Source organism: Orcinus orca, chromosome 6 (genome assembly GCF_937001465.1).
Source record: "Orcinus orca chromosome 6, mOrcOrc1.1, whole genome shotgun sequence".
In the NCBI taxonomy this organism is placed as follows: Eukaryota; Metazoa; Chordata; class Mammalia; order Artiodactyla; family Delphinidae; genus Orcinus; species Orcinus orca.
In genome coordinates, this window is record NC_064564.1 from 28,520,318 (window position 1) to 28,592,406 (window position 72,089).

Genomic DNA, 72,089 nt, shown 5'->3' on the forward strand with positions numbered 1-72,089 from the left:
TAAAAATTATTAACTGTGTAAGTATTTTGTGGCTTGGCAAACTTATAAATACATTTCATAATTTCTAGAAACATATTCTACTTCATAGTACAAGCTTTTAATGAAGCACAAGACATGTTTACTAATAGAACCAAACATATTTAGTGTGTAATAAGAGGTCAAAAGTAGGTAAACTTAGACTCGTTCAGCAATTAATATTTCAATATTTTGTCTTAGTTGGAAATGATCTAGACATTCAATTCATTTAATTTAACTTAGCAAAACTCTAAGGGTAGAATTTATCAAAGACATTTAGAAAACTATTTAAGTTGACATAGCAAAAACAATTATTGCTAAAAAATGTTTACCTAAAATAATTCTTATCTTATGTCTAATTAATTCTTAACAATCACTCAGATTACTCATGACAATTTCATAAGATGTTAAAGTAGTGTTAGCCATCATCTTAAATTATTATTATTATTACTTTTTTCTGAGAAATTTTGTAAAAGCGATAACATGAGCTTATTTGACTTTTAGTAAAACTACATAGAATAAAGCTATTATACTTAATGCTGATAACTCTTAAGATACGTCTGTATTAATTAAACCATTAAACCTGAACTAGATTTTACTTACCAAAAATTATCTTAGATCATGTGAATTTGAAAAATATTTATATTAGTTTTTGTTATATTTTTGAGAATTTTTATATTGCTTGTTGGAATAAATTAAATTTACTCACTCAGATAGCTACAGTCTTTTATTATTTATGGAGAAGACTTTTAAGTCTTCTTGCCCTTTAAATGTACTTGCCCTTGATAAACAATTTTAAGGAGACTGTGATTTAGAGTTTGAGCAAGAGAGGTTTTTTTAGTGGTTTTTGTTTAAAAAAAAACCTCTTTCCTTTTTTTTCTTTAAATTTTAGTTTCAGGTTCTAACAATTGAGCTAATCTGGGCTCAGTCTCAGGCAATGTGGCTGTGTTTACGTTTCAAGGACATGGTAAGATTTATAACTTTAAGAGACAGAGAAAAAAATGTAAAATTTCTTCTATGAGTTTTGGAGTGTATTTTTCTATTATCATAAGTCTCGGGGTAATTATTTTAAAAACTTTTTCTTCTTAAGTACAGGACAATTTTGCTCCAATTATCCTCAACTTTTATAATATCTACAAGAATTTGAGAGGAATAGTTTTCAGGGTTGGTGAAGATAAATGGGCCTTGACTTGTTCCTAAGTTGCATTTCTGGTTTTGTAGAGATTTGGAAGACAAAGATAATTGTTTCTATTAGCTCTTGAATATTGGCTTCCAACTGATCTTTACCTAATTATTTGCAGGAGGGCCTAAGGAATTGCTGAGGAGATGGGGCAATTTTTTTTTTCTTACAAATGGGAATTCATGTTGAATATTTATTTTAAGTCTAATTTCTGTTTTTTCATCTTAATAATGATTCCCTAAGGCTAGCTGTTATACATTATTTTTCCTTTCAATTTGATACTTCCATAAATACCAATATGACAGCTGTTTATGATGAGAGCTCTCAAAAAGGTTATCTTTTAAATACAGCAAATTTAGAGGATCCATCATCTGGCCATTGAGGAGTAAGACCTTACATCAATTTCAAATAGTGACTCAAATCAGTAAGCCTTTTTATGGAACGACCCAGAGGTAACTTTTCAGGCTTAGAATAAATCCCTACCATGGATGAAATAAGCATACTTTCAGATGGAGAGGGCACAGATGATATAGCCCCTATAATGTGAAAATTTATTTCCAAGGATAATCTAAGAAAGCAAAGGCCTTCATTGCACAGGCAGTAAGGGTGGTATAATGCAAACTGTGTCCCTGGTCTCTCCTGGGAATTTGAGGCACCTCTGATCCCAAACCTACTAATCTGTGACATCAGGCATATGCTACTGGAATGGGACTTTTCCAACACTAACAAGGCAATGAAGGTTGAAACAACAAAGGCCCCTTATGGACTGGGTCCCCTTAGGACAAACTCCTCTGACAGCTGGCACAACAAGACTAGAGTGTCCAGTTTATGACTTTGTGTCTCAGAACCCCAGTAAATTCAACTGGTTACCAGATGCACCCCAGTAAATACACCATCCAGATGGTGGAGACCAGAGAGAATATTCTCACTGGACAAAAAGCCAAACTCTCAGGACATAGAAAAATACAGAAGGAAAACTCTCATCCAGTTTTTATATAGAGGACTGACATCAAAGTTTGTCTTAATAGGCACTGGACTGGAGAGAACTGTTAACTCACCAGTCTGTGAGGCTGTCTCAAACATCAGGCTTATAGGGCCTATGCCTATATTCTGCCCTATGGTTCTTTCTTCTTATGAAACATGACTCAGGAGACAGAGACAAAGAAAAACAGTGACTATCTCTGGGAGGAAATGATTAAGAAAAACTGAGATGAGATTACTCATTTCCAAATAACAGATTTCCTATGTCACAAGGATCTTGCTCCATAAGTATTTTCTTCTGCTAATCTAAATTTAGAGATAGAGAAAAGGAGACTCTTAAACACTTTCCCTCCCACCAGACCTTACAGGCCTGGGAAGTTGTGGAGATAAGAAATTTTACCTTCTGCTGGCCTTTGTCATGTGTCCTAGGCTCTCTCAGCTGCAGCAGTCTTGTGGTGGGAAGCAGGGTTTAGCCAGCCTCCTGGTTGTCTTGTCAGCTGTTGAGGAGGAAGAAATGTCCCTGCCAACCTTCTTGAGTTAAAGAAGTAACAAGGTTTATACGGTCTTCTTGACCCTGAATTCCCTATCTCTGGTGCCAATGATGTCTTTCTACCTCCTGGTACAGGGAGGGCACCATTCACATGAGATATTAATTTCCTGCTTTCATGAAGACAGATAGGAAGGTCAGTGTGTCTCTCTTGCATGCATCAGTCATTTCTTCAGTAACTTTAATTCAAAGTAATATTCCACTGAGGCAAATTTTGGAGCATCCTGCCCTGGGCACCAACAAAGTCAAATGGTTTAGAGAGAAAGCAAGTCTCTATGTCAGCAGTGACCTGTGCTCATGGTGATTGTTATTCCATCCCCACAATACCATTGGGCTGGGTGCTCAAGAAAAAGAGCTGTGAAAACATGGCTCCTGTCTCTTATAATTTATAGTACCAATGTTTCAAAGAAAAAATTTTATTTAGTGCCTCCTTTGTGCTAGACAATAATGCTGGTATATTTTCAAGATACACAAATAATAGAAAGAGACATGTATGGTACTTGAATTGTAGTGAGACATTAAAATTCTTCCCCCCAAAAAAATCTTTTTGTTTATACTTATAAGAAAAAAATATGTAGATTCATTCTGGATAAGATAATTTATGAAGTGATAAGTCTAACCTGAGAAAGTAGAAAAGAACACAGTACACAGGCTCTGAACATTCTACTCACAGAAAATATTGTCCTGTTCTTTTGCAGTACGGACTTGTTCCCCTGTCCCTATGTCTGTCTCTTCCCCTCTCTTTCTGCCTCTCTTCTCTCTCTCCCTCACACATACACACATTCACTCCCCTACAAAAAAACCCATTGACTAAATGCTAATTGGCAGGCACTGTGCTCAAACTGAGGATACAGTGGTGAGTTAAAAAAAGAGATAATTTTTCCATCCTCGTCAAACTTATATTCCAAGATGGAGAAAGTGAATACTAATTAAAGAGTCACACAACCATAATATTGCAACAACTAACAAGCATAACCACTGAGTTAAGCTAAGCAAGCCACTATTGTTAGCTTTCTCTCAACCCTCGTTAGAGTGTATTCCAGTTAAAGGCCTTGAGTAAGTCAATATTCTGTTGAGAAAATCCAGGAAAATTCTCAGTCTTCCACATCTGAAATTATGCAGTTTGGAATGTCAGGAACAAGAGTGAGGGGAAAGGTCATTCAGAACTGCAACTAACCAGTTTCTCTCTTTCTGACTGCTGCAATAACCTCCTAGTCTATCCTGTGTTTACTCCCATTCCTCTGGCCTGTTCACAGAGCTGCCAAAGTGGTCCCTTAAAATTTAAGCCTGATTGTGCCACTCTATACTCAAAATCATCCAGTGAATTCAATTTAATTACAATAAATCCAAAGTTCTCACCAAGGCCTCAAAGTCCTTTTTGATCTGTTCTCCCCTTCTCCCATGTCTCTCTTGGCCTCATTCCTACCACTCTCCCCCTTGTTTTCTGCAATCCAGCCAAACTTGCTTCTTTTCCAGCTTTTACTAAAACGCTACTTAGTAGACAAACAATTTAATTTAAATTAAGCAAAAAATTTAATAAGACACTTAACCAAAGAAGATACATGAATGGTAAATAAGCAACTTTTTAAAATGTTCAGCATTATTAGTCATCAAAGAAAAATTAAAACCACAATACAAATAATTTCACATCTACTAGAATGACTAAAATTAAAAAGATTGATAGCATCAAATGTTAGTAAGGATGGAGAACAACCAGAAGTCTCATACATTCCTGAAGAAAATGTGAAATGATGTACTACTTTGGAAAACAGTTTGGCATTAATACAACCCCCTAATTTCACCCCCTAGGAATTTAAATGAGAAAAATATGTCCACACAAAATTTGTACAAGAACGTTCATAGAAACAACTTTATTCATGATTGTGAAACTGAGTAGGATCCTGTGGGGCCTTCCCAGTGACAGACTCCCAGTGTTCCCTGCTTCTTGTTTGTAAAAAAAAGCTTTAGTCTCCTAGGCCTCCCTTGATTTCCAAAGAGCAGTTAATGATTATAGAACTGACAAAATTCAGAAACAAAGAAAAAGCAGTCAAGCAAGAAAAGTAACAATAGATTGAAAACCAGAGTGTTATCTATATCCCTTTCTCCTCAAGGGATATAGATAACAGTCTGACACATATCCTTGATGTGGTGCTCCAAGGACAATGGTGCTTCAAGGACAAAGAACAACCCTCTCTAAAAAAGTGTCAGCATTACACCCCTTACCAGACTCTTAATTGCCCTCCCCACCATGTTGTGATGGTTATAAAATTCCTGATCCCAGCTGGGCGATGGGACCTGTTCCAAATAAGAAAAGGCATCTTCCCTGTTCCACTGCCACCCTGTAGAAGGAAGGTATATGTGCCTCGACCAATTAGTAAATGAAATATTCACCTTGGACCATTCCTTTGTTTTCTGGCTATAAAAACTGATCAATAGCACATGTTTGGGGTCGACTCTCCCAGACTACTAGGAAGTCAGCCTGCTGTTCTGATAGAGACACTTTCCTCTAATAAATTCTATCTTCTTTACATTCTGCCTTGTGTCTGGAAATTCTTTTCCAACCCACGTTTGGACCACAACACTTGAGCCTTTTTTGTAGACACTAAGGCTCTCCACCTGGTGGAGGATTTGACTACACGCTGATCATAAGAATGTAGGTCCCAGACTGGTTGGAACAAGAAGGCTGCTGATTAAGGTTCCCAAAACATCACCCTGTCATCTCTCCACCAACTAATCAAAAGAATGTCCATGAACTGAATTCACCCTGAGACCCTCACTCCTAATGTTGCCTGTAGAAACACTTGCCCAAAAGTCTTCAGAGAGTTTGGGTCTTTTGAGCATTAGCTGCTTGTTATCCTTGCTTGGCATCCTGCAAATAAACACTGTACTTTCCTTCACCACAACTGGTATCAGTAGATTGGCTTTGCTCTGCATTGGGTGAGTGAATCTGTGTTTGGTTTGGCTATAATTTTGGCAACCATGAAGGGGCCACCATCCCTAGTGGGCATCTCAACCATAGCACACTGGCCCCTGACCAGTGGCAGCTCATGGATACTACTCAGCAGCTACTTGAGCACCTTTGTCTCAGGGGTGGCCCTGAACACTTGCCACTGACCAGGCATCATTGGCCCATGGCACTTTTGATTTCTGTGGTAAAGGGAAAAAGACGCATGCTTTGCTGGTTGAGATTTCTCTAGTAAGTAGTGGAACTTGTGTGTGGGACCAGGGTATTCATTCTCTTAGCCATTTGGGTCTGTCAGTGGCTAAACTGTTAAGAGAAAAAAGTTTTCTTGGAATATTGATTTGCTTTTGATTACAGATTGTAAATTTTCTTTACCTTTTAAATAATCTGTTATAATTTGCTGTATTTGTTTTTAAAATCTTTCATTGTCACTTTGGTTAAATGGATAAGTATTTTTTCACAGTGATCTGTAATCCTATTTGACCAAGTGTTTTGAAACTTTTTAACATTTTGGATAAACTTCTCAAGGATAGAATCCTAACTGAAGTTATTTTGACCTCTAGATAGCTTTGGGATGTTTCAGAGGACCCCTAAGTCATCTCAAAGAGAGATATTAAACTAATCAGGATTATTTGGTAAGTTATAGGAGGCACTGTCAATTGATTGGAGATAAATGTATCTCCAACCTTCTTAGGTTATACATTTAGATTATACTAAATATCATTAATATAGATATTCTTATAAATTATATAAAATTTCTAAAATTTGAATATGTCAAATTTGTATTTTACAGCAGTAAACAATTTTTTTGTGTCAATTGCCTTTTAACCAGATCTTTGTGTCTTTTTAAGTCTTTTTATCATTCATAGATGCTTTTGCAAAAATGCTTCATCTTCAGGAAGATTCATACTAAAGACTTTCTGACAAGTGCAGGTTTCTGATGATAACTTTCAAATCATACTGTTGAATTGAGTAAGAAATTAAAGAATTCTAATGGAAATCCTTATGGTTTCATAAAGGTTAAGGCTGCAAACTGTAAACAGCTCAAATGTTCATCATCAAGTGAATGAGTAATTCACATCAGCAATAAAGGGGAATGAAATATTAATATACACAACATGGATGAATCTCAAAACATGCTGAGTGAAAGAAAAGAGGAACAAAATACACACTGTTAGATTTTATTTATGTAAATTTGAGAATGGGAAAACTATAGTAACTGAAAGCAAATCATATCACTTTTGTAGGAAGGTGAGGAATGACCACAAAGGAGCCTAAGGAAACTTTCTGGGTAATGGAAATTTTGTATATTGTGGTAGTGATTACACAACTGTATATATTTGTCAAAATTTATCTAACTGTGCTATACACTTAACACGAGTGCTATTAGTTGTATGTAAATTATATCTCAATAAGGGTGATTTAAAAGAAATATATATTATGTATGACATATAAATATATGTTTACATATATTACATATATATCATGACAATAGAATAAAATATGTTCTTAGTGATTAAATTGCCATTTAGCCAACATCCAGAATGTCAAACATCCTTATTTTTTTTCTTGTTTTTCCTTTCTCTAACCTTTCAAAAAGCATCATTTTTAATAGTCACATCAACATTGCTGATTAGATTTTCAGTAATTTGAAAACACAGAAGACATTCCTTTTAAAAATATAAACAAAAGCTTCTTTCATCTGCTCTCTAGATCTTTTTATTCTTATGCCACGTTCTTTACACCAGTTGATCAATTGAGTTAGGCACTCATTTACTTTTTCACAAATCTTTGTTGTGCTTCTGCTAGTTCTACATTAGGGACTATTAAGGAGGAAAACCACTGACACAAAATGGTTTCATTTGTGCTAAAGCCCAGGATACCACGCATATATTTAATACTTAACCTACTTGCAATTTTGACCTTCACCAGAAATGTTATCTTAATTCTGAAATCTGGAATTTTCTGGTCAGCACCAATGTGGTAATCTATCACATGGGCCCTCTCCATCTCCCCTAACCCAAGAAGAAGAGGCAATCTGCATGATAAAACTCAAGGCTTCCCTTCCCTACAAAGAGAAGATAGTACTAGTCCCAAATAACCTTTTTTTTTTTTTGCTAATGACTTTCTTGCCCACCCTCCTTTCTATAAAAACCTTCCATTCTGTATAACTTCTCAAAGTGCCCTTCTATTTACTAGATGAGATGCTGCCCAATTCATAAAGCATCAAATAAGGCCAATCAGATTTTCAAATTTACTCAGTTGAATTTTGTTTTTTAACAAGACTTGACCTTAAACAAGATAAACATTGCCCCTGTTTTGATCTCAGGTGACCTCAGCCTGCAGCTGCTTGAAGCAGGATTTTGGTTCCTGGCCAGAGATTGAAGTCAGGCCGGGGCAGTGAAAGCACTAAATCCTAGCCACTAGACCACCAGGAACTAGTGGCCAGTGACAAGGTCTCAGCCTCTCTGCTGTGTAGAAATGAATTTCCACAGAGACGGAAAGTAGTGAAACAAGTAAAGTGTTTATTAGGAGGACAAAGAATACATGTGGATAGACACATGGGCGGGCTCAGAGAGAGTTGCGCTCGCATGGTAGTTTGAATCACTTTTATGGGGAATTTTTTCCAGGTTTCCTTTGACCAATCATCTTGCTTTGCCTGGTTCTGAGTCCATATTTGGTATACCTCAGGATCCTCCCATGTTCGTGTGCATCTCTTAGCCAAGATGGGTTCTAGCGAAGAAGCCTATGGGTAGTTGACATCACTTACCATGTGGTGGTGCCCTCTCCCTTTTTGACCTCCAAGGAGCCCTTCTGCACATGTGTAGCTGGGAAGGTCTCCTTGACTTCGAGAATGAGGAATATCTAGTCTTTTATCTCTTATCTGGGCAGGGCCCAGCCTCCTCTCATGATTGTCCTGCTATTGATATTTTGGAGTTTCTGTCCAGAGGGAATGAACTCCTGCTGCTTACCCTGGAGCCCATCTATCTCCTGCCTCACTTTCACAGAACTCACAATCTGCTGAGAAAGACAGTCAGAATATGAGCACACACACACAAATAATTTTAAAGCCCGATAGATTTGAAGTCAATAGAAAAGACATTGAAAAAGAAATGGGCCTCCTTTTGATAAGGAAGTCAGAGGTTTCTCTGTAACTTGTTTTGAGAACAATAAGCCATGTCTTTTCCTTCTTCTACATTTTCTCTCCCCACTGCTCACCCCAACAAAATGCTGAAGACAGAATTTGCACTCAATAGATTACTTTTTAAATTGATATAAAAGTATAAAGTATATTTATGTGCATTAAAGTATGGAAGGGCATACATTTGGAGCATAAAAGCTCAGTACCTGATGGAAATATCACATAAATTAGGAATATAAAACTAATTATATAATAGGGAAATTAAAAAGAAATTTCAGGCTGTGTAGAGACTAAAGAGAACAATAACATATAATAGCTGAATATTTTGGCATTTGAAATTGGAATTTTAAAAATAGGTAAGAGAGGAAGAAATAGGAGTCTTAATTAATAACTGAAGGGGGGATAAGTAGCTTATTTAGCTTATTTCTGCCTTTTTAGTTGCCTAAAATATCAGTTTTGAAACCAGATATGGTTGCAATGTATTAGTTCTGCACAAAGTTCTAGGATGAGTTTCCCCACACCCACAGTTTAAGGATAGTGCTTTACTCATAACTCGTCTTTCATGCATTTGCCTAAATTCTTGTGGAATACAATTGGACTTGCAGCTCATAAGTATGACCTTTGGATGTGTTTTAAACACTACTGAACTCCATTTTAATTTTACATATTAAAGCCTCTGGGCTCTATTTACTCTTTCATTATTTAACATTCATTTATCTTATGAAAAATACTGTGATTCACTGTTGGTCTAGCATTTTTTTTCACTTATTTGGATGATTTTTAGAATCCAAACTGTATTGTTATTTATCTTGGAAAACAGAAACACTTTCGGGAGTCAATTCTCTGAGTCCCAAACCCCTCACCTGACAGCCTCTTGTGGTGCTAGGCCCTGGAGGGAGGAGACAGCAGGATCTGCAGGTGGAGAGGCCTGGAGAGCTGAGGGTATTATGTGTCTGGTTTATCGCCAAGATTAGTCAAGCCCCAAATTATAGTGTTGACAGAGAAATTTTTCACGTAGTGAGGTATGGGGAAGTCATTTAGGCTTACACATGGTTCAGTCTAAACTCTGTGTGAACTGAAAGAGCCTGTCAAACACACACAGCACATCTGCTTTAACCATTAAGGAAAAGAAATGTCTGATTCAAAAATAAGGATAAATGACTCCCTTCTTATGATGTCCATGTTAACGCCCTCTCGAAGATGAGGTTCCTTTCCCAGGTACCAGGATCCTACTGTCTCACTATATACGTACTAAATTTGTCTCTTTTGAAATCTTTAAGGAATATACCCCTGTCATGTTTGATGTATGTTCTTTGTTCTGATAAAGTATAAGACTACCATGCTTCAGTGGAGAAGTTCCTTAGAGCCTTTTGAGGGGCTGCCTCCCAGATTATAGCCCTCAGCTTGGCTCAAATACAACTATTTTATGTTCCTATTATAAATTCTTTATTATTTCCCTCCACAGTGTGTTATTCTTTATGAAGTCCAGCTGTTCTAGGCTGACACCAAGCCACCCTGAAGCAGCCATCATGTCTTCATTGCCTCTTTCTTACATCTGGGTCCTTGAAGGCTGCTGAGATCATACTTGCTTGTCTGTGTCCATGGAACCCAGGGCAGAGCCAAGGTCCCCCCACCAGGTCCCTGGATTCTGGTACCAAACCCAGGAGAAGGTGTGCTCTAGTTATATCATCCTCACCTGGCACCAAGGCCAAGATAGTCATGTGTTTTTTCCCAGACTTCTTCTGTGGGAAAGGGTTTTGTGATGTTTTGTTTTCCCTAGTTTACCCTAGAGAGATGCAAGGAGGAAGTCTGATGCAGACTTTCCAGCTTATGAACATCTGAGGGCTGTGTCTCAGGTCAGGATCAACGTTCCCTTTTCCATGGGCATTCAAGTCAGTGAGGCAGCCTGACTTAAGGGCCAGGACCCTGCCTCTGTAGTCCTGGAGTTGATAGCTGAAGGCTGGGGACAGGGGTGCTGCAGTTCTGCCCAAGGGGAATTAAAGGCCAGAAAGCCCTGGTTTCTGCAGGAGTCTGATAATCTCCTGGAATGTATGCCAGTTAACATAGAATTTCTTTATCCTATTTATTCATTATTGTTATTTCTCATTGTATTTTGGGACTGAATTTTTTTTTTTTTTTTTTTTTTTTTTGTGGTACGCGGTCCTCTCACTGTTGTGGCCTCTCCCATTGCGGAGCACAGGCTCCAGACGCGCAGGCCCAGCGACCATGGCTCACGGGCCTAGCCGCTCCGTGGCATGTGGGATCTTCCAGGACCGGGGCATGAACCCGTGTCCCCTGCATCGGCAGGCAGACTCTCAACCACTGCACCACCAGGGAAGCCCGGGACTCAATTTTTTATTGTTACAGAAATCCAATGTTTTCAAAGATTTTCCCTCAAGGATTCTACTGTTAACATTTTTCATTAAGAGGAATGCCTGTCTATTCCAATCTTTTTTCCCTCCATTATTTACTGTGTCTTTTCTAGGTCTTGTCCTTGTCTCCTGGACCACAGTCAGTAATGTCTCCACCTATGTATTCTGAGTGTGTGATTATTTGGTCCAAGGGATTCTGCTGAATGAAGTATAAATTCTGATATCTTTCTCTTGCAAATTTTCAAAAACTACAAATAAAATGAAAATATGGGCAATATAAAATGAAAATATGATTTTCCATTCTTATTAATATCTATCTCTATATTTCAATAGAATTCAATTATTGGTCCCTGATGGCTATATTTTTCATAAGAATTCCCTAAATAATTACCAGTAATTCACTACTCCAATGTAATGTAGAAGATATTCTTAGTGTATTCTTCAAATTCATGTTGATGGAATGCTCAAGTTCCCTATATCAAATTGAGCTCCTATATTCCTTCTGAATAATAAAACTGATATGTTTGCTAAAGATTGTTGAACAACAACTTTTTAGCTTGACATGTACAGTACAAATATAGTATCACTAAGGGTGAAAATTTAGTATATGTCCTGTGAACTACCAATTTCATGTTCCACTCACAATCTAACCATTTAAATACAGAATTATTTCCTAATTCTCTGTTATATAAATCTCATTATAAATAACAAGCTTTTTTTTTTTTTCGGTACGCGGGCCTCTCACTGTTGTGGCCTCTCCCGTTGCAGAGCACAGGCTCTGGACGCGCAGGCTCAGCGGCCATGGCTCACGGCCCAGCCGCTCCGCAGCATGTGGGATCTTCCCGGACCGGGGCACGAACCCGCGTCCCCTGCGTCGGCAGGCAGACTCTCAACCACTGTGCCACCAGGGAAGCCCAATAACAAGCATTTTAAAAGCTTTAAATTTTTAACTATAGCTAATTAATTTGTACCTTTTCTCCTCTATCAACAAAAATTGACTTTCATGGTTAACTCAGTTAAAAAATAAAACAGCACAATAGGAAAGAAGTAAAATATCTCCATTGCCTACAATATATAATAATATATAAAAATATGTTGACGAAAAAACTTGGGTCTGCCCTCCCATGTGCAGTAACGCAAATCTACTGACACCAGGTTATGGCGAAGGAAAGTGCAGCGTTTATTACAGGGTGCCATGCAGGGAGTTCAGGTCAGCTAGTGCTCAAAACACCTGAACTCCCTTTCCTGATGGGTTTCATGAAAGCATTTTTAAATACCAGGTGAGAGAGGGAAATCACAGGGTATGTGATCAGCTCCTGCACAATTCTTTGATTGGTTGAGGTGAGGTAACAGAGCAGTGTCACAGTGGTTAACATTATCGATCCTTAGGCTCCAGTAAAAGATCTCCTACATAAAATAGTTTTAAAACTTAATAAAAATAAACATTAACTGAGCAGAGGGAAAAAGTATCCTCAATTTCAGAACAGTGTAAAGTCAGCAAATATCACAACTGTTGCACCCCTTGAAGATATTGATCTTGACTGGTTGCGATTTTTAAGAAAACACATTTGGGTAAAATTAACTCTGCACTTAAAAAAATTGAGTCACAGGTTTTAGGTGTTCTAAATGCTCTAAAAGTACTTAATTTTCCTTTCAACCTCCCCCACAGTAAAGGGTCAGTGCTTCTTGTATTGCTTTCTCTCACTGAACACACCGAAGAAAAATTGCATCATGTTGGTGTCTATCTGAATAAGGTGCTCAGGGCTCTCCCTGAATCATTGCATGGTTCTCATTTGCACGTGGGAGCCAATGGGTCTAAGTGCAGGCCACCACAAGATGTTCCACTATGGCATGTGGATTATTTTGAGCTGAAAACAATCAAGGCCCAAAAGACTCAGGAAGAGCCTTTGAACTTCCCCCTTACTGCCTAAAATAATTTAAGACAGGAGGCCTGTCCCAGGAAGAAGCTATCACTAGAGATAAATGTAGTATAATATTAGGTGTTGTAGAACAGGAAGAACATTGAAAAGCCCATTTGATCAAAATCCTCTCTGTGGGACTTCCCTGGTGGTGCAGTGGTTGAGAGTCCGCCTGCCAATGTAGGGGTCACAGGTTCGTGCCCCGTTCCGGGAAGATCTCACATGCCACAGAGCGGCTGGGCCCGTGAGCCATGGCCTCTGAGCCTGCGCGTCCGGAGCCTGTGCTCCGCAACGGGAGAGGCCACAACAATGAGAGGCCCGCGTACCGCAAAAAAAAAAAAAAAAAAAATCCTCTCTGTGTCTCATTGTCTTTGGATGGCTCAGCAAACATTTGTTTACCAAACAACTCTTTTTAACTTCCTGTGAGTTACCTTACTTCCCCTTGAAATTTCAGACCCATACCTCCTTCTGATGCCGAAATTTGGCCTCTGTGCACTGGTATGGAATCGAATTCGGAGGCAGAGTTTGGGAGAAGTAGAAAAGAATAGGTTTATCGCGTTGCCAGGCAAAGGGGGACACAGCAGGCTTATGTCCTCAAAACTGTGTGTCCCAACCTGGGCGGATTTGGTGAGGAGTTTTATAGCAATAGTTCAAGGTCAGGGTTGCTGATAAGGATTATGGTGTGTTCAGGGCCTGCAATCCTTTAATCTGGCCTCAGGTGGTCTCCTGATGAGCTTCTATGTTTCTCAAGGTTATGAAACTGTGACCTTCTCTCTAGAATGAAGTATGCTTCATCAGGTAGTTAACATCTTCCATTTGTTGGGGGTTTTAGTTCTGTAGAAGAGCTCAAAGTTATTATGTGTTTCCCTTCAGACAGAACAAGGATCTTGTCCCAAAACTGCACTATTTTTTCTTGACAGTTCCTCCCTTGTCTCTGTATCCCCTCCCTTCCCTGATTAGCAACTATTTGACCCTACCCTTTGGAATTCAGGGAACGTTGTGGAGGCTGAAGCCTAGTCCCTGCAAACAAGAAATGAGGGACACAGAAAGACTTTCGTGCCCAGGAGCCCCACAGGGTCCTGCTCAGTTTCACTTCTCTTTAGTCAAGAATATATGTCACCTTGTCTTGCTGTCTTTGGAATTCTTCATACTTATGTGAATTCCCCCAAGTGCACATAATAATTTAATTTTCTCTTGTTAATCTGCCTTATGTCATTTTCATTGCCAGCCAAAGAGCTAATGTTACCCAAAAACCTAGGTTTGACTATTGGTGGGTGTCAAGCTGAAAGGCACAACAAAAACAAATATTGGGAGAAGAAAGGATTTATTCCTTGCAGCAAGTAAAGAGAACACCGGGGATCTTTCCCAAAGCAGTGTCTTCCTGAACAGCAAAATTGGGTAATTTTTAAGCTAAGGGTACATGCATATTCATGAAGGGGTTTGGGTGGTCCATAGAGTCCAAGCTTTAGTGGACTGAAGTCATGAGGGTCATAAAATGTCAATATCATCATTCCTTATGTTCCCAGTTGATCAGGCTAATCTTTACCATTGAAAAAGAACTGGAAGTCTTTACAATTATCTTTGTTATTGTTACTTCTTTTACCTGAAAACAGTCCTTTGATTCTGCATTATTTTGTTCCCTTAAGATCATTAGTTACTGAGACCCTTTCAACGGCAAGCATCCTGGCCAGGCTTAGATCACAAAATGGCTTAGGCCAAAAATGACCTTTGGGCCATGCACAGACAGTAGAACACAGAATGGACTCTAATCTCTAGCCCTGGCAAGTTTCCCCCACCATACTTAGCTCATATTCTTTGCAGATATCTCTGGTGACAGCTCTATTCCAGGAATAGGCCCTCTATCTAAATTCCTTTTAGGCAGTTAGGGGGAAGGTCAGTTTCTTCTTGAGTCTTGTGAGCCTTTAGTGTTTTCAGCTAGAAATAATCTGCATGCCAGAGAGACATTTTGGAGTGGCAACTTTTCCCTTAAAGTCCAATCATGGGCTGGAATTGGGGTTTCTTTTAGCAGATAGGAGCTGTTCCAGAACCAAAGGAGTCAGTAGGTCTGTGGGCTATTCTCCCCAGAAAGGATTTCCAAAACTATGATTGATTGCTCACCTTATCAGAAACAAAGGACACAAATGATGATAGATAGATGATAGATAGATATAGATAGATAGATAGATGATAGATAGATAGATAGATAGTTGATAGATAGACCATGATATAATATACTATATATTGTGAGCATATTAAACATATATAAAAAGAAATACTAAATAATAGGTTAATATTGAAGAGCATTGTTTATATGTTGCTAGTCATTCTGGCTGGATAACATCAGTGACATTTAGGACAAGATTGTTCATAAATCCATATTTCAAAGTCTTCTTGACAATATCTAATTTGTGGGGCTGAATTGTTAGGTATGATTAATTTGTCGTTGGTTTTACCAGCAATATGGTATATAAAGAGTTTAAACAAGTAGTAGGAATCTACCAATTCAACATTTTTCTTGTTGTTCCCTTGTGTTTTCATTACTAGTACCTTCAAACTGCTAGTTCTTTGTAGGACATTTTTTTAAGCTACTTGTCCATTTTGTGAGAGTTATTTGGTTAAAACTAGATGTGATCAGTAAATCTGCACAGAGAGGAACCATACTCAGAGTGAACCAACAAGAGAGATCCCACTGTCAACTCCTCTGTATTGGGGACAGCCCTCTAACAAAAATTACACAAAATCTAGGGTTTTACTAAACCTGCAAACTAACAGATTAGCTTATTAGTGTTTCATGGATGCTGCAGAAGACACAAGACACCAGGTCAGACACAACAGACTTTATTATTTATTGCAAAAGCAGTAGCAATGTCTTCATGTCCTCAAGAGTTCCCCAATCCCTCAAGAACCACAGGAGTACCAAAGGGTCCACAGTGAATGTCTACAGATGCAGTGGGTTGCAATATAGTACAAAGGTAGAAGAACTTGGATGATTCACCTTTTTATAGTGAGCAGAAGAAAATTTTCTCTATTTTTGTGGGAAAATATTACCTCATCTCTCAAGGTTACTTGTTGCACTTACAACCCTGAGAAATACATGCATAAAGAACAGTCAAGGTCTTGAATTCTTATGCTATCCAAACAGAATGTACAGGAATGCTCAGGGTTTATGACATATTGACTCTCTCAATACCCTCTTTTCTCAAGAGGCTTCATGAATCCCATGTGACTGGGACCACCTGACAAGGACCATGGGAGGGGTATTGCTGCTTTCTTGTGTAATTCCTGGGCCATGTATGTACCTCATTGGAGATCACTGCCTCAGAGAAATAATTTCAATTTATATATTTATTGGATGAGTAAACAAACAGAGCTTTTGGTGCACCAGAATTAAGTTAGGACTTTCCCCTTGTTTTTTTGTTTTCCAAATGAAGACCTTAAAAATCTATCATGATTTTCATTTCTTCAAGAAAGAAAATTTAGTGATCTTCAAAGAAAGAATATTTAAGATGTGCATAATTTCATAATTAATCTTTCATAGTCAAACAAATTTAGTTTTAGGAGAAATTTATTATATCATTCTTACTGTTTTCATTATCCTGTGGACCTAGATCTCTGCTGGTCCTCAACTGACTTTTTGGAACTACTGTGTAGAGAGGGGGCAGCAAAGATGGCCAGCTGCAAGTGTGTTCTGTGTCATGTTATTCATGCTTTCTCTTCATTAAAGCATTTTTAGGGTCTTCAGATGGTGCTTGCAAACTGATTAAGAAATGGGAGACACAAGGAGGACAGAATCTATAGGATAGAATCTCTATGAGACAGAGTTGCTGCCATTGGCAACTTCAGAAATGAATGGCCCAAGGTCTTCACTGGTGGTGCAGTGATTAAGAATCCACCTGCCAATGCAGGGGACACGGGTTCCAGCCCTGGTCTAGGAAGATCCCATATGCCACGGAGCAACTAAGCCCATGCACCACAACTACTGAGCCTGTGTTCTAGAGCCCATGCTCTACAACTACTGAAGCCCGAGTGCCTAGAGCCCGTGCTCTGCAAGAGAAGCCACCACAATGAGAAGCCCATGCACTGCAATGAAGAGTAGCCCCCACTCGCCACAACTAAAGAAAAAAAAACCCCACGTGTGGCAACGAAGACACCGCAGCCAAAAAAAAAAAGAAGAAGAAGAAGAAGAAAACAATGGCCCAGAGCAGAATCTTTAATGGACACAACATGCTGTGTATTGGCTTGGTGGAACCTAATGGCTTAGAGTTGAAAGCAGAGATCCTTTCAAGATCTGACTGCAAGAGCTGCATCTATCAGTTGACCACCATGGTGAACTGTGCACTGATTTCTTTATTTAGTATGGTTTTTCTTAATATCCAGAGATAATCTCTTCTCTGTCTCCAATAATTTCCCTGAAGTGAAACTGATCCAAAATGTTATAAAGTCTCTGGTAATGTGTCAAAGTGATTATGTAGAGCTACCTATTGTTTTTTAACAAAACCAGTCAGGCCATTAACTGTCATCTTGTTGTGCAACATTATTTGAAAATTTCTTTCAATAATTAGAATAAAATTGGCTTTTTTGAGCTATCTTTTGAATCAGAGAGGAGAAATATAGAACTGAATTGTCCAGAATTATCTTTCTATTGCATAAATAATAATGACATATTCACCAGTCTAATTTACAGTGAATTTTATTTTTGTTTTTTATTGTTAAAAAACATATAACATTTACTATCATAACCATTTTTAAGTGTATAGTTCAGTAGTAGAAAGTGTATTCACATTGTTGTACAACAGATCTCTTGAATGTTTTCATTTTGCAAAACTGAAAATCCACATTGATTGAACAATAGTTCTCCTTTCTCCTCTCCCCCCACCCAGCCCCTAGCAACCACCATTATACTTTCTGTTTCTATGAGTTTTACTACTTTAGATATCTCATATAAGTGAAATTATAGTGTTTGTCGTTTTATAACTGGTTTATTAAATTAAACATAACGTCTTTAAAAAGTTCATCCATGTAGTAGATGTAACAAAATCTTTCTTCTTTAAGGCTGAATACCATTCCATTGTATGTATATACCACATTTTCTTATCCATTTATCCATTGATGGACATCTGGGTTATTTCTATCTCTTGGCTATTGTGAATAATGCTGCAGTAAACATAGACATGGAAGATCCTGCTTTCAATTATTTTGGATATATACCCAGAATCATTATTTCTGATCATGTGGTAATTTGATTTTTAATTTTTTGAGGAATTGCTATACTGTTTTCCACAGTAGCTGCACCATTTTACATTCCTGCCAACAGAGCACAAAGGTTCCAATTTTGTCATATCCTCACCAACACTTGTTAATTTTTTTAAGTTGGTTATCTTCATGGGTGTGAGGTGATATCTCATTTTGGTTTTGGTTTTTAGTTCTCTAATGATTACAGATGTTGAACATCTTTTATGTTTGTTGGCCATTTCTATATGTTCTTTGGAGAAATGTCTACTCAAGTTCTTTGCCTATTTTTTAATTGGGTTATTTGTTGTTGTTGAGTTGTAAGAGTTCTTTATATATTCAAATATTAAGCCCTTAACAGACATATGATTTGAAAATATTTTCTCCCATTCTGTAGGCTACTTTTTTCACACTGATTGTTTCCTTTGATGTGCAGAAGTTTTTAAGTTTGGTGTAATCCCTTTTGCTTATTTTTGCTTTTGTTGCCCATGCTTTTAGTGTCATATCTTAAAAATCATTGTCAAATATAATGTCATGAAGCATTTTTTTCTTTTAGAAAAAGAATTATTAGGTCTTATGCTTAGATTTTTAATCCACTTTGAGTTAATTTTTTGTATGGTGTAAGGTTAGGGTCCAGTTTCATTTTTTTTGCATGTGGATATCTAGTTTTCCAGTGCCATTTGTTGAAGAGACTGTCCTTTCCCCATTGAGTAGTCTTGGCACCCTTATTGAAGATTGTTTGACTATAGTCAAGGGGTTATATCTGGGCTTTCTATCTAATATGTCATTGGCCTATTTATGTCAGTACCTCACTGTAATTTTACATATATCAGACAATTCTGTGACATAAATGTTAACTTTTATTTATGCTTTAACTCCAGTAAAGGTCACAAGGTGCTTAACTGACACAACTTTTGGATAGTGTTTCAAGATATATTGATTACATTCTCTAATAAAATCAGAGAAAATTGCATCAGTGTTTCAAGCCACAGAATCCCTTGAAGAATTCTTTTATTAATCAATAAATATAAATTGGTCTGGATTGAAAATATTATCACAAACATAATTGACTAGGGAATATAATAAAAATGTTGCCTTTACAGGTGAGGTACAACAGTAAACCTCCTTGAAAACAAGGCTCATATAAATTCTCTACCCCACGGGAACAGTTTTCCATCCTTCCATTGCCCAGGACAGTTTACAGTTAGTATGAGAAAGGATATTCTCACCATATGCTTGTTTTTATTCTCCTCAATGCATGTGAGATTGATCAAATGGCTATTCTCAAATCTAAAGATGCACAACACCCCAAAGTATTTATTGTTTTTAATCTTCTTAATTTTCATTCTAAAGTAAAATTATTTGCATTTTTCTTTTTCAATTTCTATTGTTTTGCAACTATTTTGGAGATAGATGTTATTAGCTTTAGATATTAATTATTTTTCTCACATCTTCACCAAATAATAAGATAAAACAGGATGACACATCTTATTCAACAGTTATGTTGTGTTGACAAGCCAAGGCATAAGCTCTTTTCTAGATGATGATTATTTTTGTGGGGTGCTGGCATAAGTTTGTTCAAACATTTTATCTCTAATCTTAACTATCTTTTAAAAATACTGATTACTACTACTTAACATTTTTTGCAGAGTACTATAAATATAAAATTGGTCCATGTCGATAAATAAAATTAATATTGCACTTTCAACCAGTCATATTGGAATTGTTACAACAGAAAAGTTTTTCTTTACTTTTTTTTTTTTTTTTGCAGTACGCGGGCCTTTCACTGTTGTGGCCTCTCCCGTTGCGGAGCACAGGCTCCGGACACGCAGGCTCAGCGGCCATGGCTCACGGGCCCAGCCTCTCCGTGGCATGTGGGATCTTCCCGGACAGGGGCACGAACCCGTGTCCCCTGCATCGGCAGGCAGACTCTCAACCACTACGCCACCAGGGAAGCCCTAGAACACTTTTTCTTTTAGTTGGTTATAGGTTTTACTATCAGGCATGAACTTATATTTTGAGTTTATATTCCATGTATATAAACTTCCAATTTTGTACACTAAAGAAATCACATTTATTAAACATCTAACCACATAGAAAGGCTCTGAGACAGTTGCTTACCCTTGGAATTGTTCTATCACAGAGACTTTCTAAGTTTCAGGCTGCCCAGTCCTTCTCAATACGTCACCCCTGTGCATAAAAACTGTAGGGGCCACTTAGATCCATGACATGCACAATCAAAACCTCCATCATTATCTTGTATAAAGAGAGGAGATGGATACTGCCCTTCTCCTCTTTATGACCCCAAACTCTGGAGGTCATGAGCCTCCAGAGTTTGGGGTTATAAAGTGACTAAATATGCATGTTCCTAACAGCATTAGATATGAATTTTATTATTCTAAATCTTTCTGATAAACTAGTAGTTAGTTCTAAACCATTTTTAAAACTGAATGTCATGGTAGGTATAGATATAAGTAGAGATGATATTTAAAATATTTGACCTCCAGTATGGCACAAGCAACAACCAATAAGAAAAAGACAGTAATGTACTGCTGGGGTGAGGCCCTAAAGAAATTTAGCTGCCTAGAGAGAGGGGAGATTATAGACAGTCCTAGGTGAGAAAACAAAATGATGGAAGCTCAGGACAGAAGCTCTTTATCAACCAAACAAAAGTGTTGCAATATTGTTACAACTTTACACCTTGTACAGCCACACTTCCGTGTGCCAACAAAAAACAAGCCGTAAGAATATAGACGTTGAATCAGTCACTCTGGTGCACCCTGGACATACTACTACATTTCATTTATGTCACTATTATAGACCTCTATAGGTCTATAACTTTATATTCAAAGATAAATATTTGGTCCCAGCATAGACTATGTCATCCTTGATGCTGCATATGTAAATGTTTACATTTATATTCACAACATAAGGCTTAGCACTTTGCACATGACAGGAATTCAATAAAGCTTGTAGAATAACTGATTTAAACAAAACAGTTTTGTCTCTATGTGTATAAACACTTACTTTCCATAATTAAACCTGAAACATCTTGAAAGTAGTAAAGTGGACAATGCCTGAATGATAGACCAGTGTTTTCTCAGGAACTGGTATATATAATGGACACCTCTGGGACAGCCCACAAAAGCTGCTTTTCCAAGTGTTCATAGAAAAAAGAGAAAAATAACATTTAACTTTTATATCAGTATAGTATCATTCCAGAAACAGATGGCACGTGCAAGTGGTTTTCTGAAGAACATATAAAGAAGCTGCTTATAGAGCTGTGGGACAGGTAAAGGATCTAGGAAGAGATGGCAGCCAGAGACTAGTAATAGTAGGAAGAACATTCCACCTCTATATCTGAAGGGGCAGGAGAGAAAATGTGTTATTGGAGCTTGGCTAAGGCTGAAGTCATGAAGCAGGGTAAATATAAAATATTTTTAAATGATTATTTAAATCTCTTTAAAAATAATTGACTGTCTAATGTGGTATGGTAAAAATAACATGTAAAATGTGTGAGAAGAGCACAAAAGCCACGAGGGGAAAAATGGAAGTATACAAATTTAAAAAAATTTTATACTATATATTAAGTGGTATAATGTCTCTTGAAAGTAAACTGTGATAAGTTAAAGATGTGAACTATAAACCCTGAAACAATCACTATAAGTAATTAGTCAGACTTATAGTTCATAAGCCAACAAAGGAGATTGAATGGAATCATTAAAAAACAATTAATCTAACAGAAGGCAGAAAAAGATGAAACAATTTAAAGCAAATAGTAAGGTGATAGATTTAAACCCAACTATATTAATAATAATATTAAATGTAAATGCTCTAAACACCCTGGTCAAAACCCAGAAATTCTCAGATTGGATTAAAAAGCAAGGTCTATATATATTCTACCTACAACAAACCTACATTAAATGTAAATATAAGATTAGGTTAAAAGTAAAAGAATTGGAAAAAAATATATATATATACACACACACACACATATACACACACTAATCTAAAGAAAGCTGAAGTATATAAATAACAAAGATTTCAGAGCAAAGAATATTATAAAGGACACAGAGGGTTAATTATAATGATAAAAGGGCCAATCAAGCAGACACACACTGCTAAATGTCTATGTGCTTAATAACATGGTTTCAAAGTACCTCAAGATAAAACTGATAGAACATAGAACTTCAGGGAGAAATATTAAAGTTCACAATTATAGTCAGATTTCAATACTCATTTCTCAGTGAGATGAAACATGTAGATAGAAATCCAATACTAACATAGAAAGCTTGATTAACACTACTAATGAACTTGCTTTAATTGATATGTATAGAATACATCTAAAAACATCAGAATACATGTTCTTTGCAATGCACATGAAACATTTAACTATTCTAGGCCATAAAATAAGTCTCAATAAACTTAAAATTTTTCAGTTCTCGCAATGTATGTTCTCTAACAACAGTGGAATTAAATTAGAAGTCAATAACAGAAGGATCTCTAGAATTTCTTTACATACTTGAAAACAGAATAAAACACTTATAAATAACTCATGGGTTAAAATAGAGTCAAACAATTAAAATGTATTTTGAGATGAATAAAAAAGAACATATTTTAAGATTAGTGGGATCTCCCTCATTGAGAACGTAGAGGGAAATTTATAGCACTAAATAATTATATTAGAAAAGCTCTCAAGTCAATGACTTCAGCTTCCACCTTAAAAACCAGAAAAAGAAGAGCAAATAAAGCCAAAATATGCCAAATAAAGGAAATAAAAACTATCAGTGTGGAGCTTCCCTGGTGGCGCAGTCGTTGGTGGTCTGCCTGCCAGTGCAGGGGACGTGGGCTCATGCCCCGGTCCGGGAGGATCCCACGTGCTGTGGAGCGGCTGGGCCCGCTGGGACTGCGTGTCCAGAGCCTGTGCTCCGTGGCGGGAGGGGCCACAGCAATGAGGGGCCCGTGTACCGCAAAAAAAAAAAAACTATCAGTGTGGAAATCAACAAAATAAAAATGAGCAAAATAAAACTACAAAAAGTTAATGAAACTAAAACTTTGTTCTCTGAGAAATTCCATATTCGTAAACATCTATTCAGGCTGATCAAAAAAATGCTACAAATGGCCATATCAGGAATAATATAATTAACATAACAATAGATTCTACAGATATTAAAAAGATAATAAAGGGTAATTATAAACACATTATTCTAATAGATTTGACAACTAAGGTGAAATGCACAAATTCCTCAAAAGACAAGCTTACCTAACTTCACTCAATAAGAAATAGCCAGAATAGCCCCATACCTATTTTAAAAACTGAATTTATAGTTTAAAATCTTCCCACACAAAAATAACCTCTAGGTGAAGACGGCTGTTGGGGGAGGTCATTGAGAAGATGTAAGCAGAAGCTGACCCTCAAAATGGACCCAGGCAATTGGAGGTTCCCCACCCACTCCTCTGTCTTTGGAATGTGTTCTGCTTGCCATCCCCACTCCCAGAAGTTGCCCCAAGGATACAGCCTTGAAATAGAAATGTGGTGTTGAGACTATCCGGATGGTATATGTGACTGAACCAGTTAAGGACTCTATATAAATGTTTAAGATTTAGCAGGCAGATGCAGAGATCTACAAATCTTGAGGCCACCCCAGACAAGCCTCATAAATAAGTTCCCTTGCCTATTAAACCTGTCATTTACAAATCTGGAGTGATCTGTCTCTTTCTTTGTTCTCTCCCTGCCTTCTGCATATGGGGGCCAGTTTCATATTACACCTGGGAAACTCCCAAGGAGGTTGTGAAGCAACAGTGGCTTCACTGGCAAATTCTACCAAACATTTAGGAAGAAATAATGCCAATTCTACATAAATGAAAAGAAAATTGAGAGATAGGGCTACTTTTCAGTTTATATTATGAGGCCAACCTTACCCAGATTCTAAAACCAAAGACATTAAAAGAAAAGAAAACTGCAGGTCAATATCCCTCATGAATATAAGTGGAAAAAATCTTAACACAATTTTAGCAAATCAAATCCAGCAATATGTAAAAAGGCTAATACATACACAAGTGGTGCTTTTCTTAAGAATGCCAAGTTGGTTTAATCTTCAAAAATCAATCAATGTAATTAAACTTATGAATAGATTAAAAAGAAAAAAAATCCGAATAAACACACAAATATCATTTGAAAACAACCCATACCTGTTTCTAATAAAATCCTTTGGAGTAGCACTATTTGCAATAGCCAAGACATAGAAGCAACCTAAGTGTCCATGGACAGATGAATGGATATAGATGTGGAATATATATATATATATATATATATATATACATACACACACATATATATACACACATATATATATATATACATACATACTCCCAGCCATAGAAAAGAAAATAATGCCATTTGTAGTAACATGGATGGACCTAGAAATTGTCAAACTAAGTGAAGTAAGTCAGGCAGAGAAAGACAAATATAATATGATATCACTTATACATGGAATCTAAAAAAATGATACAAATGAACTTATCTACAAAACAGACTCACATACATAGAAAACAAACTATGGTTACCAAATGGGAAAGGGGAAGAATAAATTAGGAATTTGAGATTAACAGATACACAGTACTATATAAAATAGATAAACAATAAGAACCTACTGTATAGCACAGGGAACTCTATTCAATAACTTGTAATAACCTATAATGGAAAGGAATATATATATATAACTTTGCTATACACCTGAAACTAACACAACATTGTAAATCAACTATACTTCAATTTTTTGAAAAACTTTGGCAAACTAGGAATAGGAGAGAACTTCTTCAACCTGATAAAGGGGACCTATGAAAAACCTGTAGTTAACATCATAATTAATAGTGAAAAGCTGAATGTGTTCACATAAGATCAGGTGCAAGGCAAGTATGTCCATTCTCACCACTTCTGTTCAGCGTTTTGCTAGAAGTCCTAGCCAGTGCAATAAGACAAGAAAAAGAAATGAGGCATTCAAGTTAGAAAGGGAAGAAATAAAGTTGTCTCTGTTTACAGATGACTTCATTGTCTATATAGAAAATCCTATGATCTGCACAAAAAGCTTTTAGGACCACTCTGTGTGTTTATAAAGTTTTTTATACAAGATCAATACACAAAAATCAACTGTCTTTCTATATACCAGTAGCAATTAGAAATTTAAAAATATTCCACTTACAATACCATCAAAAATGCGATTTATTAAAAGGTAAATCTGATAAAATATGTGCAATAAAACCACAAAACATTGTGGAGAGAAATTAAAGAGAACCTAAATAAATTCAGAGATATGCTATGTTTATAGATCAAAAGATTCAATATTGTAATGATGTCATGATCTCTAGATTCAGTACAATCCCAATCAAAACCCTAGAATGCTTTTTTGGTAGACACTTAAAAGCTGATTCTAAAATTCATATGCAAAGGCAAAGGATCTGGAACAGCCAAGGCAACTTTGAAAAAGAAGAACAGAGTTGGAGTCCTTAAACTATCTGACTTCAGATTTATTTTAAAGTGACAGTGCAAAGACAGGATGGCATCAGTATCAAGATAGACCAATAGAGCAAAGGAAAAGAATGGAGTCCAGAAATAGATCCACACATTTATAGAGACTTAATTTTGACAAAGGTGCAAAAATAATTATTGGAGAAATAAGATTTTCAACAATGTGATGAAATAATTGAATATCTATACATAAAAAATATTAACTTCAATCCATACCTAACATCACATGCAAAACTAATTCAAAGTATTTAATAAATCTAAATGTATAACCTACAATTAAAATAAGAAGAAAATCCTTTTACTTGCAGCAACCTGGATGAACCTGAAGGGTGTATGTTAAATGAAATAAAGCCAGACAGAGAAAGACAATGACTGCATGGTATAACTTACGTATGGAATCTTTAAAAAAAAGAAAAAAAAAAAGGTTTTTTTAAAGTCAGAAACAGAGAGTAGGAATGTGGTTGCCAGGGTCTGGTGAGGCTAAAAGAGAAAGTTTTGTAAAACGATAGTTATATTCTAGTTATATGATGAATAAGGTCTGAGGATCTAATGTTGACTATAGTTGATAACACTGTATAGTATAATTGGGTATACACACAATATTGTTTAATTAAAATTTGCTGAATGTAGAACTTAAATATTCTCACAAAAAAGTTTTAAAAATGTAAATATGTGAGATGATGGATGTGTTAATTAACTGGATGGGGGAATCCTTTCACATTGTATACACATACCAAATCATCACATTAAATATTGTCTGACAAGGCATTTATTTGTCAATTAAAACTCAAAAAAGCTGGAAAAAATTAAAGCACACTGTAGGTAAAAATTTCCACTTGTTGGGGGAGGGGGAGGGAAGACTGAACACACCAAGTGCTGGCAAAGATTTGAAGCAAGTGAAGCACTCATACACTACTTGAGGGAACGTAAAAACAATTTTTCAATTTTATAAGAAGGCAAATATACATAGCATATGACCTATCCATTCCAATCTTTGGTATTTAGCTTAGAGAAATAAAATCAGATGTCTGTACAAAGACTTGTCTATGAATGTTTATAGAATCTTTACATTTAATAACCCAAAACTAGAGAAAACCCAAATGCCAACAAATGACTGGATGCAGTATATTCATGAAATAAATTTTGATACATACAATAACATGTACGAGTCTGATAAAATTTTTTTGAATGAAGAAAAGCTGACAAAAAAGTAAATCCTACCTAATTCTATTTATATAAAAGTCTATAAAATAAAAAATAATCCCAAATATCTAAACAGCTCATACAACTCAACATCAAAAAAAAACCTGGTTATGGTAAAAATGGGCAGAAGACCTGAGAAGACATTTTTCCAAAGAAGACATACCTATGGCCAACAGCCATCTCAATAAAGAGATGCTTAATATTACTAATCATCAGAGAAACACAAATTAAAACTATAATGAGATGTCACCTCACACCTGACAGAATAAAGGTCACAAACAACAAATGTTGGTGAGGATGTGGAGAAATGGGAACCCTCATACACTGTCGGTGGGAGTATAAATTGGTGCAGCCACTGTGGAAAACAGTATGGAGGTTTATCACAAAAAAAGACCCAAAAACTAAAAATAGAACTACCATATACCCCAGCAATTCCATTCCTGGGTGTATATTCTAAAAAAATAAAAACACTAATTTGAAAAAGATACATACACCCTAATGTTCATAGCATAATTATGACTGCCAAGATATGTCCATTAACAGATGAATGGAAAAAGAAGATGTGATACACACACACACACACACACACACACAATGAAATACTACTCAGCCATAAACAAAAATAAAACTTTGCAACAGCAAGGACGGACTTGGAGGGCATTATGCTAAGTGAAATAAGTCAGACAGAGAAAGACAAATACTGTATGATATCACTTATATGTGGAATCTAAAAAATAAAACAAACCAGTAAATGTAACAAAAAAGAAACAAATGCACAGATATAGAGAACAAACTAGTGGTTACCAGTGGGGAGAGAGAAGGGGATTTGGGCAAGACAGGGGTAGGGGATTAAGAGGTACAAACTACTATGGATAAAATAAATGAGCTAGAACAATATATTGTACAACACAGGGAATATAGCCGATATTTTATAATAATTATAAATGGAGTATATACCTGAAACATATAATATTGTACAATTCTATCTCAATAAAAATAATTATTAATTAATCTATAGTGACAAAAGCAAATCAGTCATTGCCTGAGGATTTAGAGGATGGGGGTCCTGAAGTGGGGTAGCAAAGAGGGATTCCAAAAGAGCATTAGGAAACTTTTAGTGTGATGGATCTATTCAACATTTGGTATGGGTGTATGTAAAAAGTTATCAAACTTACACTTAATAGATGTATAATTTGTTGTGTGTCAATTATACTTCAATAAAGCTGTTTAAATAAAGGGGTTGTAAATGTCTTCCTTAGTACAGTCACTTAACTAATGGAGACACAGAGGCATAGAGATATTCTCCAAATCACACATTTACCCACTATCCACATCTCATAACTCAAGCCAAATAGTCCTTTTGTTACTCCAAACAATCTATTTGCAAGAATAACTTCACTGATAATTCAGTTGATAGATATCCTTAGAATAAAACCTTTCAAAATATCAGAGCATGTTACATATTATATCATAATTTCAATGCACAAAACTAGAAAACAACACCCTATGCAGGCTGTCACAAAGATTTCAAAGTACAGAAAATATTCTTGATAAGTAATTTGTCATTTAAAGGAAATATGAAAGAAACTTGACTTTATTAGCTTTCATGTAATAGCAATGCTGTATGATGTTTTGTACTTCTTGTGTTAATTTTCTATACCTGCATAGCAAATTACTATAATCTAACAGTTTAGAAAAACATAACAAAATTTATGATCTCAGTTGTCATGAGTCAGGAGTCTACACACATTAACTAGGTCCTCACTTCAGGATCTGACTGGGCTAAAATCAAGGTGTCAGCCAGAGCTATTATCTTATCTGAGTCTCAAGTCCTCTTCCTAGCTCCCTGGCAGTTGGTAGAATTTAGTTCCTTGAGGTTACAGGACTGCCTGCTATTCCTTGCCACAGGGTCTTCTCCATAATTCTATAGTTTGTTTCTTACAGGCCAACAGAAAATCATCTCTGCTGCTTCAAATCTCTCTCTTCAGGAAGGACTCAACTCCTTTTAAGAGCTCACCTAGTTAGATCAGACCCAGTGAGGATAATCTCCCTTTTCATTAACTCAAAGTCCTCTCATTTCAGATTTTAATTACATTTTTAAAATCCCTTCACCTTTGAAACATAATCACAGTCATGAAATCCATTATATTCACAGTCCTACCCATACTCTAGGGGAGGGAATAATATAAGTACATACCCCGGTATGTTGGAATTTTCAGGCCCACCTCAAAATTCAGAGTTACATCACATCTCTTTGGATAAACTTCACTATGGAAAGTGTATATTTCTCTCAGTGTTGCTACTGAAATTCTAAGTAATCATAACAGATTAGAAGGGGAAGAGGGATTTTTAAACATCAACATTACACCAAATCCAGTTCTGAGAGATACCTTCCCTGCTTTGTTCCCCTCCATCACAAGCTTGCCTCATACATAGGGAAGCTTCACTGACAGTCGTGGTTTCCAAGGTAGTGTTTAAACCAGAGGTGGCTGAACAAGACAGAACACTGGAATATAGGAAGAAAATAAAATATAAAAACTTTAATTCATACTTCTTTTATCCCATCATTTTAAAATTACTTTATATTTGCATAATATTTATAATCACATAAAATTATAGAGCAGTACTATAAGCATACAATTTACAAATAAATGAATACACATACATTGGAGATGCACCCTCAAAAACCATTTTCTAATGGGGTGAATAATACAAATGTTGAAGTCCACTGACATATCTGGGTTTTTTCAAAGGAGCAAACCCAGAATCTACAATAACCATAGGCCCTGGGTTTCTTCACCAGGCCAGTAACACCTGGGATTTTATTGAGACAGAATGAGGGCCACAGATATAACCTAAAGGAGCTATTTCACCAAACTCTGAAACCCAGTGGGCCCCATCTGCCCAGCTCTGTGTTACATTCATTTTGTGAATCATTCCCGCCCACCCCTGCTGTGAAGACCACACAGATTTTCAAAGGGACCTTAAATCAATTGCAAGAGTTGTGTCAGGTGGAACAGAAAGATCAGATTTGGTTAAAATAGAATGGAGGTAGAATGGAGCAACCACAAAGCCTGTCACGGCCACAGAGTTTGCAAGGGTATAGGGTCCCCAACAGGAGTGCAGGGCAGCCTCCTGCTGGAGAATGCTGAACATTAGCATGCACCGGGCCTCCTGAAACACATGACAGAGTTGCAATGAAGACAGAACAGGATGGATAGTGTGGAAAATTTTTAGGGAAAGCCAACCAACAATCGTGCATGTGGCAGCTGCCAATAAAACTTAGTAGTTAAAAAAAAAAAAAACAAAACTTAGTAGTAGGGTCACAGTGACCTAAGAGGTTCACACAAATTAATACAACCTGGCACATTCAGGTTGTAAGTATCAGAGCTTGACTCCAGAAGCCGTGATTGGTAAGAAACACTAGTAACTTTCTGTGCTTTTCTTAGCCTTACTGGAATGACCAATTAATGGGGAGAAATTTATATTATTCATAGGTGGATTGGTCACAACCACAGACAGATTTCAATTTCTTTCCAAATTTCTTCATGGGAATATCTGAGAAAAACACAAGAAAGTGCTTCTGAAATGTAAACACTTTCTAGGAATAAAGAAATGGTACTTATATATGATTTTGACAATAGCCTTTGTGACAAAATTGAAATTATAATGGAGGAATCATCATTCAGGCACACAAAAATGGAGTCAAATAGCCATTGAGAATCTGGTTTCAGACATGTCCCTACACCACTGAGAAGTTAAACCTTCTGTGAACTATTCCTAACCCAAGAACACCAGCCTTTTTAAAAATGTCTGCTAACTGCAAATTTGTGTCTCTCCTTGTAACTATGCAACCATAATGGACCCCAACCAACCCTGATTAACAAGTACCCTTACTTCTTGCTAGCTCCAATTATAATTCTTGATAAACAATTCATGTAACTAACTGTAACCTTGTGGTTTTTGCCTTTATAAACCTCCCGCATATTGTAGTCCAGCAGAATACAATTCAAGTGCTTCTTGATTCTGTGTCTCTTAGGCTGCAGTCCTAACAACCCCCAAAATAAATACTTTTTTTATTTCAAACATGTCCTCATTTCTGAAATTTTGGTTAATAGCCTCTTACAAAAATGAATGGAAGACATCAATGCAATGATGTGCATTTTTATAGAAATGCATAATATTTTAATTGTTGTTGAAATAAAATTCTAAAGGTAGTTTGCCAATTTTATAAACTTTATTTTCACATATAAGAAAACACACAGGAAGATGTTATTTACTTGGGATAATGTAAAACAGTTCTGGGAGAGATAAGAAAAATAGACTCTCATTGACCACATAATTTGATTAGATGTAGTGACTAGACTAAAAAGCAGAGAGGAGGTTTCAAAAAAATATTTGATAAAATTAAACATCAGATCAATATGCCTGGGGTGCAGAACCACTGATCATTCTCACAACTGGCATATTGAGAAGGGATCCTAGATGCCAGGCAGAATAACTTCAGGGAGCCATCTTAAACACTGGTGTATCTGAAGTCAATAATCAACAGTCTGTATTGAAAACAGCATCTTTGTTTATCAGTGCTTGTCACAATGAAGGAATATGTGCAAAGAACAAGTTCAGCCAGAGGAGTACTTCAATTTATAATGCCTAAATCAGTCACTTTTTGTCATAATACTAGGCATAGATAATGGTTGATCCAGCACAGACTGCATTACCCCACAATTTCCTGCAGTAGACACGTCATTATTTGGTGCACTCTTTCAATATTAACACATCATTGTACTCAGGTATGTTTGTCAATATCAAGCTAAATGTCAATAGAAGACTCAGTGAAGGTTTGAAACTCTTGCAACTTGTTCTTGGAGACAATGCTAACAGAATTTTTTTTAAAAATTGTCTTGTGCTACTATTCTCATTTAGGTACCAATAAGTGAAGCCATGCTGGGGAAAAAAGTCGCTCTTTCAGATACCTGCCCACTCTGAGCTCAGAGCCCTTTCATCCCTGTCAAAGATAGGTACCTAGACACTGCAACAATTTCCTGAGGGGGCTCTTACGTGTGGTTTTTAAAGCAAAATGAGCTCATCTGTGACTTTTCTTCCAAAACTGCTTGTGAAGTGAATATCCTGTATGCTAGTCATGTCTCTCCACCCCTGCAGTATTTGTAACACTGTGTTCCCCTTTGTTCTTAGTTGCTGCTATTTCAATAGGATTCTGTGAAGTGGTGGGAGTGGGGAGTTAGTCAACCAGCTTGAATAGAAATAGCAGTTGTAATCTTAAAACAAAGAAGAAAAGTGTTTGGGTGAGGGTGAGAGAGTCAAAGTCTTACTGTGAACTTAAAATCACAGTACGTATGAAGTTGCCCTGGTTCTAGCACCACATTTTAGTTATTTTATAATATTGAAATAGAACAAATTCTATTAAATTTGAGAATAGTATCTCTTTCACTGTGACAGCCACCACATATGTTGATACTGTGTTTCCAGGTAGAGTATAAACAACACATATACAAGGGCATATTTCCAGTAACTTGTATAAAGTCTATTATGTACATGTTTAATAAATACTCATTATTATAAATATTCATAAACAAATAAATGAATAAATGTTCTCTAAATACCTTATATCTAAACTATACAAATCTAGTAAGACAGATTTTAACACTTTCAAATAATGTGGTGGGACAGTGTTCACTGCAGCTCTATTTACAATAGCCAGGACATGGAAGCAACCTAAGTGTCCATTGACAGATGAATGGATAAAGCAGATGTGGCACATATATACAATGGAATATTAGCCATAAAATGAAATGAAATTGAGTTATTTGTAGCGAGGTGGATGGACCGAGAGTCTGTCATACAGAGTGAAGTAAGTCAGAAAGAGAAAAACAAATACCGTATGCTAACACATATATATGGAATCTAAAAAAAAAAAAAAAAATGGTCATGAAGAACCTAAGGGCAAGACGGGAATAAAGACTCAGACCTACTAGAGAATGGACTTGAGGACATGGGGAGGGGGAAGTGTAAGCTGGGACAAAGTGAGAGAGTGGCTTGGACATATATACACTACCAAATGTAAAATAGATAGCTAGTGGGAAGCAGCCGCATAGCACAGGGAGATCAGCTCGGTGCTTTGTGACCACCAAGAGGGGTGGGATAGGGAGGGTGGGAGGGAGGGAGACACAAGAGGGAAGAGATATGGGGATATATGTATATGTATAGCATTCACTTTGTTATAAAGCAGAAACCAACACACCATTGTAAAACAATTATACTCCAAAAAAATGTTTAAAAACAAAAACGTAAGAAATGCGGTGGGAAAAAATTTGTTAAGTAAAATAGAAAAAATAATCAAATTTAAATGAAGTAAAAAACTTCCAAATCAGTAAATCCAAGGCTTTTATGGGTAAAATATGAATATCCTTACAGCTTTTGAATAGTCTTAATTGCAAATACTAACTGTTTATGAAATATGAAGTAAAGAGCAAATTGGTTTCAAAATACTAGTTCTATTGTGCTACTGTCGAGGCAGGAAACATTTCACCCTTAACCTTCTTTAGTTATTTTGGCTGGTCTAATAATTAAATTGACACAAAACAGATTAACAGGAGAAAAACACAATTTAATTTGTTTGCACAAAGTTCTCATAAAGATGGGGCTAAGAAGTGACCAGAGCAGGCAGATTTTATACTTTTTAGACAAAGAAACAATACATTTGTGAAGAATTGACAGAACAAAGAAATTTAGGCTGTGGGTGCTTAATTAGTGAAGAATCTAAACAGAGTTGTGCTTAGGGTAGTAAATTAGTAGAGAAGCGATAAGGTTGATTTGTACATTCTTCTCAGCCCTAAATTCTCTATCTCTGGTGATAAGGATGTCCTTCATGGAAGATTTATTTCCTGCTTTCAGGGAGACAAAGAGGAGGGTCAAGGGGCTCTCTTGCCTTGGCCATTTCTTAAATAACTTTACTTCAAAATAATCAAGATGCCACTTTGGCATGTTTTGGAGTGACCTGTCCTAAGCCCCAGCACCACAAATTCAAAGTACTGAAGAAGTAGTACCAAAGAAGGTAGTCCCTTAAAAATTGCAAATTGAGGATTCTAAACATATGGAGTAACAATCCTTTTTTCTCTTTAAAATTTAATATGATAAAATGTTACTAATATATGTAATAGTGTTGTGACAAATAATTCTATAATTCTGTAATTTCTTCTATTTTTATCTATATTAAAGTAAATGAGAAAAAAGTTACAAAAATGCCTGTAGGCTTACTGCCTAATAATTTTTACTTTAAATTATAAATCTATATGTTTTAATATATTTCTATTACTTTCTTCAATAAATGTATATTCTACATATGTTGCTGCTGAATGTAGACCAGTTTCAATCTTCTACATATCATGACTCCTCAAAGACCCCATCAAAACTGAAATTTACTGAAGCCCAAACAGCCATGTCAGCCAGGTCTGCATGCCCTTGGATTGGGTGATTTCCTCTATAACTACATCTTTCCTGTCAGCATCTCCAACTCTCCTCTGCCACTCAGGTTTCTAATTATGAAGCTTCATGAAGATAATGATTGGATCATTTACCAACTTTTGGGTTTATGATACATAATATATATAGAATTTGCCTGTGAATGCTGAAGGACAAAATAAACATATGTCCTTTTTCCCCCAAAACTGAAGATACATGTCAATCTATTATTAAAATAATTTTTAAAATCATAAGAAATATTTAAATAATGTTTTTCATGGATATTACTCTTTTTAATTATTCGACATGCCAAGTTTTATTTAATTTCCCTAAAGTGTCCTTGGGTTTTTATGGCTATCATATATATTACAGCTGTTGACTGAAAAAAGAATGATAGCCTCTTAGATAGCTCTTAAGAACTGCTCTGAAGAGGTGGGGGAAGGTCAGTATATATATGGTTTTGGTGAAGGGGGTGCATGCAATCAATCATACAACTCAGTAGGAGGTTGCTGCTAGTCACTAGGAGCAAATGTCTCCATTAATGATTTTAGTGCTTTTTCTAGGTATGAGAAGATGCAAGAAATTGGGCTTATAACATTTTCCCCTGAAAATATCTAATTATCTGAAGACCTGTTCTGTCAGTTTTTTTCCAAAGCAAAGAGTGCCTAATTCCTGATCTCAACCCCGAACTACTTTCAGGGTGTGTTAAAGGTCAGCAAGTACACTGGCTAGTGACTTCATTCTTGTAGAACTGGATGCAAGTGATATTTTTTAGTTTGCACAGTATAGTATATATTTCATACTGTAATGTGCCAGGAAAAATGTAATCTAGCTTGTGACAAGGTGAGCTTTGTTTTATTATCAAAATGATATTTAAGATCTTACATAATTATAGGTATTTTTGTCCAAAATTCGCATCAGAAAGAATTGTTTTATATATGTTAACTAGTTTGGTGTGCAGCGTGAAGAGCTTCAAGACACTTATTAGGAAGACAAATGGATTATTACTACCCCCACAAAAGTATTTTTTTTGTAGAATATTGATCCAGTTATCCAAGAGAAGTAATAAACTGAGGTAATAAAAATACCAGTGTTAATAGGCTCTCATTTTTATTATCAATAGAGGAAAAGCCATTTTTCTCAGTATATTAATAGTTAATAAACCTAAATTTAACATAATTACTGTAAATATCAAAGAAGCTTTTAACTCTGAAAAATGGTTCCAGTAACACTACAGAATTTGAAATATTAAAATAAGAAAAAGAAGACTAAAATTAGGAAAAACTACACCTAGAGATAAAAAATAAAGCAAAACGGAAGATTATTTTTGTCTAAAGATGTATAATTTTGCCATAAATTAACTAATGGTAATTTTGGATAGTGGTATTTAAGCAATATTTGAGGTTTTAAAAAATCCCATTCAGGGGCTTCCCTGGTGGTGCAGTGGTTGAGAGTCCGCCTGCCGATGCAGGGGACACGGGTTCGTGCCCCGGTCTGGGAAGATCCCACATGCCGTGGAGCGGCTGGGCCTGTGAGCCATGGCCACTGAGGCTGTGCATCCGGAGCCTTGCTCCACAACGGGAGAGACCACAACAGTGATAGGCCCGCGTACTGCAAAAAAAAAAAAAATTCCCATTCGGTGTAAAAGCTTAACACAACAAGTGTGAGAAAAAGATTTCATCAGCTAAATGTATCATTACAGTATATAAGTACAATTTATCAGACTGAACTGATGAATCTGAGTATGTAATCCTCACATGGCTGAGGAATGCCTGAGCCAACACAGGTAAATCTTTGTTCTCAAACGCAATCTACCTCTTGAACAAAAGAAATACAAGTCAATAAGTTGGCAAATTTAACTCCTTTTTCATACAACAAAATTTACTCTTTGGGTGTACACTTTTATTATTGAGAAAAGCATATAGTAATGTGTCCACAACAACATGACTCAGTGTTACCAAGGCTGTTGCCCCAGAATCATTCCCCTATCCCTCCCTTGAATGGAAAGCAATTTCTCTTATCTAAGTTTCAGGAGGAAGCTGCAAAGAGAAAAACAAGAACTGGTTAGAACTAGGACCAAGATGGTGGAAGATTTTAATTCCAGTAGACCTTGAGCCTCATTATACACTCAATATAATGCGTTAGCATGTTAAATGACATACCCACCAGTGCAGTTGCCATGACGACAGCTGGAAATGTCCATATAAGGACAGAGAAAGAGCGTTGCATCAGTTCTGGGTCCAAACCATACCCCTCTTCTTGGATAAGTCATCAATATTCCTCCCTCTCTTTTCAATTTCCTCCCTTTTACCTCAACCCTCCAATATATATGGTGTTTCTGCCCGAATTGAGTTGAGAGTTGATTTGCAAACTAAATTCTCACTTCTCCATTCTTTGGTCGTTGAATAAAACTTGTGCTGTTCCAGACTCAGCACCAGTTTCATTATTGGTTGTGCAAATCTGAGCAGAAAAAGAACGCAGTGGCCAAGACAAAGGGTCGCCACACGGGCTAAGGATCCCAGAGTAGGTCCACTGGACCTGTAACCTGTAACATCAGGACTCAGAACACACCACCAAGTTGACTCAGGATTAGTAGTGAAATGGCTTAAGCAACTTCACAGTAAAATACCATTCAAAGAGCACCAAGAAACAAGAATGCAAATGCCTGCTCTCAAGGATTATTAACAATAACTCTGTCATTACGTGGAGTTGGTATCTATGTCAAAACTGTTGTCTGAAAAAAAATACACAACCTAAAAGTTGAGTTATATTTTATTCGACAGACTTTCTGCAGACTTCAAGCCCAGGAGACAGGACTCTCAGACCACTCTAAGGGACCACTCTGAAGAGGTAAGCGAGGAGCCAGGATACATAGGAGTTTTTGCAACAAAGACCAGGTAGTTGGAACATCAAAAGATTACTGTTAATTAAAGAAAGCCAGACATCTCAAGTTAAGGAATTTAGCACCTTCCTATGTATGAGAAGATGTAAGAGTCTGGGCTCACTGAAATTATTCCTTTGATATGCACTTCAGCTACCTGGGGCCAGTATCCTGTGCTTTCTCATCCTGAGTCTCCTCAGAGTGCACCAGTGGGGTGAGCCTGTAATATTGTGTCTTGATGGCTGCAATATCCTTTGTTTACAGATATGGCAGGCAGCATTTTTTTCCTTTACAATACTGAGGTGCCAGAGGGTGGAGCAAAAAGGGGAATTGGAAGTTCAGAGGTTTGAACTGAAAAGAAGTTAGAGCTACCACTATAGTCTGTTTTTCTGTTTTTTTTAATTTTTTTTGCAGTACATGGGCCTCTCACTGTTGTGGTCTCTCCCGTTGCGGAGCACAGGCTCCGGACACACAGGCTCAGCAGCCATGACTCACAGGCCCAGCCGCTCTGCGGCATGTGGGATCTTCCCGGACTGGGGCACGAACCCGTGTCTCCTGCATTGGCAGGTGGACTCTCAACCACTGCGCCACCAGGGAAGCCCCCTTCTAGAGAATTTTTAATCTCATTTATTGTGTTGTTCATCATTGTTTGTTTGCTCTTTAGCTCTTCTAAGTCCTTGTTAAACATTTCTTTTATTTTCTCCATTCTATTTCCAAGATTTTGGATCATCTTTACTATCATTATTCTGGATTCTTTTTCAGGTAGACTGCCTATTTACTCTTCATTTGTTTGGTCTTGTGGGTTTTTACCTTAGTCCTTCATCTGCTGCATATTTCTCTGTCTTCTCATTTTGTTTAACTTACTGTGTTTGGGGTCTCCTTTCTGCAGGCTGCAGGTTCGTATTTCCTGTTGTTTTTGGTGTCTGTCCCCAGTGGGTGAGGTTGGTTGAGTGGTTTGTGTATGCTTCCTGGTGGAGGGAACTTGTGCCTGTGTTCTGATGGTGGGGCTGGATCTTGTCTTTCTGGTGGGAAGGGCCATATCCGGTGGTGTGTTTTGGGGTGTCTGTGAACTTAGTATGACTTTAGGCAGACTCTCTTCTAATGGGTGGGGTTGTGTTCCGGTCTTGCTAGTTGTTTGACATGGGGCGTCCAGCACTGGAGCTTGCTGGCCATTGGGTGGTTCTGGGTCTTAGTGTTGAGACAGAGACCTCTGCAAGAGCTCTTGCCAAATGATATTACATGGGTCTGGGAGGTCTCTGGTGGTCCAATGTCCTGAACTAAGCTCTCCAACCTCATAGGCTCAGGCCTGACACCTGGCCAAAGCACCAAGACCCTGCCAGCCACATGGGTCAGAAGAAAAAAACCATAATAATAGAATAAAAATTAAGAAAATTAAAAAAGAGAGCAACAAAGCCAATAAACAAATCCACCAGTGATAACAAGGACTAAAAACTAAGCTAAGTTATATGTAAAAATCAGAAACAAATCAGTCACAGAATGCAAACCCCAAGTCTACAGTTGTTCCCAAAATCCACTGCCTCAATTTTGGGAACATTCATTGTCTATTCAGGTATTCCATAGATACAGGTCCGTCAGTTTGACTGTGGGTATTTAATTGCTTCTCCTGAGGCTGCATGGAGGAATTTCCATTTCTCTTCTTTGTTCACCCAGTTCCTGGATTTAGCTTTGGTTTTGGCCTCACCTCTGCATGTAGGTTGCCCTCAGGCACCTGTTCCTCGCCCAGACAGGAGAGGGTTAAAGCAGCAGCTGATTAGGGCTCTCTTGCTCACTCAGGCTGGAGAGAGGGAGGGGTACGGTAGTCATAATTGGAATGTGGGGTGAGCCTGCAGCAGCAGAGACCAACACGACATTGTAAGAGCCTGAGGCGTGCCGTGTGTTTTCCTGGGGAAGTTGTCCCTGGATCTTGGGACCCTGGCAGTGACATGCTGCACAGGCTCCCAGGGGGGTGTGGGTAGTGACCTGTGCTCGCTCACAGGATTCTTGGTTGCAGTGGTGGTGGCAGCAGCAGCGTTAGCCTTTCATGTCCATCTCTGGGATCTGAGCTGATAGCCCTGCCTCACGCCCATCTCTGGAGCTCACTTAGATGGTGCTCTGCCTTCTGTGGATACACAGGGAAGGAATCCCTGCTCCTCGCACACCCTGAAATAACAGTCTCTTGCCTCTTCGGCAGGTCCAGACTTTTTCCCAGACTCCCTCCTGGCTAGCTGTGGTGCATTAGCCCCCTTCAGGCTGTCTTCACTCAGCCAACCTCAGTCCTCTTCCTGGGATCTGACCTCTGAAGCCTGAGCCTCAGCTCCCAGTCCCCACCTGCCCCAGCGCGTGAGCAGACAAGCTTCTCAGGTTGGTGAGCAATGGTTGGCACTGCTCCTCTGTGCAGGAATCTCTCTGCTTTGTCCTCTGCACCCCTGTTGCTGCACTCTCCTCCATGGCTCCAAGGCTTCCCCTCAGCCCACCCCCTGTCCCTGCCAGTGAAGGGGCTCCCTAGTGTGTGTAAACTTTTCTTCCTTCACAGATCCTTCCCAGAGGTGCAGGTCCCATCCCTATTCTTTTGTCTCTGTTGTCTTTTTTCTTCTGCCCTACCCAGGTATGTGGGGAGTTTCTTGCCTTTTGGGAAGTCTGAGGTCTTCTGCCAGCGTTCAGTAGGTGTTCTGTAGGAGTTGTTCCACATGTAGATGTATTTTTGATGTATTTGTGGGGAGGAAGGTGATCTCCACGTCTTACTCCTCTGCCATCTTGAAGATCTCCCTGGGGTGGAAAATTTTGTCCCCTGACAATATCATATAAGATATATTTTAATCAAGTCAAATATAGGTTTGTTTAAAAGCAGCCTAATTAATATGAATTAATTAGCCTATTTAATATGAATGAGCAATTTTATTTTTAAGCTAATACTGTCCCAATTTTTTCCTGGGTCATAATTTTTTCCCACTTTTAAGAGTTGAAAATTGATATTAAGTGCATGTATATTAAATGTTTTATTTTCTATTTGAAATAAATGGTGAAATTTTTATGCACTACAAAAACTACATTTTATAGTTTTAAAATTTGCAAACAAAGAACAATTTTGATACCAGAAAATAACTTTTTCCCTTGGGTCAAAATATGAAGTTTTTACCATAAATTGTTTATATAAAATCCATGAGTCACACAACCAAGCCCTGCATAAATCCAGGAATGATTAATATAATTCAAATGAACAAATGCAGTGAGAATCCCAATAATGTGCATTAACAAAAGTTTTCTGAAATTTACTTTATGAAATTTTGATCTAAATTTAGATACACTGTATTTTTTGGACTATTTGAGGTACATGAATGATGCTCTAAATTTAAATAATGGTAGTCTACTTTTTCTGATTATAAAATAATCCATGCATATAATACATAATTTAGAAATTCAGGATAAACAGAAAAAACTTTCTATGCATATATATATATTTTGTACACTCAATAAATGGTCAGTTTTATATATTATTAAACATACTTCAAGATATTTTTAATGGCATTGAGGCATTTCATTGTGTGGACTATGGACTTGTAGGCTGTTTATACTTTTTCACTATTGTATGCATGACTATATAAAATATTCATGCTTTTTGTGATGTCAAGATTTTTTCCTCAGTGATAAATCACCAAGTACAAGTTCTTAATGAAATTATGTACATATTTTAAACATTTGATAATCTTGTCAAACTGACTTCCTAAAATTTGTCACATTCCCTCTGAAAGGGTAAAATGGACATTACCTCAAGCCATTTCTAACACTGGGTTTTAACTTTTATTAATTTTCTACATATTAATTTATTTTATGGAAGATAGTATCTTTGTTTCATTTTACTTTACATTTTTGGATTGTTAATTTGGCTAGACTTTTTTATGTTCTATATGTTATCTGTATGCCTTCTTTTGATGATAAGTTTTAGTACTAAAAGTTACATTAATTTGGGTGGCTTTTTAATTTAAAAGAAATATTACTTCTTTATGGTGGCTTATCACTAGCAATGAGTGACCACTTATGCGTATTTGCATCATAGCAGGTGTGCTTTGGATTTCATCCCATCCTTGGAGAGTTGACATAAAAATTATCAGAAAGATTTCCTATAACCCAGTGTGATGTGTGGTGTAATCACAGAGCAATATTATAGTCAGGCTTTATGATATCAAATTTGGCAAATGTACAAATATCTTTTTGTGTGCTGGTGAATAAAGATCAGTAACAGATCAGTAATAAAGAATATGTTAGAGGATAATCAGATACAATTACAAGATATTTATGGTACAGCTTTAAGGAAAAATTTCTGCCAAACTAAAATATATTCTTATATAGGTGTAAGATATATCCTTATTTAAGTATAGAAATATATATGTAATCTATCTCAGTAGACTACTGAACAGTGGGAGCTATAGAACATCAAATGGAAGATAAGGTTTGTCTCTTGATACTGCCATTAATAGTTTGAATTATACATCAACATATTTTCTTGCAAAGTTCATGAAATAAGCAATGAAAATTTAAATATATTATACCATTACTTAAACTATATTATTTAACTTATATGCCAATGTTAATTTTGTATGTATTAATTAAAGCAACCAATTTTTGTTACATGTTATAAAATTTTTACAAAATGTGAGAAAAGCAATGTTAAAAATTAAGAGTCAAAGTCATATGTATTCCAAATGGAATTGCAAACAAATTATTAAATTAATTTTAAACTTCTTGTTCCTTATATTACAGTCTACTCAAGTTGTTTCTTATCTATAAGCTTCGACTTCTGCCCTCTAATCTCCTGGTATGTCCTCATCTTTGTAACATTAATCTCCTCCTGCCTGCACCACTTTTTCCAAAGTCCATTCTTTGAAATCATTTATTCATTCATTTATTAAAAACACAGTTCCCAGCACTGTGTTAGGTATCAGGTATAATGCAAAGCACAAGACACAGATGATCAGTGTTCCATGGAGCTTCCATTCTAGTTATAAAGATTTTTAAAACACAGACAAGAAATTTTCATATAACCTGTATTCTCAGAGAGTGTAATCTAGGGTGAGATTTAGAAGATAAAGGGTCAACTCTTTTATCTATGGGAAGAACACTCCAGGTCAATGAGGCAGCAAACTCAAAAGCCCTCAGGCAAGAGTTAGATGTGAGGAATTGGACTGCACTTATAGAGGTTGGTAGGGTAGGGTCATAGAGAACATTTCCTCTGTACAGTCCTACTTGGTCTCTCAAGCAGAAATAACCCCTCATTTATAGATCCCAGATTTCAGGAAGCTTTGTGGGAGAAGTCTCCATGAGAAGCAAGTTATATGTACTCTGTGAAGCTGTTTCTGATTAGGCCCATGTCCAGTGATGGCTCTCTCCCCTGATCGTCCACAGCAGTCCCCTGTCAGTTATGAAAATCACACCCTAGTCACACTTTCATATGTAGACATCTTGTGTCCTCAACTGGATAGTGAGTATCCTGAAGCCATGATCTGTATTTTCTATCTGTATCCTTCAGAGAAAATTCTTTTCTGACTCATTCGTTCCTCAATTCACTCACTCAACCAATAGTTTTTGAGCATCTATTATGTGCTGGAGATATAGTAATGAACAAGACAGACAAGGACCCTCTAATGGAGCTTATATTTTAGTGTGGAAGACAGAAAATAAGTTAAATGTACAAACAAGATAATTTCAGATAAAGATAATTGCTATAAAAAGTAAAATAAGAAGTAACTGAGCTGGCAAGGTAGGGAATGGACATATTAGATTACAGTAGATATGTAATCAAGAAGGACAGAGTGGAAAGAGAGAATCTAAGCAGATCATCCACAGTTTAAAGGAGTCAAAAGCATAGTTGGAGACAATCAGGAAACTACAAGGAGTAACCAGAAAGTAGAGGTGCCAACACAATTACACTTTGTTGCACTATGTTTTTAAGTAGCATTAAAAACAATAAAAAGTTATGTAATAGTCATCATAATAGTTTCCATTACACATGGAATTGTATCACTTATTATGAGGAAAAATGATAAGTCCTTTTGACATTCTAGTAACCAATCTCCATTTAGTGGGCTTCAATTTTGCTAATAGTAAACCTTGCTTTACAAAATTAATTGTAGAGAAATTAATTGACTAATTAATCAATACTCAATTCATTATTCATGGTCAATAAATAATGTTATAACAGGGATCCAGTGTAGCTTCTCTGTAAAAGAAAACAATCATCAGTATAACAGCCAGAATACTGAAGAGAGGGAAACCAGACATTCTGATAGAAATTGCCTTAATATAATCATCACTAAAATGAGAACTACACTAGGCCAAGAGCTCTGTCTTCATCTTTGAATTCTCAACAACTTGCCCAATTTCTGGCTTATGCCAGCTTTAATAAATATTTACCGAGTTAGTAAAATTAGTGAATGATAATCTAATGTCTCTGCCAATAATCTAATTATTTAATGCATTTATTTTATATTAATATCATGAAAGAAATATTAAGTGGGGAATCTCAAGATTTGGGGGTTCTTATAAAGAACCAAACAAAGGCATCTGTGAAAAGATGGTATGAAATTAGAAATTAGTTATAAGAAGAAAACTGGAAAACTCATAAATATGTGAAGATTAAACAATTTGCTCTTGAACAAACAATGGGTCAAAGAAAAAAACAAAAGAAAAATCAAACTATATCTTGAGGCAATGAGAATAGAAACACAACATATCAAAACTTATGTGATGCAATGAAAGAAATTGTAAGAGGGAAGTTGGTACATTAAGAAACCTACAGTAAGAGAAACAAAATCTCAGTTAAATGACCTAACTTTATACTTTAAGGACCTAGAAGAAGAACAAACTAGGTCCAAAGTTAGTAGAAGAAAGGAATAACAAAGATTAAATCAGAAATAAATGGAACAAAACTAAGAAGAAAATAGACAAGATCATTATAACTAAGAATTGGTTTTTTTGAAAAGACAAACAAGAGAGACAAAACTTTAGCTAGACTAACTAAAAGAAAACAAGAGAGGGGGAGAGAGAGAGAGAGATAGAAGATATGAATAAATAACACTATAAATGACAGAGGAGACATTACAACTGATATCACTCAAATACAAAGGATCATAAGAGACTACTATGAGCAAATATACACCAACAAATTTGACAACCTAAAAGAAATGGATAAATTGCTAGACACATACAACTCTCCAAGACTGAATCATAAAGAAATAGAAAAATTTGAACACATGAATTACTAATAAGGAGATTGAACTGGTAATCAAAAATCTCCCAATAAGAAAAGTTCAGGACTAGATGGCTTCACTGATGAATTCTATCAAACATTTAAGAAGTAATACCAATCCTTCTCAAACACTTCCAAAAAGCAAAAGTGGAGGGAACACTTCCATTTTAACACATTCATTTTATGAGAGCACCATTACCCTAACACCAAAGTCAGACAAGGAATTATAAGAAAAGAAAATTATAGGATAATATCTCTGATAAACTTGATGTAAAAAACATCAAAATTTAGCAAATTGTATTCAACAGTACATTCAAAGGATCATGAATAATGATCAAGTGAAATTTAGTCCAGGAATTCAAGGATAGTTCAATATCTGCAAATCAATCAATGAGATATACACATTAACAAAAGGAAGGATAAAAATCATGAGACCATCTCAATAGATGCAGAGAAATTATTTGACAAAATTCAACATTCTTTCATGATAAACTCTAAAAAAAAACTGGGTATAGAGGAATGTACCTCAACATAATAAAGTCATATATGACAAAATCACAGCTAACATCATACTCAATGGTGAAAAGCTAAAAGCTTTTTCTCTAATATCAAGAACAAGGCAAGGATGCCCACTCTCACTACTTTTATGCAGCATAACACTGAAAGTCCTAGCCAACGTAATTAAACAAGAAAAGAAAAGAAAAGCCATACAAATCAGAAAGAAGTAAAATTGTTCCTATTTGCAGACAGTATATTACATATAGAAAACCCAAAAGACTCCACCAAAACACTGTTAAAACTAATAAATGAATTCAGTAAATTTGCAGGATGACAAATCAATATACAAAAAATTAATTGCATATTAATAAATTAATAACAGAAAGAGAAATTAAGAAAACAATCTCATTTACAATAACATCAAAAATAGTAAAATTCTTGGGAATAAGTTTAACCAAGGAGGCAAAATATATGCTGAAAACTATAGGACATTGAAGGGAAACTGAAAAAGACATAAATAAATGGGAAAGTTAATCCCTGTTCTTAGATTGGAAGAATTAATATTGTTAAAATGTCCATATTACCCAAAGTGATCTACAGATTCAATGCAATCACTACCAAAGTTCCAATGGCATTTTTTATAGAAATATAACAAATAATCCTAAAATTTGTATGGAACCAAAAAAGATCTCAAATAGCCAAAGCAAACTTGAGAAAGAATGAAGCTGGAGGCATCATACTTCCTGATTCAATCTATATTATAAAGCCATAGTAATCAAAAGAGTATTGCATTGGCATAAAAATAGACATATACATGAATGTAACAGAATAGATATCCCAGAAATATAATATAATATATGGTCAATTAATTTTTGATAAAGTAGCCAAGAATATACAAAGGAAATAGGATAGTCTCTTCAATATACGGTGTTGGGAAAACTGGACAGCAATTGCAAAAGAATGAAACTGGACGTCTATCTTCCACCATAAAAAAATCAACTCAAAATGGATTAAAGATCTGAATATATGACCTGAAACTGGAAAACTCCTAGAAGAAAACATAGGGGGTAAATTTTATGACAATCATTTTGACAATGATTATTTGGATTTGACAACAAAAGAAAGACAACAAAAAGGAAAAATAAACAAGCATCAAACAAAAATGCTTCTGCACAGCAAAGAAAATCATTAACAAAATGAAAAGGCAACCTATGGAATGGGAGAAAATATTTACAAACCACATATCCAATAAGAAGTTAATACCTAAAATATACATGGAATGCACATGACTCAATAACAACAAAACAAACAACCCAATTAAAATATGGGCAAAGGACCTGAATATATATTTTCCAAAGAAGATATACAAATGGCCAACAGCTACATGAAAAGGTGCTCAACATCACTAATCATCAGGGAAATGTGATCAAAACCACAGTGTGATATGACCTCATACATTTTAGGATGTTTATTATCAAAAAGACAAGAGATAACAAATGCTGGTGAGGATGTGTAGAAAAGGGAACTCCTGTATACTGTTGGTGGAAATGCAAACTAGTACAGCCTCTATGGAAAACAGTATTGAGTTTCCTCAAGAAATTAAAAATGGAACTACCATATGCAGCAATCACACTTCTGGGGCATGTATCCAAAAAAATGAAATCACTGTTTCAAAGAGATATCTGCACCCCTAGATAAAAACACAATCCTTTGAAATTCAGTACAAAATTTTCAACTTAAGCTCACCAAAAGATGTATACATGGATAGTAACTAATTTGAGAGTTATTTCCCTTGAATTGATAAGTACATTCATTTCAAAAGAAATAAAATGTGTACTGATCTGCAAAATAAAGTAAAGAAATACAATTAAAATAAGTACTTTTTATTTTTAAAATATAAATACTATTTTAATTGTAGTTTTCTGTGTAATACTCTTCAATTCGATACTTTGTTAAGTTTGAATTTCAGAGCTAACAATGAAATAATAATAATAAACCAGGAACATAATGTTAAACATACACACAAAGTGCTTTAGAGATTTAGGCTTTTGTATTCACAAAGATGAATGCAGAATAAAGCAATTGTTCTTATAATCCTTTCAGCATTAAGACTATCTGACCTATGATCTCCAAAAGATTATTTTGAGATGGGGGGGAAGTGGGAGAAAAGCCAACTTATTTCGTGAAAGATGTTAGATAATAGGTTTATAGATTAAATGTAGCAAAATTCATGGTAAGACAATAATTGTCTTTTTATAACTGAAACAGAATGAATAAAATAAGACAGGGATTTGAAAAATAAACATATAGTAGTAACCTGTAGCAGAAGACCGAGCCAATCTATTTGGAGAAAATTGTGAAAACATGTAAGCCATCAGTAATACTGATAACTTATTCAGTGGGCAAAAAGCAATTATTTTTCTACTCTGGAGACTATGTTTGTTAGTCTAATACTGGACTAGATGGTATATAGACTAGACTAGATATAAATCCAATGTACTTATTTTGTTTAGTTTTTTTTATTTCTTTAATCTTGGAATAATTTTTAAGAGAAAGAAAACTTTTAGAGTTTGTTTCCTTTTCTTGAAACTGAAATTTATATTATTGAAAATGTAAGTAACAGGTCATCATATAAATGTCCTTGAATTTTCAGAGAATAAACACATTCAGTGAACATAGTCAGGACTCTTTAGGATGTAAATGACAAGGACACAATTCAAACCTGGCTTTAGCTCACCTAATAGTAATGATCAAGAACAGGTTTCAGTTATAGCTGTATCCATGGCACAAACAGTACCTGTAGGATTGGGCATTACCTTTCCAACCCTGTATTCCTCTGTCTTGGTTCTATTTTGTTTGTTTCCTGTAACAGCTCATATCTTGTGATAAAAACAAAAAAGATCAGTGAACATTGACTTCTACAGGACTACTCAGAGGGCTCTGTCACTAGGGATCTCCTCTGGATATGGATTTGACCCTCAAGGCCTTAAGAACAGTATCTTTCTCCCCAAAGCCTTTTTGTTTCTGAACATCATAAAAGATGGTCCATCTTTTTATGATCAAAGTTGTTGCTCAGAGATACAGATATCGAAAGAGAGTAATTTTCTAAGACGTTCATATTTTCTAAGCAATTGTAGAGACATCAATCAGGACCCACAAACAGAGTGGGGATAGCCCAGTTAATTTTTGAAAAATTGTGCTGGCTCACTTCTTCCCCACATAATAATCAGAACTTTTCATACTATGTAAAAGATGAGTATCATAGCTATTAGATCAGTTCCCACACACTCAATGAAAATAGTGACTTTAAAAAGATGTTATATATAAGATAGCTGCATTGAATTCCAATGGATAAATTAGAGACAAACTTTCTTTAAAAGTTAATGCCATGGGAGGTGGAGATCAAGATGGCAGAATAGAAGGATGTGGAGCTCATCTCCTCCCACAAATACATCAAAAATACATCTACACATGGAATAACCTTCACAGAATACCTACTGCACATTGACAGATCTCATACAACTAAAGCTGCAAGAAAGATCACCATATAACTTTGTATAATGAAAGGAAGAAAAGGAATTGGTATGAGATCTGCTCCCTTAGGAGGGAGCCATGAAAGAGGAAAGGTTCCCTCACCCTGGAAACCCCCTTCACTGTCTCAGAGATCAGCCAGGACAGATAGGGAACTTCAGAGGCTCAGAGGAGAGTGCAGCAGCAGAACAGAGAGAGACCAGCGCAGAGGCCCTGGTCACCTCACTTCATGTCCCAGCATCAGATGCATGTCTGCTGGTGTACACAAGTGCTGAAATTCAGGCTTCAGCCCACAGACTTGGGGAGAGGACTGAGGTTGGATGCATGGAGACAGCTTGAAGGGACTGGAGTGTGGTCCTGGCTGCAACCAGGTGTGTGCAAAGAATGGAGCCTGTGTCCACAATAGAAGCCTCATTGTTAATTAGTGAGGGGAGGGGTGGGGCCACACCATAGAAGCCTCCTTCTCAGCATGCTCACAGTGGGCAAGGCTCTGCCTCTATGAGCTCTGAGAGCAAGCAAGCACTGGCGGGTTACCCACATGCAGAGGGGGACTGAAATCTGAGCCAATTCCTGGTGGCTGTGACAATTTGATGGATACTGCTAGTGGCTTTGTAAGTGCAGCACCTGTGGGACATTCAAGCAGATTACTGGTGATTCAATGGCTGGGTTGGGTCCAGTGTTAGCAGTGGCAAACTTTGTGGGTATGTGCATGCAAAGGTGGGGCTGGGGTCTGAGCTGATCCGCATAGTTCCCACCCCAGGTCCAGGTGCATGACTATGGCAGGCCTGGGTGCTGAACTTCAGTGAATCTGTGCCAGTGGCTTTGTGAACTCAGTGCCTAAGAGACATCTGGGCCAATTGCAAGCATTCCCAAGGCTGAGGGCAGTGCCAACCACAAGGTACTTTGTGAGTGCATGCAATGGGTGACAGGTGACACCACAGAGTTCACTTTGTGGTGGAGAGCCCCTGTGGAGGAATACTCAGTGGCTCCTCTCCCAGTGGGAGTGTTCCAGTCCCACCTACCTCAAATTACAGATTAAAACCAGATCTGGATACTTCTAATCCAACAACTGAGGAGCAGACCCTGCCCCAGACAGGGCTGTGACAGCCAAAGAGCAAAGAGGAGGCCATGCTCAACATCCAGTGTAGGCTGTGGTCACCACAACACTGGTCACACTCCCTATCAAGGGGATAATGGTCAGCACACACTGAGGAAAGACGTGGCAGCCATCAGTACTAAAAAAAGCCCTCGCACCAAAATATTAGACTCACACAGGCTACACAGGTATGCTCCCACATAAAAACAGCCCTTGAAGATCACAGTAGATAACTATTTCCCCTAAAGTTATAGAGTTGGAGAAATATAAGTAAAATGAAGAAGCAGAGGAAACAGTCCCAATTAAAAGAAGAGAATTCCCCTGAAAGAACAAACAATAAAACTGACCTCTATAGACTACTAGACCCCAAGTTCAAAAAGGAGCTAATAAAAATACTGAGGAATTAAGAAAGGTTATCAATAGAGGTACAAATGGCTGTAACAAGGAACTAGAAATTATAAAGAGGAGCCAATCGAAAATAGAAAATATTTGCTGAGATGAAACTGAGTTAAAGGCAATAAATAGCAAACTAAATAATGCAGAAGAATGAATAAGGGATCTGGAAGATAGAAAAATTGAAATTACCCAATCAGAACAGCAGACAGAAAAACAAATAAAAAAAGAAAGCAACATACGAGATTTATGGCATAATATAAAGCATGCCTATCTACACATAATAGGGATCACAGAAGGAGAAAACAGAGAAAAGGTGATTGAAAGTGTATTTGAAGAAGTTATGGCTGAAAACTTCCCAAACCTAAAGAAGGAAATATATTGAGGTACAGGAACCCAGAGGGTACAACAAGATGAACCCAAACAGATTGGGTTAAGTTATATTTAACCAAGCCATATTATAAACGGAAAAAGTTAAAGAGAAAATTCTAAAAGCAGCAAGAGAAAAATGAAGAGTTAGTCACGAGGGAATCCCCATATGATTATCACCTGATTTCTCTACAGGAACATTGCAGGCCAGAAGAAAGGGGAAAGTTATATTCAAAGTCCTGAAAGGGAAAACCTTGAAACCTAGCATACTTTACTCAGCAAGATTATCATTCAGAATATAAGGAGAGAAAGAATTTCTCAGATAAGAAAAAACTAAAAGAATACAGCAATACTAAACCTATATAAAAGAAATATTGAAATGTCTTATCTAAATAGAAGAGAAGCAAGAATCTACAGGAAAGAAAACATAACAATAGGAAAGTAAACCACTTATATAAGTCAGTATGTAAATTTTAAAAAATCAAAAACAATTTGTGAAAGTGATAATAACCTCAATGAACAGTGAAAGCATAAACATGAAGATGTAAAAGAGGACATCAAAATCATAAAATGTGGGAGAGGGGAGTAAGAAAAAGATTGTTTTTAGTATGTTTTTGAATTTATACGACTACCAGTTTAAAACAAGCAGCTAGAGAAATGGGTTAAAATACTTGAAAACCAGGGTTACCACAAATCAAAAACATACAATAAATTCACAAAAAAACAAAAAGAAAACAACTCAGGCATTATACAGAAGAAAACCATCAAACAACAAAAGGAAAAACAAAGAGAAAAATAAAGGAACAAAGAAGAAATGCAAAATCAACTGGAAAACAAGGTTTAAATAATAAATACACAACTATCAATAATTACCTTAAATGTCACAGAATGCACCAATCAAAAAAAACATACAGTGGGAGATTAGATAATAAAACAATAGCCTACAATGTGGTCCAAGAGACTCACTTTAAGATGAAGGACACACAGAGATTGAAAGTGAGGAGACAGAAAAAGATATTTTATGCATATGAAAATGACAAGAAAGCAGGGGATAGCAGCACTCATGTCAGACAAAATAGACTTTAAAACAAAGGTCATAAAAGAAAGATAAAGAAGGACAATATATGATGATAAAAGGATCAATACAAGAAGAGGATATTACACTCGTTAACATATATGCATTCAATATAGGAGGACCTAAATACATATAACAAATACTAACAGACATAAAGGGAGAAACTAATGGGAATACAATAATAGTAGGAGTCTTTAACACCCTGCTGACATCAATGGACAGCTCTTCCAGAAAGAAAATCAATAAGGCAACAGAGATCACAAATGACACAATAGAACAGTTAGATTTTATTGATATTTTCAGGACACTACATCCCCCAAAACCAGAATACACCTTTTCAAATGCACATGGAACACTCTCTAAGATAGACCACATACTAGGACACAAAATAAGCCTCAAAAAATTTAAGAGGCTAGAAATTATTTCAAGCATCTTTTCTGACCACAACAGCATGAAAGTAGAAATCAACTACAAAAAGAGAAACGAGAAAACAAAATGATTACGTGGAGACTAAACAACATGCTACTAAAAAACCAATGGGTCAATGATGAAACCAAAGAGGAAATTTTAACATATCTTGAGACAAATAACAATGAAAACACAACCATACAAAATCTATGGGATGCAGTCCTACAAGGGAAATTCAGAGCAATACAGGCCTTCCTGGGGAAAAAAACAAAACAAAACAAAACAGGAAAACTCTCAAATAAACAATCTAACCTACCACCTGAAAGAATGAGAAAAAAAAAGAACAAACAAAACTACAGTCAGCAGAAGGAAGGAAATAAAAACGATCAGAAAGTAAATAAACAAAATAGAGATTAAAAAAAATAGAAGAATCAATAAAACTAAGAACTGTTTTTTAGAAAAGATAAACAAAATAAACAAACCTCTAGGCAGATTCACTAAGAAGAAGAGGACCAAAATAATCAATATAAGAAATGAAAGAGGAGAAATAACAACTGATCTTGCAGAAATTACAAAAACAAAAAACAAAACTATAAGCAAATACTATGAACAATTATAACCCAACAAATTGGACAACCTAGAAGAAATGGACAAGTTTCTAGAAATGTAGAGCCCACTAAAACTGAATCAAGAAGAAATATATAATTTGAACAGACTGTTCTCTAGAAGTGAAATAGAATCTGTAATAAGAAAACTCCCAGAAAACAAAGCTCCAGGACCAGATGGCTTCACTGGGGAATACTACCAAACACACAAAGAAGAACTTATACCAATCTTTCTCAAAGTCTTCTGAAAGGTTGAAGAGGAGGGAACATTCCTAAAGTCATCACCCTGATACCAAAGTCAGACTAAGACACTATCAAAAAAATAAAATTACAGGCAAATATCTTTAGATGAATATAGATGCCCTAAAAGTGTCCTTTCAACCTGTCAATGTGAATAACTAAATGGATATCAGGTCCATGTTCATGAGTAAGATGAATCCATGTATGAAGCATCTCACATCTCAATTTGATCTATATAGTCAATGCCTTTTCTCTTAAAATATCCAACAAGTTGAATGAGGACACTGACAAACAGATTTTCATGTTTATTTGAAAGAAAGAATATGAATACAAGAAAACTCATAATATAACCAAAGAGGAAAAAAATACACTAGGAGGATGTACCTTACTACCAATCAAGGTCAGAAAGTTAGTATCATTTAAGACAGCATGGTATAGGTGCAGTAAGAGACAAAATATCCCATAGGGAAAAAAATGGAGGCCTCAGAAACATACTTAGCATTTACAGTCACATGTTTGTTTGTTTACAGAGGGAACACACGTCAGTGATGAGAGAAGACATAATTTAAATCATAGTATTAGGGTACTTGGTAATTAGGTAACTGATAAAAATAAAGTACTGTTTAATTTAAAATGCTACTAATAAATTAGTATTAATTTAAAATAATACTAATAAATAATTATTAAATAATAATAAATTGTTTAATAGCAATTTGAAATACTATGAACTTGGGGTCAAACTGACCAAAGATAGAACATATTTTATAGTCACAAGTTACTACTGTAAAAAATTTAATTTACCCAGGCTGATGGATACCACCGTCTCACCATTTTAAAGGTGAATTTTTTCATAAAAGAGAAAAAGAAATTAAATAAATTGAGATTCATACTAAAAGTATCAATATGAAGAGTCAAAAATCATTTTCAAAAAGTCCATTCTACCCAAATTATCAGTGTGATTCCAGCAAAAACCTAGACAATTTCCTGAGGATCTTCATACACTGAGATTTCCTGAGGATTTTAATACTCTGACAGAAGACTTATCATAGAACAAATCTCCCCTCCCCCCACCCCAAAAACCCACAAGAAACACTCATACAGTAATTATATAAAGAAACATTACTGGATATTAAAATTTATGATAAAAATAAATTAAAACAGTTTTGTATTGGCAAGGTAGAGATAAATAACCTAATGAAATTGAAAAGAAAAAATTGAGAGAGGTTGTATAGCAGAGCAATTTAGAAAGATGAATATTTTAACAGAAGTAGACCAAACAGATATCCACATGGAAACACTATGATCTATACTTTACACTTTACAATAAAGTAATCCCAGAGGAATTAAAGACTTAAAAAAAAACACAAATATTTCAGTCATTTGGTAAAATATATGAGAATTTCATCATGAATATTGTCTGAAAATAAAGCCCAATAGGAGGGGATAATTGAACTCTTCCACATCTTTCCAGAGAAAGGCAAAAGGGCTTCCCTAAAGAAAACAACAAAATGATGATATGAGTTTCAGACTGGCAGAAAGTATTTGCAATGTTCCAGATGCCACAAAGAATACTCAGAAAATATAAAGAATTTCTAATATCAATGAGAAAGACACTCAAACAAATATAACACGAAGTGGAAGACAGAAGTTGGCAATTTATCAAAAAGGCACATAAATGAGCCTCACTGCATTTCTAATTTTTAAAATTAAAATGAGGTGGCATTGCCTACCCAACAATTTGGCAAATTCTGACAATTCTAAATTTTGAGAAGCTGTTGAACAAAGCAAAACATTATACATTGCTGGAAACTGATAAAAACAACAACAAAAAAGAAAAAGAAAAGAAAAACCCTTGTGGCAGACAGATTCTTAGGTAGTCTCCATGATCCCTGTCTCATGTTGTTCACAAACATGTGTGGTTCCCTCCCTTTGAGTGGAAGGGGAACCTACATCTTGTTTTTAACCTAGATAACATTGCAAGTGTGATGTGATATTACTTTCATGACCATTACATAGGATTGTGACCTCAGTCTTACGAAGAGACTTTGATGAATTCAGCAACCTTGTTGATAGGTCAATAGTGGCAAGCAGCTGAGGACAACCTTTGGCAAACAGCCAGGAAGAAATTGAATTCTTTAGTCCAATAGCCATAAGGAAGTGAATTCTAGCAACAAAAACTATGTGAGCTTGGAATTTAATCTTTTCCCAATTTGAGCCTTCAGACAAGACATCTGCCCTGGCCAGCACCTTAATTGTAGTCTTGCATATGGCCCAGCTAAACTGTGTCCAGACTTATGAGCCAAAGAAACTGTGACATAATAAATTTGTGTGGTTTTAAGCCATTAAGTGAACAGTGTTTCCAGGTCCTCTTCAGATTCTTGGACAGCAATACCATAGAAAAGAATATTGCCCCCACAAGATTCTTAGGCAAGCAAAATTTTTATTAGAGGGATAGCTTGTGCACAAGGAAGAAGGCATAAAAGAGTGCCAACTCCCTGAGGACTTTCAGGGAAGGGGTTTAAAGGAAGGGTGATGAAGGGGGCCACATGGTGCTTGATCAGTTGTGCTCAATTCTCAGATTGGTTGGCATCAAGGTGAAGTTTCAAGTATCATCAATCTTCTGGTTTCAACTGATCTGGGGTCTACGTGCTTGCAGTCAGCAATTTTCATCTGGTGGGGGTCTGCTTCTTTCAAAAATACCTTAGGAATGTGTGTCAGGCCTTCATCTATATCTTTCAGGGAACTGGGAGTTCAATAATTCTGCTGTGTGGTGGATTTATACTCCCACTTCTTTCCTTTGGAAACTATGTACATACATCCGTGCAACAGAGTGAGAGCTAATCTTTTACTCCTGTGGGTCTCTGGTTATTGTCTCAGAAGCCCAAGCCTTTAGGCACTTTGTTTTACTGGGCCTGTCAAGCCCACTTGCTTATGCTGTTCCCTATGTCCTTTTCTAAAATGGCTGTACTCTTCTTTCCCTGTAGTGTTACAAGCAACAGATAATAAATATTCCTTTTACCCTGCTCATCCTTAAATAAACACCCCAGAGAAACTTTCTGGGATGTGTCCATAGAGACATGTATAGAACAGGCATGACTTCTGTCTGTTATGATAGTTAGCATTCACCTGTATGTTCCCTCCATTGCCTTAACACACTTTCCCCAGCCCCTCCATACTCTCTTAAATTCTATGCTTAATTGAAACAAAATAAAATAACTGACAATAGATACATTTATTGCAGAGGGATATTTTTGGCTATTTTGTACAAGAAAGCTTATGGCATCCCTCTTTATATGATAAAAAATAAACATATAAGTAAATAAATAACCTGACAGTTGATAATCTATGGATATGCCTACATTAGAATACCATACAGCAGAGGAAATGAATAACATACAGACTAGGATTATCACACCTGGAATCTGAAGAAAAAGGAGGCAAGTGGCAGAAGAATGCATACTAAAGCACATTTCTGAAAGAGTTTCAGAAGGTGGAGGGGAAGATGGCGGAAGAGTAAGACGCAGAGATCACCTCCCTCCCCACAGATACACCAGAAATACATCTACACGTGGAGCAACTCCTATAGAACACCTACTGAATGCTGGCAGAAGACCTCAGACTTCCCAAAAGGCAAGAAACTCCCCCACGTACCTGGGTAGGGCAAAAGAAAAAAAGAAAAAACAGAGACAAAAGAATAGGGACGGGACCTGCACCAGTGGGAGGGAGCTGTGAAGGAGGAAAGGTTTCCACACAATAGGAATCCCCTCCGCAGGCAGAGACTGCAGGAGGCGGAGTGGGGAGCTTCAGAGCCGCGGAGGAGAGCACAGCAACAGGGGTGCAGAGGGCAAAGCGGGGAGATTCCCGCACAGAGGATAGGTGCCGACCGGTACTCACTAGCCCGAGAGGTTTGTCTGCTCACCCGCCGGGGTGGGCGGGGCTGGGAGTTGAGGCTCGGGTTTCGGTCAGAGCGCAGGGAGAGGACTGGGGTTGCTGGCATGAACACAGCCTGAAGAGGTTAGTGCACCACGGATAGCCGGGAGGGAGTCCGGGGAAGGGTCTGGAGCTGCCGAAGAGGCAAGAGACTTTTTCTTCCCTCTTTGTTTCCTGGTGCGTGAGAAGAGGGGTTTAAGAGCACTGCTTAAAGGAACTCCATACACGGGCGCAAGCCGCGGCTAAAAGCGCGAACCCCAGAGACAGGCGCGAGCCGCGGCTAAAAGCGCGCACCCCAGAGACGGGCGGGAGACGCTAAGGCTGCTGCTGCCGCCACCAAGGAGCCTGTGCGCGAGCACAGGTCACTATCCACACCCCTCTACCGGGGAGCCTGTGCAGCCCGCCACTGCCAGGTTCCCGGGATCCAGGGACAACTCCCCCGGGAGAACGCACAGTGCGCCTCAGGCTGCTGCAACATCATGCCGGCCTCTGCCGCCGCAGGTTCGCCCCGCACTCCGTGCCCCTCCCTACCCCCCCGCCTGAGTGAGCCAGAGCCCCCGAATCAGCGGCTCCTTTAACCCGTCCTGTCTGAGCAGAAAACGGATGCCCTCCAGCAACCTACATGCAGAGGCAGGGCCAAATCCAAAGCTGAGCCCCTGTGAGCTGTGAGAACAAAGAAGAGAAAGGGAAATCTCTCCCAGCAGCCTGAGAAACAGCGGATTAAAGCTCCACAATCAACTTGATGTACCCTGCATCTGTGGAATACATGAATAGACAATGAATCATCGCAAATTGAGGAGGTGGACTTTGAGAGCAAGATTTATGATTTTTTCCCCTTTTCTTCTTTTTGTGAGTGTGTATGTGTATGCTTCTGTGTGAAATTTTGTCTGTATAGCTTTGCTTCCACCATTTGTCCTAGCGTTCTCTTCGTCCATTTTTAAAAAAAAATTTTTCTTAATAATTAATTTTAATAAATTTATTATACTTTACCTTCTTTCTTCCTTCCTTCCTTCCTTCCTTCTTTCCTTTCTTTCTTTCTTTCTTTTTTCTTTTTCTTTCTTTCTTTTCTTTCCTTCCTTCCTTCCTTCCTTCCTTCCTTCCTTCCCTCCTTTAGACAACGAATCATCCAAGATTGAGGAGGTGGAATTTGAGAGCAAGATTTATGATTTTTTCCCCTTTACCTCTTTTTGTGAGGGTGTATGTGTATGCTTCTGTGTAAGATTTTGTCTGTATAGTGTTGCTTCCACCATTTGTCCTGAGGTTCTATCCATCCCTTTCTTCTTTCTAAATAATTATTTTTGAATTTAATAACTTTATTATATTTTACTTTATTTTATTTTACTGTATCTTCTTTCTTTCTTTCTTTTTTCCTCCCTTCCCTCCTTCCTCCCTCCATCCCTCCCTCCCTCCTTTATTTCTTTCTTTCCTTCTTTCCTTCATTTCTTCTTTCTTTCATTCTTCCTGCCTTCCTTTCCTCCCTCCCTCCTTTCTTTCTTTCTTTCTTTCTTTCTTCCTACTTCTTCTAATTCTTTCTCTCTACTTTTTCTCCCTTTTATTCTGAGTCGTGTGGATGAACGGCTCTTGGTGCTGCAGCCAGGAGTCAGTGCTGTGCCTCTGAGGTGGGAGAGCAAACTTCAGGACACTGGTCAACAAGAGACCTCCCAGCTCCACATAATATCAAATGGCGAAAATCTCCCAGAGATCTCCATCTCAACACCAGCACCCAGCTTCACTCAACGACCAGCAAGCTACAGTGCTGGACAACCTATGCCAAACAACATGGGTGGGGGGAACACAAATCCACCCATTAGCAGGGAGGCTGCGTAAAATCATAATAAGTCCACAGACACCACAAAACACAGCACCAGACGTGGACCTGCCCACTAGAGAGACAAGATCCAGTCTCATCCACCAGAACACAGGCACTAGTCCCCTCCACCAGGAAGCCTACACAACCCACTGAACCAACCTCACCCACTGGGGACAGATCAAAAACAATGGGAACTACGAACCTGCAGCCTGCAAAAAGGAGATCCCAAACACAGTAAGATAAAATGAGAAGACAGAAAAACACACAGCAGATGAAGGAGCAAGATAAAAATGCACCAGACCTAACAAATGAAGAGGAAATAGGCAGTCTACCTGAAAAAGAATTCAGAATAATAATAGTAAAGATGATCCGAAATCTTGGAAATAGAATGGGCAAAATGCAAGAAACATTTAACAAGGACCTAGAAGAATTAAAGATGAAAAAAACAATGATGAACAACACAATAAATGAAATGAAAAAGACTCTAGATGGGATCAATAGTAGAATAACTGAGGCAGAAGAACGGATAAGTGACCTGGAAGATAAAACAGTTGAAATAACAACTGCAGAGCTGAATAAAGAAAAAAGAATGAAAAGAACTGAGGACAGTCTCAGAGACCTCTGGGACAACATTAAATGCACCAACATTCACATTATAGGGGTTCCAGAAGAAGAAGAGAAAAAGAAAGGGACTGAGAAAATATTTGAAGAGATTATAGTTGAAAACTTCCCTAATATGGGAAAGGAAATAGTTAATCAAGTCCAGGAAGCACACAGAGTCCCATACAGTATAATTCCAAGGAGAAATACACCAAGACACGTATTAATCAAACTGTCAAAAATTAAATACAAAGAAAGCATATTAAAAGCAGCAAGGGAAAAACAACAAATAACACACAAGGGAATCCCCATAAGGATAACAGCTGATCTCTCAGCAGAAACTCTGCAAGCCAGAAAGGAGTGGCAGGATATACTGAAAGTGATGAAGGAGAAAAACCTGCAACCAAGATTACTCTATCCAGCAAGGATCTCATTCAGATTTGATGGAGAAATTAAAACCTTTACAGACAAGCAAAAGCTGAGAGAGTTCAGCACCACCAAAACAGCTTTCCAACAAATGCTAAAGGAACTTCTCTAGGCAAGAAACACAAGAGAAGGAAAAGACCTATAATAACAAACCCAAAACAATTTAGAAAATGGGAATAGGAACATACATATCGATAATTACCTTAAATGTAAATGGACTAAATGCTCCCACCAAAAGACACAGATTGGCTGAATGGATACAAAAACAAGACCCATATATATACTGTCTACAAGAGACCCAATTCAGACCTAGAGACACATACACACTGAAAGTAAGGGGATGGAAAAAGATATTCCATGCAAATGGAAACCAAAAGAAAGCTGGAGTAGCAATTCTCATATCAGACAAAATAGACTTTAAAATAAAGACTATTAGAAGAGCCAAAGAAGGACACTACATAATGATCAAGGGATCGATCCAAGAAGAAGATATAACAATTGTAAATATTTATGCACCCAACATAGGAGCACCTCAATATATAAGGCAAATACTATCAGGCATAAAAGGGGAAATCGACAGTAACACATTCATAGTAAGGGACTTTAACACCCCACTTTCACCAATGGACAGATCATCCAAAATGAAAATAAATAAGGAAACACAAGCTTTAAATGATACATTAAACAAGATGGACTTAATTGATATTTATAGGACATTCCATCCAAAAACAACAGAATACACATTTTTCTCAAGTGCTCATGGAACATTCTCCAGGATAGATCATATCTTGGGTCACAAATCAAGCCTTGGTAAATTTAAGAAAATTGAAATTATATCAAGTATCTTTTCTGACCATAACGCCATGAGACTAGATATCAATTACAGGAAAAGATCTGTAAAAAATACAAACACATGGAGGCTAAACAATACACTACTTAATAACGAAGTGATCACTGAAGAAATCAAAGAGGAAATTAAAAAATACCTAGAAACAAATAACAATGGAGACAACGACCCAAAACCTATGGGATGCAGCAAAAGCAGTTCTAAGGGGGAAGTTTATAGCAATACAAGCCCACCTTAAGAAGCAGGAAACATCTCGAATAAACAACCTAACCTTGCACCTCAAGCACTTAGAGAAAGAAGAACAAAAAAAACCCCAAAGTTAGCAGAAGGAAAGAAATCATAAAAATCAGATCAGAAATAAATGAAAAAGAAATGAAGGAAACAATAGCAAAGATCAATAAAACTAAAAGCTGGTTGTTTGAGAAGATAAACAAAATAGATAAACCATTAGCCAGACTCATCAGGAAAAAAAGGGAGAAGACTCAAATCAATAGAATTAGAAACGAAAAAGGAGAATTAACAACTGACACTGCAGAGATAAAAGAGATCATGAGAGATTACTACAAGCAACTCTATGCCAATAAAATGGGCAACCTGGAAGAAATGGACAAATTCTTAGAAATGCACAATCTGCCAAGACTGAATCAGGAAGAAAAAGAAACTATGAACAGACTAATCACAAGCACTGAAATTGAAACTGTGATTAAAAATCTTCCAACAAACAAAAGCCCAGGACCAGATGGCTTCACAGGTGAATTCTATCAAACATTTAGAGAAGAGCTAACACCTATCCTTCTCAAACTCTTCCAAAATATAGAAGAGGGAGGAACACTCCCAAATTCCTTCTACGAGGCCACCATCAACTTGATACCAAAACCAGACAAGGATGCCACAAAGAAAGAAAACTACAGGCCAATATCACTGATGAACATAGATGTAAAAGTCCTCAACAAAATACTAGAAAACAGAATCCAACAGTGCATTAAAAGGATCATACACCATGATCAAGTGGGGTTTATTCCAGGAATGCAAGGATTCTTCAATATATGCAAATCTATCAATGTGATAAACCATATTAACAAACTGAAGCAGAAAAGCTGTATGATCATCTCAATAGATGCAGAGAAAGCTTTTGACAAAATTTAACACCCATTTATGATAAAAGCCCTGCAGAAAGTAGGCATAGAGGGAACTTTCCTCAACATAATAAAGGCCATATATGACAAACCCACAGCCAACATCATCATCAATGGTGAAAAACTGAAAGCATTTCCACTAAGATCAGGAACAAGAGAAGGTTGCCCACTCTCACCACGCTTATTCAACATAGTTTTGGAAGTTTTAGGCACAGTAATCAGAGAAGAAAAGGAAATAAAAGGAATCCAAATCGGAAAAGAAGAAGTAAAGCTGTCACTCTTTGCAGATGACATGATACTATACTAAATATGCTACCAGAAAACTACTAGAGATAATCAATGAATTTGGTAAAGTTGCAGGATACAAAATTAATGCACAGAAATCTCTTGCATTCCTATACACTAATGATGAAAAATCTGAAAGTGAAATCAAGAAAACACTCCCATTTACCATTGCAACAAAAAGAAAAAAATATCTAGGAATAAACCTTCCTAAGGAGACAAAAGACCTGTATGCACAAAATTATAAGACACTGATGAAAGAAATTAAAGATGATACAAATAGATGGAGAGATATACCATGTTCTTGGATTGGAAGAATCAACATTGTGAAAATGACTCTACTACCCAAAGCAATCTATAGATTCAATGCAATCCCTATCAAACTACCACTGGCATTTTTCACAGAACTAGAACAAAATATTTCACAATTTGTATGGAAACACAAAAGACCCCAAATAGCCAAAGCAATCTTGAGAACGAAAAACGGAGCTGAAGGGATCAGACTCCCTGACTTCAGACTATACTACAAAGCTACAGTAATCAAGACAGTATGGTACTGGCACAAAAACAGAAAGATAGATCAATGGGACAGGATAGAAAGCCCAGAGATAAACCCACGCACATATGGTCACCTTATCTTTGATAAAGGAGGCAGGAATGTACAGTGGAGAAAGGACAGCATCTTCAATAAGTGGGGCTGGGAAAACTGGACAGCTACATGTAAAAGAATGAAATTAGAACACTCCCTAACACCATACACCAAAATAAGCTCAAAATGGATTGAAGACCTAAATGTAAGGCCAGAAACTATCAAACTCTTAGAGGAAAACATAGGCAGAACACTCTATGACATAAATCACAGCAAGATCCTTTTTGACCCACGTCCTAGAGAAATGGAAATAAAAACAAAAATAAACAAATGGGACCTAATGAAACCCCAAAGTGTTTCAGTACTTTCCAAAATACAAAATAGTATTATTTAAGGCTATGTGCATTTTTAGTACAGAAGAGAAGAAAATATGCGAGAAGGAAACAACGTCAGAAATCTTTTCCCCATTGCAAGATGTTGGGAGTTATATGGGAAAGAGGGCTCCTCTGAGTAATTTAGATGATACAAAAAATGCAGCCAAGGGGAGCATTGTCCTTGATGCCCAGGGTGTGCCTCTTCCCTTGAGCAATCTGGTTAACAGTTGGCAGGAATGTCTAGGAACAAAGTGGACCTCATATTGGCCCAGTCATAGTAAAGGGAACTTAAGGACCCTTCATCCTCTTATTCCCCCTTTAGCCTCCACCAAACAGAGTCTTTCTAAACTAGATGCTGTATTTTTCTTCCCAGACTCTGAGGGTCATGGGGAAAAAAATGCAGGCTCTGTGGCCAGAGCTATGAGTTTGGATACCCGCACCTCAAAAAACTAATTATTGTTCTCCAAGATATTTTTTAAGTGTTTCATCATTTCTAAAATATAAATAATAGTATTTCTAATATCATAAGTGTATCCTGGGTATTAATGATACAATCAATATAATCAATTAATGATTGATTGATAGAATAGGTATAAAGTATACTGATGGTTGTTGATACACATCCTATATAAATGTTCCCAGTTGTTATTCACCAAGGGAACAGGAGAAAATTCACCTTCCTGAACACCATTCCATTTACGTAGTTAGCCTCACAGTCTCAGAGTGCTTCTGAAATCTCCAGAGAGCACACATCTCTGGATGCCTAGAACTCTCTCCCCTGGAGTCTTATGTGGGTCTCAGATGTCCATGGAAAACCTTAGAAACCCTGTAGGAGTAGTTAGTGGAATGTCTGTTGTGACATGACAATCATGTAAAGTCTGTCTTTCACATGCCATTTAATTAGAAGATGAGGATTTGATCTTCACATTTTCTCCCTTGTTGTCTCTTAAACTTCTCAAGTACTTCAGTAAGAAAGACAGATATAATTTATTGATTCCCTTGACCCATCAATGTGAGCAAGAAACATGGCAATTTGTAGAGCTAAATGAAAATTTATTCTACGTTCATAATGCAGTAATTTACTATGGGTAAGCATTTTGATTCTCACATTAATATATGTATTCAGTGCATTTTCCCACAAAATTTCCACTGGGTTTCCTGAGTACATTGACAACTAATTATTACCTTTATATAGAAGGCAAAGGTCCAAGAATAGTTTTTAAAAATCCTCTGTAGAATTAAAAAAAAAAATAAGAAGATGGGAGGAATTGCCATACTTGCCATACTACCAATCAAGGTTCATAAAACTAGTCATCAAGACAGCATGATGTAGATGTAATGATAAACATAAAAGATCACTGGGGAAGAATAGAAGCTTAGTAACTGGTCCATCTATTGGGTCCATTGACACGATTTATAACAGAGGAAAAACTGCACATCAATGGGAGGAGACGGATACATAGAACTGGGATACATGCTCTTTCAAATTCTTCATTGATTGCTTCTTCATTGTGAACACAGGAAGCAGAAGCAGAGGTGACAGATGAGAGCACTTACTTTCAAGTACACCTCTTTCCACATCTTCACCTAGCCCTAAAAAATTATTTTTTCAGATAAGCTAAGAATATAAAAATGCTATTGTTCATCTTATGTTGTATATCTCTCAAATGTTAATTTTACTGTTCCAATAAACTATGTAACTGATATGTTAGTTGTCATAATTGGCATGAGGTGGATTTTGAATCAAGTTAAGTAACAAACAAGAGCAACCAGAGAAAGCCTAATCAGCATATTTCTGATGAATGTTCCAAACTTATTGAGTCTCACACTTATCAGCATATTTCTTTTGAGAGTTCTTCTTTAAACTTTTTATTTTGAAGTAATTATAGATTCACATGAAGTTTCAAAAAATGTACATGGAGGTCCCTTGTCTCCTTAACAGGTTACCCTGTACAGGATTATTTTTGAGAGTACGACAAATTCGTATATTCAGACTTCATGGGGTTCTGCATGGATAAATGTCCTTAGGTCTCTGAGGCTCTCTCTTAGAAAGACATTAAGCATGCTTTAACACACAACATACTAGACACCACTGCAATTCTGGTGATTCAATTATTAAAGTTCATATGACTTCAAAAACATAATATATGACATATTAAAGTATAATATATGATATATACAAATACAGAAAAAGTCTCTTAAAGGTATAAAATCAATACAGGTTTCAAAAGTCAAGCCATTGAAAACAGTGCCCACAAGCAAAAAAAAAATTAAAAAGTGATACAAAAAACTCTATTGGTATCAGCACAATAGGATAAGTAGCTTCTTAGATTAACTACCATAGCTTAGAGGAGAATGTGGTTACTTCTTTTAGAAAATATAGAATTAGGAGACTAGGAAGTTAAGAAATCAGGATGTAAATGCAGAATATAATAAAAATGGCCTATATTTTGTTCCAAATTAGATACAGAGAATTCAAGAGAAACAATCCCCATTTGGACAGTAGACATCCAGATTGTTGGCATGTTTTAAGGACATGTGAGGGAGTTTGGGGAATGGGGCTGCTTTCTCACTTGGAAAGAAACTAAGCTTACTCATACCAAGAATCATTAATTCTGTGTTAGTTCATAGATCTCAATAATCCAATTACTTGTTCCAACAATTTCCTTTTTTTTACCAACAGGGGAACAATAATAATTTCTCATATGCATCAAACGTTCAGAAGATTTTCCTATGTAAGAACCATTCTAAACAATTCTTTGGTTACATTGAAGAGAAACTTGAGTACAGTCCAGTGGGGCCAATATTTTCCAGCCAGGTCCTATGGCCAAAGCCTTCTATTCTTGGCATCTTAAATGCAATTTGCAGAAGGCTGATATCTTCAACAATACAACCAAGTTGCTTAATTAGACTTTTGGGAAGTACTATGGATGGAATGTTTTTGTACTCATCTCCCCAAATTTATATGTTAAAATCCTAACCCACAAAGTGATGGTATTAGGTGGTCAGGGTATTTGGGAGATAATTAGGTCAAACATGTGGAGCCTCATGAATGAGGTTAATATCCTTATAAGAAGAGACATGACAGAGCTTGTTTTATCTCTCTCTGCTCTTTGCCATGTGAGTGTACAACAAGAAGATTGACATCTACAAGCTAGGAGGTGGGTTGTCACCAGATGCCAGATCAGCTAGCACCTTGATCTTGGACTTCTAGCCTTCAGAACTGTGGGAAACAAATTTATGTTTTTTAAACCAACTAGTCTATGGTATTCTGTTTAGGCAGCCCAAACTAACTCAGAAGTCAGTATGAAGAAGTGGGATGGTACTATAACAAATACCTAAAAATGTGGAAGTGCCTTTGAAACAGTCTAATGGGCAGAGGCTGGAAGAGTTTTGAAGTCTGTGCTAGAAAATTTTGATATTGCCATGAAGGGACTTTTAAAGACAATTCTGCTGAGTGCTCAGAAAAAATAAAGAGGAGAGATGTAGTGAAAACTTTCATATTTTTAGTGAATACATAAATAAATGTGTACAGAATGTTGGTAGAAATTGACAGTAAAAGATATTCTGATGAGGTCTTAGATGTAAATGAAAAACATGTTATTGGATGATTCAGAAAGGAATATCCTTGTTAACAAGTGGCAAGAAGCTTGGCTGAATTATGTTTATGTTCTAGGGTTTTGTGGAAGGTAGAACTTGCTCGTGGTGAAATTGAATATTTAGCTGAGGAGATTTCTAAGCAAAGTATTAAAGGAGTGGTTTGGTTTTCCCTGACTGCTTATAGTAAAATGTGAGAGGAAAGAGATGAGTGAAGACATACTTTAAGCAAAAAGGAACCAAAATTTTAAAATCTGGAAAATTCTCATCCTATCTAATTTACAAAAAATGAGAAAGCTGTTCTAAAGAGAAAATTAAGGTTTTGGCAGATAATTGATAAGGAGATTAGTGTGGGTGTGAACCATGGAGTTAATCAGCCAACTCAGCTGAATCCAGGAATAGAGATGGGATTATACTAGCAGAAACACTACAAACTGGGACTCAAGGAAACAGAGAAAAAACAGGATGGAAGGTTGTGAATATGTGCTACACTTAATAAAAAAGGACCAAAAAAGTATTTCAGAGAAAACTGGGGCCATTGTTTAGGTTTCAACAGAGAAGATGGCCTCCAAGCAAAGGCATGAAGGTGGGGCCCCCTGAAGTGCTATTAGCAGTATCACCACTTGGCAGAGCCATGGCATGGACAAGGCCTCAGCAGAGAGCCATGGAATGGGTGGAGCCACTGCAGAGAGCTTTGATGTGGGCAGTGACCAGCCAGCTGTGAGGGTAATATTGCTACCTCAGTGGGTCTGGGAAGCAGAGCATTAAGCCAAAGAAGATTCTTCTAGAGCCTTAACACTCATGGAGTTTGCCTTCCTAGATTTCGGACTTGCTTGGGACACATCACCCCATCCTTCTTTCCTGTTTCTCCCTTTTGGAATGGGAATGCCCATCCTATGCCTGTTTCAATATCATATTTTTAAAGCACATAACTTGTTTGATTTCACAGGTTCGCAGCTGGAGAAAAATTTTGCCTCAGGAAGAATTGCAACTCACCCCTATGTGTCTTTCCAATATATGATTAAAATAAGGAGGTATCTGGAGATTTTTACAATTGGCCCATTAGTTATTTTCATAGTTCCATAGTTTATGGCCATCAGCAATAAAAAAAATAAATACCATTAGCAATAAAGAATAAATAAAGTGGCTCAAAGTAAATCTCTAGATTAGGAATAATAAAGAAGACTTGCTCTAGAAGAAACATTCACCAGACACAGGTAAACAATAATTCAATACCTGTCTTTGAGACTGTATGTCCATTTTAGTGAATCCTTCAGTACTTAAGACACAATTTCACCACCAAAATAATTGTTAGAACTAATAAATGAATTTAGTAAAGTTGCAAGACACAAGATCAATATACAAAAATATGTTGCTTTTCTGTACACTAAAAACAAACTATCAGAAAGAGAAATTAACAGAACAATTCCATTTACAATTGCATCAAAATAAATAAAGTACCTAAGAATAAATTTAACCAAGGAGTTGAAAGATCATATGCTGAAAATAATGACATTGATGAAAGAAATTTAAAAAGACATGAATAAATGGAAAGATAGTCCATTCTCATGGATTGGAAGAATTAATGTTGTTAAAAGGTCTATAATACCCAAAACAATCCACAGATTCAATGCAATTTCTATCAAAATTCCCCAGGACTTTTTTACAGATATAGACAAACAATCCTAAAACTTGTATTAGAACCACAAATGACCCAAGATAACCAAAACAATCTTGAGAAAGAAAAACAAAGTTGGAGGCATCAAACTTCCCAACTTCGAACTGTATTACCAAGCTATAGTAATCAAAACAAAATAGTATTGCCAGAAAAACAAGAACATATATCAGTGGAACAGAATAGAGAGCACAGAAATAAATCCACATATCTATGGTCAAATAACTTATAAGAAAGGAGACAAGAATATACACTAGAAAAAGAAAAGTCCCTTAAAGAAAGGTGTTGATCAGAAGTAAAGGGAGAAATTGACAGTAATACAACAATAGTAGGAGACTTTAACACCCCACTTACATCATTGGAAAGATCATCCAGACAGAAAATCAATAAAGCAACAAAGGTCCTAAAGGACACAATAGACGAGTTGAACTTAATAGATACCTACAGGACACTACAACCAGAAAAGGGAGAATGCACATTTTTTTCAAGTAAGAATAGAACGCTTTCCAGGATAGATCACATACTAAGTCACAAAACAAGCCTCAACAAATTTAAGAGAATAGAAATTATACCAAGCACTTTTTCTGACCACAATGGTATAAAACCAGAAATCGACTACAGAAAAAAAAAAAAAAAGGAAAAGAACAAACACACGAAGACTAAATGACATGCTACTAAAAAACCAATGGATCAATGAGGAAATCAAAGAGGAAATCAGAAAATACCTTGAAGAAAGTGAAAATGGAAGCACAACACTCCAAAATCTGTGGAATGCAGCAAAAGCAGTTCTAAGAGGAGAATTCATAGTAATACAGGCCTCCAACAAGAAACAGGAAAAATCTCAAATAAACAATCTTACTTACCACATAAAAGAATTAGAAAATGAGCAAACAAACCTCAAAGTCAGCAAGAGGAAGGAAATAATAAAGATCAGAAAGGAAATAAATAAAACAGAGATTTTAGAAAATTAGAAATGATCAATGAAACCAAGAGCTGTTTTTTTGAAAAGATAAATAAAATTGATAAAATCTTTGGCCAGGCTTACCAAGAAAAGACAAAGGATACAAATAAACAAAATAAGAAATGAAAGAGCAGAAATAACAACTGATACCACAGAGATACAGAAAATCATAAGAGAATACTATGAACAGTTATATGCCAACAAATTGGACAACCTAGAAGAAACAGACAAATTTCTAGAAACATACAGCCTGCCAACACTGAGTCAAGAAGAAACAGACAATTTAAACAGACCTATCACTATAAGTGAAATTAAATCTGTAATTAAAAAGAAAGACTCCCAGCAAACAAAAGTCCAGGACCAGATGGCTTCACAGGGGAATTCTACTGAATATATAAAGAAAAACTTATACTGATCCATCTCAAACTATTCCAGAAGATTGAGGAAGAAGGAACACTCTTAAATTCATCCTATGAAGCCACCATCACCCTGATACCAAAACCAGAAAAAGGTACTACAAGAAAAGAAAATTACAGGCCAATATCACTGATGAATATAGATGCAAAAATCCTCAACAAAATATTAGCAAATCAAATCCAACAATACATAAAAAGGATCATATACCATGATCAATTTGTATTCATTCCAGAGTCACAAGGATGGTTCAACATATGTAAATCAATCAGTGTGATATACTACATTAACAGAAGAAAAGACAAACACCACATCATCATCTCAATAGACACAGAAAAAGCATTTGATAAAATTTAACATCCATTCATAATAAAACTCTCAGCAAAGTGGATATGGAGGGAACATATCTCAACATAATAAAGGCCATTTATGACAAACCCACAGTCAATGTAACACTCAACCATGAAAAGCTGAAAGCCTGCCTGCAAACTCAGGAACAAGACAAGGGTGCCCCCTCTCACCACTTCTACTTAACATAGTATTGGAACTTCTAGCCACAGCAATCAGGCAAGAAAAAGAAATAAAGTGGTATCTAAATTGAAAGGGAAAGGTAAACTGTCACTATTTGCAGATGACATGATACTCTATATAGAGAGTATCTGTCCACCTTGAAACTGTCAGAACTAATAAATGACTTCAGCAAGGTTGCAGGATACAAGATTGATAACAGAAATCTATTGTGTTTCTATACACTAATAATGAAATACAGCAAATCCCCTACATAATAATGAGTTTCATTCTGAAAGCACATTCGTAAGTCCTATTTGTTCATAAGTCCAACAATGTTAGCCTATGTACCCCACTAACACAATTGGCTATATAGTACTGTACTGTAATAAGTTTATAATAATTTTCACACAAATAATACATAAAAAACAAACACAAAAGTAAAGATAACTTTTTTCTTTTTAGTGTCAATTCTTTTATTTTATTTATTTTTAACATACTTATTGGCGTGTAATTGCTTCACAATGTTGTGCTAGTTTCCAATGCACAACAAAGTGAATCAGCCATATGCATACATATATCCCCATATCCCCTCCCTCTTGTGTCTCCCTCCCACTTTCCTATCCCACCCCATAACATTTTGAATCTTACAGTACATTACACAAAAGCACAACTACTTGTAGAGGATGCATACATGTGACAATGTACACCAGACACATGAACTAACTTACATGATTGGACATGTGAACACACATTTACATCTTTGAAAGTTGCAACTTGAAGATTCATATCTAGGGAACTTACTGTATCAGAAAGAGAAAGTTAAAAAATCCTGTTTAAAATTGCATCAAAAAAAAAATCCAGGAATACACTTTACCAAGAAGGTGAAAGACCTAGACTTTGAAGAATATAAAACAGTGATGAATGAAATTAAAGGTGATTCAAATAAATGGAAAGATATACTATGTTCTTGGACTGGAAGAAATAATGTTATGAAAATGGCCATACTACCCAAAGCAATTTAATGCAATCCCTATCAAAACACCCAGGACAGTTTTCACAGAACTAGGACAAATAAATCTCAAAATTTATATGGAAACACAAAAGATTCTGCATTGCCAAAGCAATCCTCAGAAAAAAGAACAAAGCTGGAGGTATAACCCTCCCAGACTTCAGACTATACTGCAGAGCTACAGTAATCAAAACAGAATGGTACTGGCACAAAGACAGACACATAGATCAATGTTCAACAGTTAGAAATACACACACACCTATGGTCAATTAATCTATGACAAAGGAGGCAAGAATATGCAATGGAGAAAAGAGAGTCTCTTCAAGAAGTGGTGTTGGGAAAACTGGACAACTACATGTAAAAGAATGAAATTAGAACAGTCTCTAACACCATATACAAAAATAAACTCATATTGGAATAAAGACCTGACACTGCAAAACTCCTAGAAGAGAACATAGGCAGAACACTCTTTGACATAAATTGTGACAATATTTTTTTGAATCTCCTAAAACAAAATAAAGAAAAGAAAAAATAAACAAATCAGACCTAATGAAACTTAAAAGCTTTGTACAGCAAAGGAAACCATTGATAAAATTAAAGGACAACCTATGGAATGGGAGGAAATATTTTCAGATAATGCAGCTGACAGGAGGTTAAAATGAAAAATAGATAAACAGGTCATACAACTCAATATCCAAAAAAAACAAACAAATCAAAAAATAGGTAGAAGGCCTGAATTGACATCTCCAAAAAAGACATACAGATGGCAATAGACACATGAAAAGATGCTCAAATATCACTAATTATTAGAGAAATGCAAATCAAAACTATAATGAGATTCATCCCACATTTGTCAGAATGGCTATCATCAAAAAATCTACAAATAGGCAAGGACCTCCAAGACAGCAGAGGAGAAAGACGTGGAGATCATCTTCCTCCCCACAAATATATCAAAAATACATCTGCATGTGGAATAACTCCTACAGAACACCTGCTGAACACTGGCAGAAGACCTCAGACTTCCCAAAAG

General features: G+C 36.6%; 1 long non-coding RNA gene across 1 annotated transcript; it reads right to left on the reverse strand.

The window, feature by feature from the left end:
- Nucleotides 1-17,792: 17,792 nt before the first annotated feature.
- On the reverse strand, nt 17,793-45,430 carry LOC117195440 (uncharacterized). The gene is made up of 2 exons (XR_004475157.2): nt 32,140-45,430; nt 17,793-29,584 (listed from the first exon to the last, which is right to left on the reverse strand). It is a non-coding gene; the product is annotated as an uncharacterized LOC117195440 (long non-coding RNA).
- Between the last annotated feature and the right edge of the window lie 26,659 nt (nt 45,431-72,089).